The sequence below is a fragment of the Diadema antillarum genome, unplaced genomic scaffold, assembly GCF_040938485.1.
Source record: "Diadema antillarum isolate AM-2024a unplaced genomic scaffold, OU_Dant_1.0 scf00000152, whole genome shotgun sequence".
In the NCBI taxonomy this organism is placed as follows: domain Eukaryota; kingdom Metazoa; phylum Echinodermata; class Echinoidea; order Diadematoida; family Diadematidae; genus Diadema; species Diadema antillarum.
The window spans coordinates 490,328-562,416 of record NW_027271041.1 but is presented as its reverse complement, the minus strand read 5'-3'; the positions used below and the strand labels follow the sequence as shown (position 1 = coordinate 562,416).

General features: G+C 38.5%; 1 protein-coding gene and 1 pseudogene across 1 annotated transcript; both read right to left on the bottom strand.

Moving 5' to 3' along the window:
* Window positions 1-52,626: 52,626 nt before the first annotated feature.
* LOC139721936 (adhesion G-protein coupled receptor G6-like) lies at window positions 52,627-60,292 on the bottom strand (annotated as a pseudogene).
* An 8,194-nt stretch (window positions 60,293-68,486) lies between these two features.
* On the bottom strand, window positions 68,487-69,917 carry LOC139721934 (uncharacterized). The gene is made up of 3 exons (XM_071633259.1): window positions 69,357-69,917; window positions 69,120-69,191; window positions 68,487-68,519 (listed from the first exon to the last, which is right to left on the bottom strand). Exons 1-3 carry the CDS (start codon window positions 69,915-69,917, stop codon window positions 68,487-68,489), a joined length of 666 nt encoding a protein of 221 aa, XP_071489360.1.
* Window positions 69,918-72,089: the final 2,172 nt, after the last annotated feature.

Here is a 72,089-nt window from a genome sequence, read left to right as displayed (position 1 = left end):
CTTTGGGCAGCCAATCATCCGCTTAACTTAAAACTGCATTTATAAATTTACTTACTAATAGGCCTATAGCACTGTATTAGCTCTATCACTTGTGGTTCTAGAGTTATTCTTAACGCAATTTCTTGAATTTGGGGCCTCTGCCCCACCAGACCCCTGCCCGCCCCTTTCCTATGGACTTGGTGTCCCTTTTAATAAAATGTGATTCCATTACCCTAGGGTATCTGTCATGTCATGGATTTTTCAAGAAGCTTGATTCTGAAAATGTGGAAAATCCACCCCTTCCCCTCCTCCCGATTCCTTGATGGTTAAATGTTTTGATAGATATCGAGTCCTTCTCCCATCGGTACGTTAAAGCAAGGTTCCCACTTAGCCGAGTTGGAGTCTCGAGTTGTGCCGAGCTGCGCGAGCTTGAACTCGCGTGAACTCGCGTGAAATTTGTCAAATTTAATGAGCTCCGCATGAGTGATCTATGAGGCAACATCGAGTTTACTACGATAGCTGTACGAGTGATCCAAGCGTGATACGAGTCACACCGATCTTGGTGTGAGTTGTGATGACCTGTGTACGACTTAAACCGAGCTTTCATCGAGTTATAAAGAGCTTGTTAAGGGCTCGTTACGAGCCCGTTATGAGTTCGCGTAGTCACTGCTGTTCGGTTTGGCTTCCAGTGGGGTCTTTTCTCCCATTTTCTTCTACTGGGATCTGGTCTTGTGGGTTTTGTTTAGAGGCTTGCTCTTCTGACTGCCTCTGTAGCTCATCACTGATGATATCTTCTGTTTCTACTGTCTCTTCCTGCTCTTCTACCTCTACTTCTACCATTAATTGATTGATCTCCATTTCCTTCTCCGGTTGTTTCTTGGATTTCTTGAGCCGAGGCATATTTTTTGTCTTAATTTTTTCGTAGTTCTACAAAAATAATGAAATGACCTATTTGTGCAAGTGCACGCGCGTTTAGGGTTGAATGAATGTTTCCTGTCTTGAAAACGCAGGAGAAATGTGAATAATTCCATATTAATAGGTCAGTGCTATGCTCTCTGAATAAGCTAATACAAAACTCGTAAGTCGCAGAGCTCGATCTAAACTCGCGCTTAGCTCGAGGGCAATTCCCCCTTACACATACTGGTAGTAGTGTCGTAGTGCTCGTATCGCACTCTTCAAAACTCGAGCAGAACTCGCGTATATACTTGAAGGTGGCGAGTTACGAAGAATTCATCTCGAGCTTTGGAAGAGTATTGAGAGTTTGTTACGACTAGTACGAGTACATGACGAGTTTAGAAGAGTTCAGCACGAGTTACTTCGAGTTAGGGAACATTTTGAACATGTTCAAAAAAATTGAAACCACGGAAAGTTTTGCTGATTCACTACGAGTTACACGAGTTGTCGCGAGTTATCCCGGGTTACATGAAGAGCTTTACACGAGTTGTTGCGAGTGCCCCTTTGAGGCAACTCGCCACAACTCACCAAAGCTCGGCACTGTAACTCGGCTAAAGTGGTAACCCTGCTTGTTTGCACATTTCCCATTAATGCAATTTTCGAGATTTGTAAATTTCCCGGCGTTTGAACAAATCCACACAGGGATGGCGGAGGGGTTGGTTGTAATGAATATTGTTCTTTTTATTGCATTTGGAAAACAGTTATGGTGATACAATATACTGGAATTGTGTACTCGTAGATATTTATACCATGTAGTCTTTTTTTTAAATTTTTTCTTAAGCGTATAAAGTGTAAAGGCAAATACAGCTGTATACTGTTGGATATATATTTGTTCCACACTTATCTAGGTCCATGTACGTAGGTTTAAAAAAAAAACCCAAACAGGTGCAATATTTATATGTCGTGGATGCATTTGTATTTCATTGGGTGTAAAGATTTCAGTGTTATTTGTATAATGAATTCATGAAATATGTGTTGTTTTATCATCTTTTGTGTTTTGGAACGCGTGCTCTGTATACGTAATTATGTTTGCACTTAATTTATGAAGATTTTCCATTTTATGGATAATAAATATGATGATGATGAAACAGCAATTATATAGCGCCATTTATCTGCAGAAACATTCAAAGGCGCCTGACTCCTACAATGTGTCATACATCATTCACAAAGTTGCTGGAAAAGATAAGTCTTCAGTTCAGACTTGAAGGTATTGAGGCTGTTGCAATTCCGAAGCTGGACTGGTAGAGAGTTTACACAGACGTGGCGCAACAGAAGAGAAGACTCCCAATACATTTATAAACTACACTTTTGGTATCTTAATGAATGAAATGAAATGAAATCATACGATATTTACCGACGACTGTTACTGTAAAATTGCACGTTGCTTCGTTCCCGCTTGAATCTTCAGCTGTAATATATACAGTGGTATTCCCGGCTGGGAATATACTTCCTGACGAAGCAGTAGAGGTGACAGTAAAGACCCCAGAGTTATCGGTTACGTAGGGATCTGACCACGTGACATTGGCGCTGAACTGTCCCGGGTCTGTGGACTGTCTGATGTCGGCGGGACAAGTGATGTCCGGAGACTCCAGATCTAAGTGAAATATATATCAATTATACCGTTAATAAAAGATATTTCTGTGTAGTACTGCTACAGTCAAAGACCAACGGAGATGTTTCTTAGCTTGATTTTGAACACCGACGACTAAGAACGTAATTAATTGTTTTCCCATCATAGTTTACAGATTGCTACGAATTTCAGCAGGAAATAGGGTTGTTTGGCATTGAAAAACAGTAATGACACACCTATCAAGAAAGTAATGTCGAATTTTGTTCTCAATAATTAACATTTCTTAAAAAAATCATGAGTAGTTAGTATTCATTCATTTACCGACGACCGTGATTGTGAAATTGCATATGGCTTCATTCCCGCTTGGATCTTCCGCTGTAATGTATACTCTGGTATTCCCTGCTGTAAATACACTTCCCGACGAAGCAGTAGAGGTGATAGTGACGACCCCAGAGTTATCTGTAACATATGCATCTGACCACGTGACATTGGTGCTGAACTGTCCCTGGTCTGTTGGCTGTGTGATGTCGGCGGGACAAGAGATGTTCGGAGATTCCAGATCTGAATATCGAAAGAAAGAGGGTTCGTATAACGGCAGAGGACAACGACAATGGTACGCAGTTTTCAATTTTAGAAATTATGGCAACCCGGAAGAATGAATAAAAAAATTTAAATGATTTATAAATATCTATAAACGTGTTCTTTATAAATTATTGTTGCATTCGCTAAAGTATCAAAAGAAGAGGGTGCACATGTTTATAGAACTGTTCAATGTTACCCACCAACATGATGGTATTTTCTCTTTTAATATGTGCTAGACAAACACATGGATTCGAGCAGGGAATAAAATGTCTGCCCAAACTTTGCTCTTAAAAAAAAAAAAAACCTCCGGATGATTTTCAGATTTTTACATTTGAACCACTATAAGTTAGTTATACTGAGGACAGAGTTTCAGAATTTGTGATAATTGGGATGAAGAATAAGAATATCTTCAAAATTTAGAACAAATTGCAATGAACAAGGATGATGACATGACAGAGTCACCATAAGAATGCATGAGTTGGGGCTCAAGGAAGCAGAACAAAAGAAGAAGGCATGCATAGATTATACACAGGTGAACTCGTAAGCAAGCGGTATTGTAATGGGATTACACTGCTACATTTCTTAAATATGTGAACCTCCTATGTCATCATCCTTGTTCAGTGTAATTTAAGGTTTTTCAAACTATTGTTTCTCTGCTCAAGAACCACAATAAATTCAAAAAATCTATACATGGAGTTGTCGATTTATGTACTACATGATGTGAAATTATGAAAATCGTCTGGAATGTCCCCTTAATACTAATGATATACGTTCCATTTTTTTTTTTGAAAGAGTCACGGGAAACAGTATAATTGATAATTATTTACCAACGACTGTAACTGTAAAATTGCAAGTTGCTTCATTCCCGCTCGAATCTTCCGCTGTAATAGATACTGTGGTACTCCCGGCTGGAAATATACTTCCCGACGAAGAAGTAGAGGTGATAGTAAAGACCCCAGAATTATCTGTTACGTAAGGATCTGACCACATGACATTGGCGCTGTACAATCCTTGGTCTGTAGACTGCGTTATGTCGGCGGGACAAGTGATGTTCGGAGACTCTAGATCTGAAAGGTCAAACGATGGAGGAACCCATCCTGTGAATTGTTGAAACCTTGGAATATCGGTGCAATGGTATGCAGTCTTGACCTTCAACAATGTTACAACATCATTTCATTTTATTCATTTCATTCTTTCTTTTTTCAGCAAACACAGCACAAAATGATTCAGAAGATAATTGTTAACAAATAAAAAATTATACATGCATACCGGTAAAATACAAAGTTGCGCTTGTAGAAAAAAAAAAGAATTGAGAGGTCCACTGAAAAGCATGCTTGTAAATTGTGACCCACTCAAAGGATTCTTGTGAACATATTTTTTTACAAAGACAGGACAGAACAAGACAGGAGAAGGCACAACGACATTAAATGACTTGACAAAAGGGTATACCATTGAAAGTAATAAAGCACAACAGGATAAGCGAAAGAAAGGAAAAAAAAAGGGAAAGCCCACACGCTGAACATCGGGATCGGAAGAGGAAATTGACAGACGTGATTGAAGTGCTTCGGAGCTCAAGCAGCTCAGCAACGTTTGTACAATTAAGATGATGTAAAAATTACAAAATGATGAATTCAATGATTGGCGATGGACCCTCAGGTTGTATAGACCAGTTAGCTAATGAATAGTATATATCTTAGCATGAATTAAAAAAAAAATCAACTTACGCTTAAACGAATTCAAGGATAGAGATTTTTTTTTATATCACAGCTTAAAGAATTCCAGAATCTATTGACGGTGTATATAAATGTATTTTGAGCCAATAAAGTTCTCAGGATGGGTAAATGAAACTTATTAGATAATTGGGATATGGGATAATTATGAAAAGATTGATTTCATGGAAACATTGAATTAAAGATAATGAGAAGTGCATTTGTGTTATAATTAAACATAAACTGATCCAGCTGAAAGAAAAACAAATCTTTAATTTTTAAAATATCATATTTAACAAATAATGGATCTGCATGGGAACGTGGTGAAACGCCACAAATGATATGAAGTGCCTTTTTGTAATTGTGACTGTGCACCTCAAAACGAACATAAAGTCGCACACACTGATTTTGCGTGAGGACTGAAAATAAGTGAAATGGGTCAACCTAGCCGAACTTGACTTTTTCATATTTTCTAAAAGAGCGGGTCTTCTTTTACATTATGCTAAAATTTGGTATCATAAAATGGGCAGGAAAGTGTGTTTTTAAGCAGTTTATCTCGAACATTTTTGGTAGAATAGTGTGATTAGGTGTGTCTTTAGAATCCCTTTTTCATTTCTGAAAAACCTTGTCCACACTCTTCGCTTTCAACTCTAATAACTTTTGAAAACATAGTGCTACTGCTTTGAAAGTTGGCATTAATTATGGACAGAATGTGTTAATGAGGCATGCTTAATTTCAGTTTAATCTGATAATCCCTTCATTGTTGTTACTCTGGTGGTTTACTTCCTGTTTTTTGTCCCATTCATCGCACAGCCAGCACGGTTTGGTAAAGATTAAGCGCTTGAATAGACACTGTACTTCAGAGCCTCTTTTCTCAGTTCATACTTTTCCTGAGTTTGTGCTTTCTTTCCAATATTTAGATAGGTTAGGAGAGTCCATTTGATTTGAGTTATACATCATTTTAAAGCTTAGGGTCTGCTCTTTCAGAATATGGTCTTAACTAAAAATTCATGTCTGGCGACTTTTTGTTTGTTTTGAGGTGCAGAGTCACAATTACAATATTTTATCTAATAAAGTGTGATGGGCACTACCCCATGCAAAAAAATTCCATTATCAAGAAAGGTAATATTAATGAAAAATACAACGTCAGCAAAGAAGACAACGGAAAATGAGATTTAAGTCTATTAATGCTATCAATATTACGCGAAATTATTTTACTAATATTAATAATATGAGGCTTCCATGAAAGTTTATCGTCCACTGTGATACCGAGAAACTATGTGAGATACACGTCCTAAATGAATGTCATCAAAAATGATATCCGTGCGTAAAACTTCTATTGACTTAGTAAATAATATATACTTGGTTTTCTGAAGATTAAGTGATAATTTATTGGCTCTTATCCATTAAGCTACTTTTTTTTTTAATTTCAGAATTGACAGTGTGGCCAAGAGTAATTGGATTTTGGTGGGAGAAGAAAATATTTGAATCACTGCAAAAAGTATAAAAGAAAGTATGTCGGATGATCTGCAAAAATCATTAATTTAAATGATGAAAAGTTAAGGTTCTACTACATATACATTTAATGACTTCAAGACTAGAGTTGTTCTCGTTCAAAGATATATATTGTTTTCGGTTTTGCAGGTAACTCCTGAACAATGATGTTTCCGAACACAAGGTTTGCACAAAATAGCGGACCTCGAATTAAAAAAATAATGAGTCTTACAACAGACTTTGCGTTCGATATCATCAATCTGACTTTGATCAAGAAACTCATGGATAAAGACTAATATCAACATCAATATCTACCAACGACTGCGATGGTGAAATTGCACGTTGCTTCGTTCCCGCTCAAATCTTTAGCCGTGAAATAAACAGTGGTATTCCCGGCTGGAAATACACTTCCCGATGAAGAAGTAGAGGTGAGAGTAAAGATCCCAGAGTTATCTGTTACGTAGGGATCTGACCACGTGACACTGGCGCTTAACAATCCCGGGTCTGTAGACTGTGTGATGTCGGCGGGACAAGAGATGTTCGGAGACTCTAAATCTAAATATCGAAAGGAAGAGGAGATCATTTTGTGCAACGCTGTAAACGCGAAGGAATCGCAACAATGATATACAAATTGGTGAATTTCAAAAATTATGGCAACACACGAAATCAAGAAGAAAAAGAAAATAAAAATTGACGGGATTCCGAGTACAATGAACACATTACGTTCACCCCTACGAAAGTGCGAAAGAACCGAAAATATACTGTGCAGTTAAAATCTATAAATAGAGTGTTGCCAACAATCATAATGTTCTTCATTTTTTCAAATTGATACAAGCCAAAGACAGGGATTCATTTTCAGCAGGAAATAAGATATTTGTTAACAACTTTGCTGTGAATATAAGGCATGCAAGTTGATACCATTTTTGTCATGACCTCGTCAGGTACAATAATATAATCGATATTTACCAACAACTGTGATAGTAAAATTGCACGTTGCTTCGTTCCCGTTCGAATCTTCAGCTGTAATAGATACTGTGGTATTCCCGGCTGGAAATATACTTCCTGACGAAGCAGTAAGGGTGATAGTAAAGAGACCAGAGTTATCTATTACGTAGGGATCTGGCCAATTGACACTGGCGCTATTCACTCCTGGGTCTGTAGACTGCGTTATGTCGGCGGGACAAGTGATGTTCGGAGATTCTAGATCTGAAAGATCAAAAGATAGAGAACCCATTCTGTGCATCGTTCCAACCGCGGAAAATGTATGCAATGGCACGCAGTTTTGTCTTTTAACAATGATGCCAGTCAACAGAAGGGCTGCACATAATAGCGGACATTCGTACACACACACACACACACACACAAATACTAAAGCCATATAGCAGGATTTTCGGCAAATATCATCAATTTCATTTTGATCAAGAAAGTAATGAATAACAATTAAATATCAATACCAACGACTGTGATAGTGAAATTGCACGTGGCTTCATTCCCGCTCGGATCTTCAGCTGTGATAGAGACTGTAGTATTCCCGGCTGGAAATATACTTCCCGACGAAGCAGTAGGGGTGATAGTAAAGACCCCAGAGTTATCTGTTACGTAGGGATCTGACCACGTGACTTTGGCGCTGTAAAGTCCAGGGTCTGTTGACTGTGTGATGTCGGCGGGACAAGAGATGTTCGGAGACTCGAGATCTAAATAGCAGAAGAGAGAGGAACCCAATATGTGCATTGTTGTATACGTGGAGGAATCCAGTGCATGCAGTCCTGAATTCATACAAAGACGATAACAAGTACAAATAATCATTTGACTGTAAACGTCGTAGTCACACACGAATCTGTGCAAGATCATCAGGACAGACGTTACTGTAGATAGTACTAATTATGACGTGCTCAAGAATTTCATGCGCGACAATAATCCGATGATCAATACTTACCGATGACTGTGATAGTAAAATTGCACGTCGCTTCATTCCCGCTTGGATCTTCCGCTGTAATAGATACTGTGCTATTCCCGGCTGGAAATATACTTCCCGAAGAAGAAGTAGAGGTGATAGTAAAGACCCCAGAGTTATCTGTTACGTAGGGATCTGACCACGTGACATTAGCACTATACAATCCTGGGTCTGTTGGCTGTGTGATGTCGGCGGGACAAGAGATGTTCGGAGACTCTAGATCTGAAGGATCAAAAGATAGAGGAACACATTTTGTACAACATTGTGAAAGCCGATTAAAAGCGAAAACGAGCGAGAAGTATGCAACATGTAAAATGAAAAGATACAAAGATTAAACAAAGTAAAATGAGAATGAACACATTCTGTATGAAATATTATTTTTAGTACTATAATATGGTGTAAAATGTTGCACATGTTTATAATTTTACAATTATATCAGCCAGTTCGACGATCCGTTCCTCACTTACTTAGCACTGGCAAAACTGAGGGATTCGAGCAGGAGATAGAATGTCCGGGTAAACTTTGCCGTGAAGACTAGTATCAGTGATACGCCTACCAATTTCGTCGAGAAAGTCATGTGAAATAGTGTAACCGATATTTACCGACGACTGTGATAGTAAAATTGCAAGTTCCTTCGTTCCCGCTCGAATCTTCAGCAGTAATAGATACTGAGGTATTCCCGGCTGGAAATATACTTCCCGACGAAGAAGTAGAGATGATAGTAAAGACCCCAGAGTTATCGGTTATGTAGGGATCTGACCACGTGACATTAGCACTGTACAATCCTGGGTCTGTTGACTGCGTGACGTCGGCTGGACAAGAGATGTTCGGAGACTCTAGATCTTAATATAGAAATAGATAGGAACACATTTTGTACAACGTTGTAAATGCGGAGGAATCACTACAATGGTAGACGCAGTCATGAATTTCAGACATTACAGGGAGATACGAAGTGAAGAAGATAAACAAAATTAAACGATGAAGAATTCAAAATTCTAATGAACACATTCTGTTCACCGCTATTAAACGGCGGAAGAATTTAGAACATACTGAAGAGGTTTAAATCTACCTGTATAATGGTGTCAATATCACAATATTTTTTTTTCTTTTCTTCTTCTTTAAGTACTATAGTCAAAGGATTCCATTTCAGGAGGAAACAAATCTGTTCAAACTTTGCTATAAATATTAATATGCATGATTAGGCCATTTCTGTAGAGATATAGTCACGTATAATAACGTAATCAATATTTACCGACGACTGTGATAGTAAAATTGCACGTCGCTTCGTTCCCGCTTGGATCTTCGGCTGTGATAGAGATTGTGGTATTCCCGGCTGGAAATATACTTCCCGACGAAGAAGTAGATGTGATAGTAAAGACCCCAGAGTTATCTGTTACGTAGGGATCTGACCACGTGACATTAGCACTATACAATCCTGGGTCTGTTGGCTGTGTGATGTCGGCGGGACAAGAGATGTTCGGAGACTCTAGATCTGAAGGATCAAAAGATAGAGGAACACATTTTGTACAACATTGTGAAAGCCGATTAAAAATTGCACGTCGCTTCGTTCCCGCTTGAATCTTCAGCCGTAAAATACACAGAGGTATTCCCGGCTGGAAATACACTTCCCGACGAAGAAGTAGAGATGATAGTAAAGACCCCCGAGTTATCTGTAACATAGGGATCTAACCACGTGACATTAGCACTGTACAATCCCGGGTCTGTTGACTGTGTGATGTCGGCGGGACAAGTGATGTTCGGAGACTCCAGATCTAAATATCGAAAGAAAATGGATAAAATCGAGTACAACGTTGTAACCACGGAGGAAAGACTTTAATGGAACATGGTCTTTAGTTGATGAAATTATGTACGTACAAAAAAATAAAGAAATCAACAGATGAATAAAATCAAAGATCGAGAAACAAATTCTTCATAAATTATTGTTGAAAATGCTAAAGAAACGAGAAAAAAAGTGCACATGTTTATAACATTGTATAATGATACTAAGCAGCACGAAGATCCTCTAATACTTTGTTCTAGACAAACACACCATTTCGAGCAGGAAATGATATTTCTATGGAAACACTGCCGTGAGTGCCAGTACGAGTGATACACGTGACAATCAATTTATCGAAAATGTCATGTGAAACATGCAGTATAATTGATATTTACCGACGATTGTAATAGTAAAATTGCACGTCGCTTCATTCCCGCTCGAATCTTCAGCTGTAATAGATACTGCGGTATTCCCGGCTGGAAATATACTTCCCGATGAAGAAGAAGAGGAGATAGTAAAGACCCCAGAGTTATCTGTTACGTAGGGATTTGACCACGTGACACTAGCGCTGTACAATCCTGGGTCTGTTGACTGCGTGATGTCGGCGGGACAAGAAATGTTCGGAGATTCCAGATCTGAAAGATGAAAAGATAGAGGAACCAAATCTATGTATTTGTGTATCCATGCATGGAGGAATGGAGTGGTATACAATATTACTGTGCTAACAATTATTCCAACGGAGGCAAGGTTTTGAAAAAAGTAGTATTTAGACACATAGAGTTCAGGAGGAATAAAATACTATGATCAATATTTACCGACGATTGTAATAGTAAAATTGCACGTCGCTTCATTCCCGTTTGAATCTTCAGCTGTAATAGATACTGTGGTATTCCCAGCTGGAAATATGCTTCCCGATGAAAAAGAAGAGGTAATAGTAAAGACCCCAGAGTTATCTGTCACGTAGGGGTCTGACCACGTGACACTGGCGCTGAACTGTCCCGGGTCTGTTGACTGCGTGATGTCGGCGGGACAAGAAATGTTCGGAGATTCCAGATCTGAAAGATGAAAAGATAGAGGAACCCAATCTGTGTGTTTGTATATCCATGGAGGAATGGAGTGGTATACAGTATTACTGTACTAACAATTATTCCAACGGAGGCAAGGTTTGGAAGAAGTAGTATTCAGACACATAGAGTTCAGGAGGAATAAAATGTCAAACCCTGATTTTACGGTGAATACCTTTAACAATAGTCTGGAGATTCTTACTGTATTATGTGAACGTAGTTAATATAGTACTCTACAACCTTGAATCTTTACTGTAGTAATAATCTTCAGCAAGAAGTAAATTATCATCACAGATGTTATTGTAAATATTACTTAATAAAATATGCACAAGAAATTCTTGAGTGAAAATAATACTATGATCAATATTTACCGACGATTGTAATAGTAAAATTGCACGTCGCTTCATTCCCACTCGAATCTTCAGCTGTAATAGATACTGCGGTATTCCCGGCTGGAAATAAACTTCCCGATGAAAAAGAAGAGGTGATAGTAAAGGCCCCAGAGTTATCTGTTACGTAGGGATCTGACCACGCGACATTGGCGCTGTACAGTCCCGGGTCTGTAGACTGCGTGATGTCGGCGGGACAAGTGATGTTCGGAGATTCCAGATCTGAAGATCAAAAGATAGAGGAACCCGTGCTGTGCATTGTTGTATTCATGGGGGAATCGAATGGTATACAGTTTTGTTGTACTAATAATGATTGCAACGGAGGCAAGGTTTTGAAAGAAATAATATTCAGACATATAAATCGCAGGAGGAAGTAACATGTCAAATCATGATTTTGCGGTGAATATCTTTAACAATAGTCCTAAGATAATTATTATGCATGACCTTGTGAACGCCGTTAATGGAATACGCTATACTGCACGAGACCCAACGCTTGACGGCATTTATGTAGACTATTATCAATGTATATTTATATAGGGATCATGTACAGAATACTTGCCGCGTTGTGATGTACCTAACACCATTACTTTCCATTTTTCTTTACCTCAACAATCTCATTCTGTTTTTCTCTGTCCTCCGAGCTTATCACAAGACGTGACGTGCCTATAATACACTCTCTACGATTCCCAAAAATAAAAAGCGAGAATCTAGTATTAATATATTAGAGGCTTTCATATTTTCTTTTAAAGGCATTTTTACCGTTTACAGATGAAACAAAAAAAAAAAAAACCCAGCATCAGTGCTTCAAAGTATTTCTAAAATGTGAGTTAGGGATAGAAACAGAAATGTAAAAGTTTGAACCAGTATAATCGATGTTAAGTATTGTTGAATATACAAAATGTGAACATTATGGTTTAATCAGAAAAATAGTGATATCTCCTTATATTTTAGGCTTTATTGCAAATGAAAAAATATATATATACATGGTCTGAAGTTTACGCCGCCGACGATGTATCTGAAAAATGCACTGCCCTCTACGACACGCTCCACCAAACACCCCACAGGTTTTTCCCCTCCCGCACAGTCAAAATGCATCAAGGGGATAAAGCCTTGATTACTCCTCGCATCAAGCACCTCACTGCCAAAAGACAAAGAGCACTCTCAGACAATAAGCGCTGCCTTTGGGCTCAGCGCGAAACAAAGTCAAAAGAGAAATCAGAGCTGCAAAAGAACATCACTACGTCAATAGCGTTCGACATCTGAAAAAGGACAACCCAAGTAAGTAGTTCCAACAAATTCGGGCGATGTCGGGAAAACATCCCTCACTGACAAACATCAACGTTGATAACATCGATGCGACTGACCACGAAGAAATCGCTATCAATGATCACTTCATCTCCACTGCAGACGACATGGAGCCCCTTGACAACAGTGCGTTGATGACGTACCTCCCGTCTCTCCCCAGCGAGTGATGGATTTCAGGACTACTTGATAACCTCAAACGACAGTCTCAAACGGCCAAGTGCCATTCTAGTCCTATATAGATCTATATAGTCATCCTATTCCTAGTTAGTCATCGGTCAGTACACATATATATATAATATATATATATGACCATCTATCCGTAATGCATTAAGGCATGGTTACTAAGTAGATGATACTTTATTATCAAGATAAGAAATTACACTTTCATAACAATATTCATGGTGCTGGGAATAACCTAACATAATTAGACAATCTTTAATAAAGTTCAAAGTAAGTCCCATCATTAATACTTTGACTTTTTAAGTATTTTATGTATTTTCTAAAATCTAGATTGCTTTTTATGAATATTCATGAGCTATGTAAAAATTTGTATCACGGAGTACCACAGGAGTACCACAGGAGTACCACAGGAGTACCACAGAAGTGCCACATGAAATGTCACATGCTTTACATCAGCACTTTCACTTAATAGGTAATACTGTAGTGGAGTATAGGACAGGTTAAGTAATGGAAAATCAATTGCTATAATTGACAGCATAACTCATCTATCAATTAATTAAGGAATATGCGCTTGTTTTATTTCAGTTGGTTCCGCCTTAAGATTTTTCTGTGTGGTACTCCTCTGTGGTACTGCTGTGTGATATTCTCCTGATGTGATAGTCATGTGGTATGAAATGTTAAGAAAAAAAAAAGAATATCCTGTGGTATTTTTCTGGGGTACTTTCTACTGTATATGTGTGTTTTCGCCTCATAGTAGTGTTGTGTAGTATTGCTATGTGGTACTACTGTGTGATACTATGCAGTTAATTTGCTGTGTGGTACTTCTGTGTGGAACAGTACCATAGGATCTTCCTATGGCATTTTGGGACATATACCACCAGACTACCAAAGGACAATATCACACAGCAGATAATGTAATATTAAATAAATAATAATGAAATAATGTAATTGTAATGTCCCCATCAAACACCATAGGGCAGTTCCTATGGCACTGTCCTGTGGTACTGTCCTGTGGTTATGTCCTGTGGTACTTTCCTGTGATACTGTCCTGTGGTTCTGTCCTGTGGTAATGTCCCAAAATACCACAGGACAGTTCCTGTGGTAATGTCCTGTGGTACTCTCCTGTGGTACTGTCCTGTGGTACGTCCCAAAATACCACAGGACAATTCTTGTTGTACTGTCCTGTGGTACTGGACCTGTAGTAATGTCCTGTGGTACTTTCCTGTGGTACTGTCCTGTGGTAATGTCCCAAAATACCACAAGACAGTTCCTGTGGTAATGTCTTGTGGTACTCTCCTGTGGTACGTCCCAAAATACCACAGGACAATTCTTGTTGTACTGTCCTGTGGTACTGGAGCTGTGGTACTGTCCTGTGGTACTGTCCTGTGGTAATGTCCCAAAATACCACAGGACAGTTCCTGTGGTACTGTCCTGTGGTACTCTCCCGTACCGTCCTGTAGTACTGTCCTGTGACACTGTCCCAAAATACCACAGGACAGTTCCTGTGGTACTCTCCTGCGGTACTGGTCCTGTGGTACTGTCCTGTGGTAATGTCATGTGGTTATGTCCTGTGGTACTTTCCTGTGGTAATGTCCTGTGGTACTGTCCCAAAATACCACAGAACAGTTCCTGTGGTACTGTCCTGTGGTAATTCTGTGTGGTACTGCCCTGTTGTAATGTTATGTGGTACTGTCCTGTGGTACTGGTCCTGTGGTACTGTCCTGTAGTAATATCCTGTGGTAATGGCCCAAAATACCACAGGACAGTTCCTATGGTACTGTCCTGTGGTACTGGACCTGTGGTATTGTCCTGTGGTAATGTCCTGTGGTTCTGTCCCAAAATACCACAGGGCAGTTCCTATGGTATACTCTCCTGTGTACTGGTCCTGTGGTACTGTCCTATGGTAATGCTGTGTGGTACTGCCCTGTGGTAATGGTATGTAGTACTGTCCTGTGGTACTGGTCCTGTGGTACTGTCATGTGGTACGTCCCAAAATACCACAGGACAATTCCTGTGGTACTGTTCTGTGGTATGTCCCAAAATACCACAGGACGAGTCGTGTGGTACTGTCCTGTGGTACTATCCTGTGGTACTGCCCTGTGGTACTGCCCTGTGGTACTGTCCTGTGGTACGTCCCAAAATACCACAGGACAAGTCGTGTGGTACTGTCATGTGGTACTTTCCTGTGGTACTGTCCTGTGGTACTGCCCTGTGGTACTGCCCTGTGGTACTGTCCTGTGGTACGTCCCAAAATACCACAGGACAAGTCGTGTGGTACTGTCCTGTGGTACTGCCCTGTGGTATGTCCCAAAATACCACAGGACAAGTCGTGTGGTACTGTCCCGTGGTACTGCTCTGTGGTACTGTCCTGTGGTACTGCCCTGTGGTACGTCCCAAAATACCACAGGACAAGTCGTGAGGTACTGTCCTGTGGTACTGTCCTGTGGTACGTCCCAAAATACCACAGGACAATTCCTGTGGTACTATGTCCTGTGGTACTATCCTGTGGTACGTCCCAAAATACCACAGGACAAGTCGTGAGGTACTGTCCTGTGGTACTATCCTGTGGTACTGTCCTGTGGTACTGTCCTGTGGTACGTCCCAAAATACCACAGGACAATTCCTGTGGTACTGTCCTGTGGTACGTTCTAAAATACCACAGAACAAGTCGTGTGGTACTATCCTGTGGTACTTTGCTGTTGTACTCTCCTGTGGTACGTCCCAAAATACCACAGGACAATTCATGTGGTACTGTCCTGTGGTACTGTCGTGTGGTATACGTCCCAAAATACCACAGGACAATTTGTGTGTATACTGTCTTGTGGTACTGTCCTGTGGTACTGCCCTGTGGTACATCCCCGAGTACCACACGAGCCTGTGACACAGTACCACACAGTTCCTGTGTTCACATATATTTGTGTGGTACATTGTGTGGTACTGACAAGTACTACAGGGAGTACCCTACAAGCCTGTGGTACAGTACCACACAGTTCCTGTGGTAACATTACAAGTGTGTGGTACATTGTGTGGTACCGACAAGTACCGACGAGTACCACAGGACTTTTTTGTTAGGGTACTCTCCTGTGTACTGGTCCTGTGGTACTGTCCTGTGGTAATGCTGTGTGGTACTGCCCTGTGGTAATGGTATGTAGTGCTGTCCTGTGGTACTGGTCCTGTGGTACTGTCTTGTGGTAATGCCCTGTGGTAATGCCCCAAATACCACAGGACAGTTCCTATGGTACTGTCCTGTGGTACTGCGCCTATCATGAATATTCCTTGATATGTGGCTATTATTCTCCCAGATTCTTTTTTTTATTCGATCTATCCTGTGTGGTACTCTCCTGTGGTACCATGGTAATGCTGTGTGGTAATGACCTGTGGTGCTGTCCTGTGGTAATGTCCCAAAATACCATAGGAAAGTTCCTGTGGTACTGTTCTGTGGCACTGGCCCTGTGGTACTGTCCTGTGGTACTGCCCTGTGGTACGTCCCAAAATACCACAGGACAATTCCTGTGGTACTGTCCTGTGGTAGTGTCCTGTGGTATGTCCCAAAATACCACAGGAATTCCTGTGGTACTGTCCTGTGGTACGTCCCAAAATACCAAAGGACAATTCCTGTGGTACTGTCCTGTGGTATTGTCCTGTGGTAATTACCACAGGAGTACCACAGGACTTTTTTGTAAGGGCAGCTGCAACAAACCTGATGCGACTTAACACCCAAAAATGTGTCACCATGGATGTGTGCTTTGGAAGGAGCAGCTATGAGCCAAACACCCTCATGTTAGACGATGTGACGCTGCGCAATAGCAAGACAGTCAAACTCCTCGGAGTTTGAATTCGTACAAGCCGACCTTAAAGATAATAAAAAGATTTGGTACCTCAAAAGCTTCCCTGAATTTCCTTGTCTTGGTTTGTGTTTCGGGTTAAAGTACGTTGTCTGTGAGAATTACTCGCCCCAAAGTGCTCTCATGTCTTAGTAATCATGCAATAATGGTTTCGTACCAGAGCCGACGCTGACCAGCGTCGATAAATATTGTACGAAACCACTGACTGCGACCAGCAGCGTGCAGCCCATTGTACGTATAGCTAACTGCGACCAGCAGCCCCATACGCAGAGCGTAATGGGGCTTCGCATTGTAGCATTCAGGATCATGACAGATTTAGTATCGCGGGTAAATGTCAACTTAAAATCCAAAAATTTCTTCGATTTGAAGACTTACCAATTAAGTTGAAGTATTGAAAACAGGCTTCGAACAACGTTTGGTTCTGCCAATAGTCCCTTTCTGTTCGAATTGATGACTGAATGTGACTCGGTCGAGAGGACCTTGGGAGAGCTACATACACTGGATACTATGGCCAGCGCATGCGCACACAAACATCTTATCCGTTCATGGATTTGAAATTTGTGTGCGGGCTGCATATGGTGTGTTCGCAGGCACTGGCTGTAGTATTCAGTGTACTGTATGTAGCTCTCCTAAGGTCCTGTCGACAGAGTCACATTCAGTCATCAATTCGAACAGAAAGGGACTATAGGCAGAACCAAACGTTGCCCGAAGCCTGTTTTCAATACTTCAACTTAATTGGTAAGTCTTCAAATTGAAGAATTTATGGGATTTGAAGTTGACATTTACCCTGCGATACTAAATCTGTCATGATCCTGAATGCTACAATGCGAAGCCCGATTACGCTATGCGTATGGGACTGCTGGTCGCTATGCGTATGGGGATGCTGGTCGCAGTTAATTGCATGATTACTAAGACATGAGAGCACTTTGGGGCGAGTAAGTCTCACAGTGTTAGTTATATGAAAGGTACTTTAACCTGAAACACAAACTAAGGCAAGGAAATTCAAGGACACTTTTGAGGTACCAAAACTTTTTATTATCTTTAAGTGGGATACACATGTGGAGTACATGGTGAAAAGAGCAAATAGCCGTTTGTATGTCCTACGCACGGTGAAGCATTACGGTATCCCTGTCTGTGACCTCGTTACGGTATACGCCACTTTTGTGAGACCAGTGTTGGAGTACGCCGTGCCAGTGTGGTCTAGTGGTCTCACAGAGCGGCAACTCGAGGTAATAGACCAGTTCGTAATTCCACTTTGCGCATGAGCAGAAAAAGGTAATTTGTACCAACAGGCATTTTGGTTTATAAATTCACTGAGATAAGCATCTGTGATGCCATGATTATTCATGTAATCCTTATCTAAATGGTGCTTGCCAGCACATCCACCTGACAGCAAGAATGGTATTTCGTAATATAAAAGGAAATAGGCTGTTATTGCATTCAATACAAAACAATGAAATGGATGCCTGCTAAATTGTCAACTGATGGAGTATTCTGATCACCTGCTCTGAACGCAAGCTCATTCTTTGTTTGAACATGAATTCCATGAATTGTTTCGTCGGGCAAGATTATGCATTATGCCGCTTTGAAAACGAGTGAAGTGCCTAACCAACTGAGAAAAAAGAAAGGTCATTTGTACCAATGTGTACATGAGCTAATTACGAACTGGCTTATCGAGAAAATTCAAAAGAGAGCATGTCGCATCATTCTTGGGAACACATATACCCGATATTCTGAATCGTTGGCAAAATGCAACCTGTCATCCTTGGCCGACCGCAGACAACAGCTATGTACGACTTTTGCCAAATCATTGCAACGCCCAACATCCAAACTGCATCATCTCCTGCCACCCATTAAAACTCATGATCACAACACTAGGAGCGGCACCCAACGCTCAGAGCCCCGGTGAAGAACAAGTAGATTTAGAAACAGTCCCATACCACACTTCACAGGCATTTTGAATTCAGCAAGAGTTTTCAACGCGTAAGATTATACATGTATATGTTATGTTATGGATTTCACAGGAGGGCTACCCATTCCAACAATATTAATCTTTATGGTTACCTAGTGATTTGAGACTATTCAGGATACAATAATGCTTTAATCTTATATACTTTTTCCTTATTTTTTTCCTTATTTTTTCTTTCTTTCTCCTTTTTGTTCTTCCTTTTTGATCACGGCAAATCTCTTGTATGAGTATAATTACAGTGAATTTTGTTTATCAGTTTTGTATGATTGTTTTTTGTGTTTGTTTAAAAGAATATGTTGTATCCTATATGAATTCAATGATATCATAGGATATTGAAGGAGAATAAAGGTCAATACCTAGCATTTTTTTTAATGTATACTGTACTTTTTTGTGTAACTGATAGATACAATGATATACACGGGTTAAGACATCATTTTGTACACATGTAATAGTGGTATCCTTGGTTTTTTATTATTTCACACTTTCGGGTCCTTGTCACTGATTTTGATAATGGCTTGTGTATCTTTTGAAGTATCCAAAGTTATAACATATTTATGATAATGTATATAATGTAGAAAATGTTTTTATTGTTATATATATGTAAGTATTAGAAGAATTACCATATTGGCTGATATTGAATGATTTTAATTTGATATGAATATTGAGTTATTTATAGAGAGAGAGAGAGAGGGAGATGAAAGGGAGAGAGAGAGAGAGGGAGATGAAAGGGAGAGAGAGAGAGAGAGGGAGATGAAAGGGAGAGAAAAGGAGGGAAATATAGACACAGTGAAACATACTTAGGAAAGAGGAATAGGGAGGGAGTGGGGGAGAAAGACAGAAAGAGAGAGAGAGAGAGAAATGGGAGGTAAGATAAAAAAAGAATGATTTTTTTTTTTTGCAATCTGAAATGTATATCATGATATTGTGCAATATTGATCTCGCGATTCCTTTTTTAAGTGTAATATTTTATATTTCGTAGAATAAGTCGTACACTTCATTTGAGTTTGTTATGGATGTTTATGTGTGTAGTTCATCTTTTTGTACATATATTCCTCTTTTGAGCTTTTTTTTTATGTATTCTTTTAGATCATTTGCTGTAAAACGTCACAATTCGGCCTTTGGCTGCGACGATGTTGATATCAATAAACAATTTCAATTCAATTCAATACATATATATGGTAGGTTGTTTTGTGACACAACTGACCTGCACATATGCATCAACAGTGATATCTTGAATATTTTTTTAAATCACTACTCCCGAAGGTAAACACGACCTTTAATACGAGATGGCTTAGACAGCATGTCCCGATCCTATGCACAAAGGTTACGTGAACCAAGCTCATCTGCGTTAAGTGAAGGAAGCCCCAATAAGACTTGTTCCCACATTGTTATCTGCTTAGAAAGGATAGTTTTGCTTATTACGATTTTATACTATGAGGAAAATGGCTATCTAGCAGATCCACTCTCGCGCTTGTTATGCTTTCATATTAAGAAAAATAATCATCCTCTCTGGGACTGGAAACAGAGGTATGCGACATGACAGATTTTATTGACTGAGCAATTCAGCAGTAATGCTCACCAGTGATGGTAATTGAAAAGGAACATATAACAGAATTGCCACTCCCGTCTGTCGCAGTGTACGTAACGTTGTGTTCCCCGATGTTGTAGTTCCCACCATTCCTGCCCGGTCCGTTGAACACAAGAGACACATAGCCAGATGAATCTGATGCACTTGGTTCAATCCAGGAAACAATCGCGTAAGGCAATCCAGGGAGTGTGGACACCGACTGCGAATTTGGACATCCAGTGATGTTTGGAAGTGTCACATCTGTGAAGAGACATTATTGAATCTAGTTTAAATTATGACTAAATTTGGGTTTTTATTAATTTTCATAGAGCTTTAATTGGCATTCAAAATGCGAGACATGCAGAAAGGGAATGGTCATCTGAAAGTCGTGCTCATCATTCTTGAAGAAAAAGTAATATAAGGAACACCACCCGTATGAAATCACCAGCTTTATCTTATCAAAATGATTTGCGGTCTCCGTTCTTATCAAGAATTCAACAGAAATTTGCAATTAACACCATAATCCGTGAGACGAAATGCAGGATAAATCAAGCAAAATTATATTTTAATGATTAATGGCTCTAGGAGTTTATTATGTGAAACACATACCAGTTTTCCATAGCAGCCATACAGTCAGCTGATATTCACAACAACACAAATTATTGTTGCCTTCAGTGAACAAGGGGGGTTGGAAGAGGAACACCACCCTGAGTAAAGCAAACACTCACCGACGCAATTTCGTCCAGGGAAGGATTGGTTGAAGTCGTCATATCCAGTGTTACACTGACAGGTAAAAGAACTCTGCGTGTTCATGCATGTTGCATTTTCATGGCAGTCATGTGAAGCTGTGAAACATTCGTCAAGATCTGGTTGATTAAAGAAGAAGAAGAAAAAAAAAAACACGCACAAATACAAATTCTCGACTAGGTAAACGTGAATCGGGTTACGACATGAAGAAGCATAGCATCAATCCGGGGCAAAGGTTGTTACTTGTACGGTTAGTGGTAGTTAATGATAGTGGTTAATGATAGCGGTTAATGATAGCGGTTAATGATAGTGGTTAGCTGACAAAATAAACATTTTCGTTTTATTATAATGTTGCGACTTCATAATGTCATCATTTATAACTTTGACTTGAGTTTGACAATAACTGAGCTGAAGGTGTTTCTGACAGTGAGTAATATATCTAAATGCTTCGAAACCTCAGTTATCTACCCTAAATCGAGCTTGCACGTTTATTCTGAAAAGTAAACATTGGAAGCTACACACATTTTTAAATTCTATTTAATCCTTTTTGTCTCCCGGAAAAAAAAATCACGTCAAGGGGTCTTTCTAAAGTAACAGAATGACGTCAGCATACCCCTCAAATACCCTCTCATAAGACTTAATATGTCTGCACTTGGGAAAGCGATTGAATAGGAGGTAGAAGCAACTGAGAGAGATAGAGAAAAAAAAAGAACAAGAACAACAACCTTGCCGACTTAAAATAACGATACTTATCGTTACACACTCAACAGGTACAGAAGCAGGTTAAACACCGTTGATGCATGTCAAAGCAAATTAGCAGATACTGAAAAAAAACCAAAAGAGATTTCCCATTTTGTCCCCAGCGTTCCTCGCATGAGTACATCTCTGATTAGCATGGTACGGCAAAGGACCATCAATACGTGGCGTTCATATGTCTTGTCGCAGCGATGGCTGCACAAGGTTATGAGCTGGGATTATACATTTTAAAATTCCTGGATGAATTAATTGGTGCGGCTCCATTCAAAATGCCGGATTCCTTTGGAACACGTGCTATTATTTTCAAATGTACATTTGAATCCTAAAATCATAATCAATATATATATAGGTCCAAACATGTTGCGAATTCACGTATTGGCTCCAATGTAACGAAGAATAAACCAGTAATGCAATATTTCGCCAATATAGAGTTTATTGAGCAACTCAAATTTTCGGTGGCTTCCATCCACCTTCTTCAGGAGTCTCGACGCGGAATGTCAATGTCAAAACATTGTTTTATATATGTTTTATATATATATATATATATATATATATACATATATATATATATATATTTGCTGCACTCTATTTAGTGGCATCTAAAATAAAGTAGTACCTGTTGTAATCCTTGTTGGTTCAGCTGTGGTCGTCGATTCCGTTGTTGAAACTGGAGTAGTGCCTTCTGATGCTTTAATAAGAGTTACAAAAGTATTTCAATGCTGCATGAAATTGCGACTCCTAATCGTGAATGATCGATCACACTTTTGGTAGCATTCTTACAATTATTTTTTTTTTTGGTCATTGCAGATAATCTATATATACCTCGTTAAGAGATAAGCTTTGCAAAGAGGACGATGAAAGTTTGACTTTGTAAACACAAGCAGACTGGCAAGTCAGTGCGGGTAATTTTGCTTTTTAAAAACATTTTCGCTCTCTTTTCTCACCTGCAACAATAATACAATGGTATTAATTCCTTACAGATAAAAAAGTAAGTAGACAATCCATAAGAGTACTTTCAATAGTACTATGGAGGACTAGAATTGCGTTCGATAAAACTTTTTTTTTTTGGCTTTACCTTTAATATATCAAGCATCTTAGATAGATTAGCACTATAGCCCTACCTGTTGTAATTGCCTTTGGTGCTGTTGTCGATGCTGCTGGTGGAAAGTGAGTTGGTGGAACTGAAGAAATACCTTTATAGGATAGAATATTTAAGATGTATGATACGAAGCAATTGTCATGGTGGATGTAATTTTGACTCCATGTTTGAATCAGCCATCGCATGCACATTCTAGCAATCCATTTTTGTTTCTGCAAAATAATCAATTACTTGGTCTAGGGAATTATATATTTGCAAAGAGGACAGGTTTTTAGAAATTCAAAAGTCACAGGCTACTCAATCTCTGTACAAGCAACTTGACATTTTCAACGTTTTTCCTCTTCTCTCCCGCCTGCAACCGTGATACAATAGTAAAAAAGTCCATATAAACAAGATAAGCATTAAATAGACAATTCATGAAGATAATTTGAAAAGTACTTCGGAGTACTTGGCCTATGTGTATTCAATATGACCTTTTCGCTTACAATTTTCAGCATCTCAAATAAAGTAGCATAAACCCTACCTGTTATAACTGCACCTGGTTCAGCTGTTGTCAATTCTGCTTGTGGAAACTCCGTTCCTGGAGACGGAGTAGTATCTATTTATGATGGAATAGGATGAATGATACGAAATAATCCTCATGCTGGGTGAAAATTCGTCTTCTAGTTTTGAATTGTTCATCATACGCGGTTTAAGAAGAATTGTTGCAATTTATGTTTCGTTAAAAAAAATCTACCAATCCTGAAGTAATTGTTAAGAAAAACAACAATAACATATGTTTGCAAAGAGGATGATACATGTACTGACATTGTCGTCACAAAACAGATTGCATGGTTAGTTGGTGTTAAGCAATTGGACAGTTTTCCTATCCCCCTCTATTTTCTTACCTGCAACAATTATACAAGAGTATAATCCCTTTAGTACAAAACGAATAAATCATTCATGACATTCAAATTGGGTTTAAACGCAAAGTTTTTTAGCAACGACGCCCAGATAGTACTTTGAGGCAGTAACATTGTGTTCAATATTACTTTACATCTAAGCCTTATCTTAATGCATCTCAAATAAAGTAACCTGGCTTTACCTGTTGTAACTGCATTTGGTTCAGCTGTTGTCAATTGTGCTTGTGGAAACTGTGTCGGTGGAAACGAAGTAGTAGCTATATATTTTGGAATAAAATGTACAAAAAATGAAATAATGGTCACCCTCCGTAAAATTTCGACTTCTGTAGTTTTAACTGGTCTTCTCAAATATATGTCATTTTTGTTGTAGTCTTTCATGCTATTTTCGTGTTAATTGTTTGCAAATCCCTACGATTTTTTTGGTGAGAATGTAGATCATGGTTCAGCCATTGCTGCCATGAAAAAACATCGTATAGTTTTGGTTGAGACCTTATTTCAAGTTTCTGACATTTTTAGGTCAGATAAGAGAAACATCTCATGAAATATGAGAGAGAATGTAATTCCATGAGGAATTCAAAGTTAATTTGATGAAAATTGGTTTTATGGCTGAGATATCCAAAACAGATCGATTCTTATAAAGTGTGGGACTACCTTTTATAACGATCGCTTTGTTTTACTTCGTTTTAGATGTTATAGTCATTATAAACCTCGATTTTTCATCAAATAAATGTTGAATTCCTCTTAAAATGGTATGCTCTGTTCTTTTTCATAAGCGTTTTCTTGATATCTCGCAAAAAGTTAAAAGCCCAATTCTCATCTCCACCAATACTGTACAATCCCTGTAATGTTTAATACCAGGTTGAAAATCATGAACACTTCCCATTTGTGTTTTCTTTCATAAGCTAACACAATACTAAATGCCTAACAATAATTTAAAGATAACAGATGTGTTTATGGGAAACTGTATTTTGTGACAACGATAAACATGAAAGAGATTGCTTGTTTGTTGCTCTTTGCAGGTTAATATCTATAACCATACGCACATAAACACACACATAAACACGCACACACATTCTCTCCTCTGTTTTCCAACATCAAAAAGATATATGAGGCTATAGAGGCCTTGACTATGGAGGTGTAATCAGCAATCTTTAAAATTGTTTCTAATTCTCTTGTGCGCCAAAAGAAACGAAGGTTAAATGATAAAACAAAAGAAAAACAAAAGAAAATGTGGAAAAACAGATACAATAAAATGCTCTAAAAACTGGCAAAGTTTAAAAGGGAAAGTCTTACAGTAATGCAATTGTTAAAACACTCGACACTGACGAAAAATAATACTGCGGACAATTTTTTTTTTACTTTTCTTATTACAGACTTCTGAAAAAAAAATCAATAGCTTCAGTTATTTTCAATTTGGAAAAATATCTCGAGATCAATGAGTTATTTTTACAATTATCCCGCAGGAAAATCAAGATTATTTCTGAATAATTGAAAGCAAATACCTGTTCAAAATTCTGATTAAAAAGAACTGGCGCACGCAAATCCGATTTTGCTTTGAGCATACTCAAAACTTGTTCCTGGTAAGTCGTGGGGATTGCGAGCAGATTGCCAGTAGGAGGCCCGTGGCTGTCGTAAGCCACGGGCAGTTAAACTACATGAAGTACGCAGGTTTTCCGTGGATCTGTGCCTATATGCGCCAGACACGCGTTTAATCTGCGGGCATTCTATAAGTTTAATACGGATGTCTTACTGATATTTAGGGAATGGTGTCAATATTGCATGCCAACATCCGTGTAGCTGGTCAGTTCTGAGGGAATGGAGCGAGCTCTATCAGTAGCAAATTGCATACATGCTGAGGGTCAGTAGCCTTACTGCTGGTTAGGTGAGAGTCGGCCGCGACAAAGATGTCTGACATTCTGTGAGACCTCTGCCAAACAATAAAAAAAGGTCCTTCAAAGAGATTTCTCAACTGAGTTGCCAGCCCTCAAGATGTCACCCACGCTTCTAACAAGCGGGTCACAAAGAATGAACGCGAGCAGAACACAAGTAGCTCGCGTCCAGCAGGTAAGACGCACACGAAACTCGTCCAAGTCCTTGTCTGCGCTCTCAGAAATAATCCTGAATGCTGGAAAGTCCCTACACGCAACAAACCCGCGTAGCTTGCCCGGAAAGGTGTGGCAGGGTGTAAACATGGCTGCGGGGTAAATAGGGACTTGGGTGCGCTCCGTACAGCTAACGTTAGAGATACGTGCAGGGTATGTGCGGCCAATCTGCGGGGACCTCCAGGCATGTTAGGTAAAGGCGGTGTCACACCTGTCCGGGCAAGCTACGCGGGCTTGTGGCGAGGAGGTAGTTTAAAGCACGTAGAAGATTTTCCGCGGGCGGACAAGAATGTTTGCAATTTTCGCACTTGTTTCTTACTTACTAGACGCGTGCTACTTAGCTTCTACTTGCGTGCGTTCCGTGTGACTCGCGTGAGAGCTTTGAAACCGATCCATTTTCTGTTACGAGCGACTTACGGGGATTGCCAAGTACCTGCTTTGGAGTTGCTTGTGAGGTGCTACCGGTAAGGGTTTCCTACTTGTGTTCTGCGCGTACCTCTACGGGCAACTCCCGTGACTCTTCCGGAACAAGTTTTGACCATGCTCAAGGCCTTGTCATACCGTATCTGGGGAAGTTTTGCGGCTTGACTTGCGGGGAAACAAATTTGCTACCCGGAGCTCTCCGCAGTTGGCCCGAACTTGAGAGTACCTAGCACTTATCTCGTCCTTAGTTGCCCGAAGGTGCGCACGCTAGTCCAATTTTCCCGCAGCAAAGTTTTGAGCATGACCAAAACTATTTCCGGATGAGTCGCGAGGATTGCCCGAAGAGTTCCACGCAGAACACCCGTAGGAGGGCCGTAGCCGCCGCAATTCACAGGCATTTGACCCACTTGAAGTAGGTAAGTTGCCCGCTGATCTATGCTTATGTGAAGGGAGTGCGTGCCATTTGTGGGCTCATTCTTTTTTTTTTTTTGTCCTCTGTCCTCTGTGGCGTCGAGGACTACCTGGTCCCTTTCGGACAGGACTTCATCCGCCGAATGGACTTCAGCAGCAATTTGATGCATTTGCTTTGAATCTTTCGGGCTTTGTGGCTGTCCATCCACTGGACGTTCTCTGCCCTTGTGCACTTTCCGTCTACGGGGCATCTTCACTTCTTGAAAGCTAGTTGACAAATGATTGTTTGCCCATCCACTCGAACCAGCCTATTGTTCAGACTAGTACTCACCTCGCAGGCGACTAATACGCAGATAACACGCAGTTGTGGCGCAGGTACTTCGCAAAGCCCGTATGTCGCCCGTAACTGACATAAAAGAAGCTATCACGAAGATATCACGTGACACCCACGCGCCTAACATGCAGTTCAACGGAATACACGCAAGAAGGACTTAGGTATCACGCGTTTATCATGTAATACCCACGCCAAACTCGCCCTAAACCTTGTCCGGCCGCAGAAATTATTCTGCGTGCTGAAAAATCCCCATACGCAATAAGCCCGCTTAGCTGGTGTGACAGGGCCTTTTTTGGCAGCGGGTAAATAGAGCCAGCGTGCGCACCTCCGGGTAACTACTTTTGAGATGCATGCTAGGTACTGTCATGTGCGAGTCATCTGCGGGGACCTCCGGATAGCAAAAATGTTCTTCGGAAGTCGCACGCAAGGCTGGTGTGACACGGCCTTAATAAAAATTGTTCCCAGCAAGTCACACGCAAGGCTCGCCCGGTAAGGTGTGACAGGGCCTTAAGATATGATTAATCATTCTTATGCTAATGAAATTTTCAAATTTCATGTTGTTGTGTTTTAAAGAAAAAAGAAGAGAGAGAGAGAAAAAAAATTGGGGCCCTACACAACAAACACTTTGTCCCAGACAATACTAAGATAAAACAAACAAAATAATTTCATGATAGTGAAAATTAAATATAATTTCATTACAAAATTCCATGTTACTAGTAGATATAGAAAAGACATTAGGCAAATTAGAGCGTCAATATGTTAAAAGCGCTGAAGTAGGCCCGTACTTTAATTTTCGTGATGATTTGACAGCAATTGTGAAAACCATTACGACTTGTTTTTAAGTAGCTGTAATAATGATAACTTTTTCCAATATGGGTCTTTTCATGCTTTCCGAATTTCTCCGAAAGGTAGACTTTGGCCTGTTGATTATTATTTTGTGCTGTGAAATAATCAATATCGAACAATATAGATACTCTGAATTTGTTTGCGTAATTGATACATCTAGTTTATTTTCCGAGAATCTCTTATATACTGTCCACTATTTTGAAAGTTAGATTGAACTATAAAATGAGAGTATAGCTTCGTTCATTAATAAACTGAAAACCGAAGGTTGTATTCGAAACGGAGAGGTTTTTGCAGATTCGAAATTGAAAAAGAGTTTATTGATTTGAAAATGGAAAGGGGTTTTGTCATTCAAGTAAGGAATATGCTCCAATAATCACAAAATGCTACACGTTTCGGTACCGCTAATCCAAAATATGACAAACCTCTTTACCTAAATAAAAAAAAAAAAAAAAAATGGTGTAGTGGTACAATGCAGTCGTACGTTGAATTTGTGGTAGTCATATAGGGGGATATGATGCATATGATACATATGATTGTTAATTTACTTCTTTGAACCTGTGCACCCAAATATTTGTTTGGAAAATTAGCTGAAACGAAGTAATGCATCCGATGACAAAGAAATGATTCTAATGCTTAATAATAATTACGCAGAAAATTTCAAGCGTAACCTTGATGAAAGAATATACATCATGTCCAAACTCACCTGCATATATAGGATGAATGATGTAGATAAGAGATATACAGCCATAAAAGAGCATATTTGCAACCAAGACACACTTCCGATTATCTCGAGCCATTCCAGAGTGAATCATTGGTGCTCATCGCTAGCTTTGCTGCAAAGTTGTCGCCTATAAACCAAATAACATATCGAAATATTGTTATGTTTCATTGTGCTCTTTGTTACGATCCAGTTTATTGTGCCACGATACGCCGTCTTCTTTGTTTCCCCAACGAAAACGGATGCCTAAACAGAAGAATAGAGGTCACCAATGATTAGTGGGCTTGATTGATAAGAGAATAAATCGCAACAACTAAAACATCACCGCAAGACCAATATCAAAATCGATTTCACCTTGCATGCCATAATATATTATACTATATTCCGGCGCTAGAGTTACAAACTGTAATTAAGATAACTCGAAAAACACCCCTGTGAAATATCAGGAAGCACTCTTTATGGTTGTGTATACATTGTAGTTGACCATAAATTACGTGTGTCTTCATCACGCGCTCTATCAATGTTGAAGTCTGAAAATATGTCATTTTCATGATAATCGGGCTGCCGAACCCCCCCCCCCCACAAATCGTTATCCCCTCCTTTTCTTTAAATTTGGATATTGTAGTTTCAAATACTTTAAGCAGTAAATGAGAAAATCGTCAATCATTCAGGAGTTACAAGAATATGATGTGTATTTCGTTTATTTCTTGTGTTTGCTGATTTTATTTACTGTTATGGGAATACAAATAGCATTATGATGATTTCTGTCACCCTGCATCCACTGGTCTCGATTTAGTCTGGGTGCCAAAGCCACTTTTTGGGCCTGACCTTGTTTTACTGTCCACCCAATGTTTTATGATGGTGTTACCCTATTTCGAGGGTGCTGAATCCGAATCTGGATGATGCAACTCTTGCATCCTTGAGGGTTTTGAGATATTCAAGATGGCCGCCAAAATGGCCGCCCAAACCGGAAATCCTCATGTATTTCCTTCTAAATGGTGAGAAATTGAAAACAGTTGATGGTTTAACCCTATTTCGCTAATGGAGGGTGCTATATCCAAATCTGGATGATGCAACTGTTGCATCTTTGAGGGTTTTGAGATATTCAAGATGGCCGCCAAAATGGCCGCCCAAACCGGAAATTCCTATGTATTCCCTTCTAAATGGTGAGAAATTAAAAACAATAGATGATTTTTATCCTATTTCGAGGGTGCTGAATCCAAATCTGGATGATGCAAGTCTTGCATCCTTGAGGATTTTGAGATATTCAAGATGTCCGCCAAAATATGGCCCCCAAACCGGAAATTCTCACGTATTTCCTTCTCAATGATGAGAAATTGAAAACAATGATGCTTTTACCCTATTTCGAGGGTGCTGAATCGAAATCTGGATGATGCAAGTCTTGCATCCTTGAGGATTTTGAGATATTCAAGATGGCCGCCAAAATTGGAAATTAACATGTATTTCCTTTTAAATGGTAAGAACTTGAAAACAATTGATAGTTTTACCCTTTTTGGAGGGTGCTGAATCGGAATCTGGATGATGCAACTCCTGCATCCTTGAGGATTTTGAGATATCCAAGATGGCTGCCAAAACCGGAAATTATCACGTATATCATTCTCAATGGTTCAAAATTGAGAACAACAATGGGGTGTTTCATCAACGTTTGTCAGCGCTTACAATCACCATGATAACAGTCAGTGACCAGAGCATCTCAGTCAATCAAAACCAAGGATTTTGCTGAAATTGTCAGCGCTGACAAACATTGATGAAACATCCCCAGATGGTTATATCCTATTCCGTTTTCAAAATGGCCGCCAAAACCGGAAATTTCCACGTATTTTAATTTTAATGTTTCGCAATTGAGAACAATTTTATTGATAATTCTACCCTATTTCGATCACTGTGCTGAATGCGAATCTGGACGATGCCAATCTTGCAGCATTGAGAGTTTGGAGATATTCAAGATATTCCAGAATGGTGAGAAATTGACAACAATTAATGGTTTTACCCTATTTCAGGTTTGCGTCAATGGCATAATCTAAACCCAACCATACTCTGCTGATAAACGAACGCATATCGTACATCCCAGTTTGAACTTGCTGTACAGTGAAACCAGCTTGACCGGATATCTTGGAGTTTGTTACATACAGAAGCACTGAGCCAGGAATGAATCTTGCAAGACTACAGATGTAATTGAATATCTGAAAGATTACACTCAATTACATTTCAATATGATGTAATATATGTATATATGTATATGTATATGTATATGCATATATATATATATATATATATATATATATGGGGCGACAAACCTCGTATCTACAAAATGTCACATGTTCAGGAGAGAAAAACAAAAACAAAAACAAAAAGCAAACAAACATGGAAGCCAAAGCCCTTTAACAAATGAGAGAACCTTTCCTTTGACATGCCATGGTAGCTTCATTTTGGGGGTAAGGCAGCTAAGGTTTTGGACAGGACATCATTAACTGATTATCTGACTGTTTATTCAAAAAAGTAATGTTCACTAAAATTTCAGATACAGGGTCTTGTCGCCCAAGAGACGATGTCATATATACACACGAGGGGATGGAAAAATCACAGGTGACGCGCAGTAAAAACAAACAAACAAACAAACGAACAACGACATGTAAGGTAATAGTTGATAGTCCAGTACTTACGAATATCATAATCATCCAGAGTGCTTTTGAAATTACCCTTATATTGATATCTACTATAGTGTTCATGGATGCAACCATTTCTAGTGTCGTAATCAGAATATGCCACAAGTTTCATAAGAGTACGCGGCGAGACTCATAAGAATACAAGACAAATTTCAACAAAAAATACCAACAGGCCATAAAATAATATTACTCTGAAAGAAGTAACTTCACATCAGTCTGCGGAGCCCTTATTGGCTACCACAGGCATTACTTTATAACAATTGTGCATAAAGAAATCTTTCAGTCTTATCTTTGTGTTTGTACATTTCAGTATGATGTCAAGATCATTTTTTCTTTCCATTACGTGTTAAAGTTCCGTTTGAGACATATCGGAATATCTCAGTATATTACAATACCACTGTGACAGTCATTTTGGATGCCAGTAATTGTTGGCTGATTTGACAAATTTGCTCTACCGAGTTGAATTCAAGAATACGGATTATTGCTTTTAATCCCTCGCTTCACGTTATAGCACAATATTTCACAATACATCAGAAAATATCAAGGAATTTCCGTTTATACAGGACATTTGTAATTATCTCAAAACCTTCAGCACCCTCGAAATAGGGTGAGACCATCAATTTATTTTCAATTTTTCACAATTTAGAAAAAAATATTAACATTAGAATTTCAATTTCTGCCAATTATTTTGGCGGTCAGCTTGGGTATCTCAAAACCCTTATGCAAAAATGGCAACAACAAAATGTCGAGGGTGCTGAATAGGGTCTCAAAATTTTCAATATTGACAGTTATTTTGGCGGTCATCTTGGAATTCTCAGAATCCCCCAAAACACAAGAGTTGCATCAGCCAGGTTCGGATTCAGCACCCTCAAAATAGGGTAAAACCACCAATTGTTTTCAATTTTACACCATTTAGAACGAATTAGGGGGCCTACACGGTCATTCGGGGCCATTTTGGCGGCCATCTTTATCATCTCAAACCATTAAGGATGCAATAACTGTATCCTGCATCTTCAAATTCAGCAAACTCAAAATAGGGTAAAAACCATCAATTTGTTTTCAATTTTACACCATTTAGAAGTAAAGGGGGTCTACATGTGAGTTTCCATTCTTCGATGTCATTTTGGTGCCATCTCTGTTATCCCAGAACCCTTAAGGAGACAAGAGTTTTATCAAGATTCCGATCCAGCACCCTCGAACTAGGGTAAAATCATCAATAGTTTTTCAATTTCTAACCATTTAGAAGGAAATACAGGGGAATTTCCGGTTTTGGCGGCCATTTTGGCGGCCATTTTGAATATCTCAGAACCCTTAACGATGCAAGAGTTGCATCATCCTGATTCGGATTCAGCATCGTCGAAATAGCTTCGAACTATCAATTGTTTTTAATTACTAACCATTAAGAAGGAAATACATAGGAATTTCCTGTTTGGGCGGTCATTTTGGCGGCCACCTTGGAATATCTCAAAATCTTCAAGGATGCAAGAGTCACATCAGCCAGATTCGGATTCAGCACCCTCGAAATAGCTTACAACCATCATTTTTTTTTTCCAATTTCTCACCATTTAGAAGGAAATACATGGGAATTTCCGATTTGGGCGGCCATCTTGGCGGCCATCTTGAATATCTCAAAATCCTGTAGGATGCAAGAGTTGCATCATCAAGATTTGGATTCAGCACCCTCGAAATAGTGTAAAAACCATCAATTGTTTTCAATTTCTCACCATTTTCAAGGAAATATATGGGAATTTTCGGTTTGGGCGGCCATTTTGGCGGCCATCTTGAATATCTCAAAACCCTCAAGGATGCAAGAGTTGCATCATGCAGATTCGGATTCAGCACCCCCGAAATAGGGTAAAACCATCAAAAAACATTGGGTGGACGGTAAAACAAGGTTCTACCTTTGGCACCCAGACTAATTTGTAAGTGAAGGAGATTGTTATCAGATATGACAGATACCTCGACCTCAAGGTCAGGAAACAGCCACTACTGTTATACAGATTTTGATGAACCTTAAAAAAACGTTTAAAAGAGAACTAGGAAAACTGGGATATGTATTTTTTTTTTTGTATTCCGCGTGCATATCTGTGTTAGTTATGGGGATGAACAATGAGCATGAGGACCTTACCTACATATAGTTTCGTAAGTGACTTGTCGCCTAACAGCTAGAGTCCATTGACAAGATGGAGCTAATCCGTTCAAAAATGTCTATATAGTTACGCAGTACTGAACACGCACGCAGACACACACACACACTCATGCACATGCAAAATGAAGTAGAAGAAAAAAGAAAGAAGCCACATTCTTCATTCTCAGAGCAAACACTATCCTTAACATCACATTATTTTACTAATGTGTATTTTCTTTTCATTCGAACACTGCCATCCGCAGAAGTGCATATATACTGCAAGAGTAGAATGAGGAAGTACCACACTAAAATTTATCTTTCAATTGAAGTGATATAGCTAATGGGTCTTTTTTTTATCCCTTTGTTGAGGACACTACACAATGTTTGTCCTTGGGGTTGAACGTGGGGTGCTTTGTGCTTTGTCCTTCTCCTTTTACACGGTATATCTATAGGGTGCACGTCACAAGACCGACACCCACGAGTCACACAGCCCATAAGTCACACAGCTCACGAGCCATACAGCCCATTAAGCTAAGCTAACAAGGCCCACGAGACCGACACATTAACTCCCGTGTTGTATCTGTCGAACTTGGGGCTGTTTTTACCTACTGTCGAACTCATGGGCTATATTACTCGTGAGCTGTGTGACTCATGGAACTGTTTTCAATGTCGAACTCGTGGAGTTTATAACTCGTGGGTGTCGGTCTAGTGCAATGACCCCGATATACGCAATAATCAATTTCAATTCTTGATTATTAAAGTGTTGCTCCAAGTATTTCGCAGACTTTTTAGGTTAATACTAATTTCATTTATTCAACATTGCGTGTGATCCTCTCATTTACATTGTGTTGTATGGACACTCACACTAAAATCTTTTCAAACACATCCATCTTTTAACACAAATTAAAGAGGAAGTTAAAGAACGCACCTAATATTAGTACTGCGTAACTGTATATAAAGTCTTAAACGTATTAGCTCCATCTTGTTAATGCCCTATGGCTATTAGGTGACAAGTCACGTACGAAATGAGATAATGCCCCATCATGCTCATTGCTCATCATGTAAAGCAGAAATGCCTGCAGAATACAAAAAACTACGTTTTCCTATTGTGCTAGTTCTCTTTTCAACAATCTTTTAAGGTTCATCCGAATTCAAATAACAGTATTGAAATGTTTACAAAACAAACTCCATCAGCTATTCTAAAACCAGTACTGTACATGTCATGCAATGAGCAATTGATAGCTCTATCTTTGGGACAATAATTTGTGTTCGTTACCGTATCATTGTAGCTGTAATTGCTTATTCCTTTTATATCATACTTTAGTACCGTGATTTCATGCATGCACCTTGCATTTGAAAATCTCATATTTTTTTTTGTCTTAAAAAGTCTGTATGCATGACCGCTTCTCATATGTTTCGAAATGTAATTCATTTTTTTTTTTTCAGTGTGATTTTTACCGCATAATTTGCATATGATATTTGTAGCAGGGCTCACTTGGGAAGAAGGTCTCTTTGGCTACGAACGAGACGTCATTTTCTTTTTCCCAAAAAACTTAATAGGTAAATGAATGATCAAAATGAATGTGATGGCTTGTGGTTGATGTCCCATTCAATTTACTATTGTACGGCACAGTGGAAGGAGCATTGTTTTGTCACACTTCATACAGTGAATGACGCGTTGAAAAATATATGTATGGTATGTCAAATAATCATACCGGTTTAAACCTCTTCGAAACTGAGTTTACGGCCAGACAAACTACGGTACTATTTTTTTTTTTTTTTTTTTTGGGGGGGGGGGTCTTCTCTGAGGGGACAGAGAACACACACACACACACACAAAAACATATATACGTATATATATATATATATATATATATATATTCAGGGAGGTGACCTCCCTGATATATATAATATGTAAATTCGTACATTCCTCTGGGTGTTTCTATGTTGTTTTTCTGTATCACCTTTGGCGGGGGGGGGGGGGGGAGATGAAGGTCATCATTTTATGAGAATTTGGCAGCAGTACACGTAACAGAATATTGAGAAATATGAAAATTAACTCAAGAATGTTTATTTCTAATGTATTGTATAATGCGAGGAAAAAAATAATTCTATAAACACTCTCAGTGAACATCCATTTTATCGCGGAAGTGTTTTTTTTTTTCTAAAAGGAGATTCTTTTCGTTAGTCACCTACCAATCTGGAAAAAAGGGCTGCTATTTCAAGAAGCATGACAGTGCATGAGCTTTGATGCCTCAGAAATATTTTATACCTTTGGGGAAAGGAATGGATATTGTCTTTCTTCCATGTCTGGAAGGGAACACATAATCCGGGTCGCGTTGGGACTCGAAAAGAATGTATGTCAAATTAGCATGTTTGATAGGACAATTAAAAATGATCTTAAAGAGGAAATCCAGTCCAAATATAATTTAGTTTGATAAAAAATACTAAAATCTTGCGATTTCAACGGTAAAACTTTGACTGAAATCGGATGAAAAAAAAAAGATAGTGATGAAATTTTGAAGTTTCGATAATTTCTCTAAAACAGTTCTTGTACAGTTGTTTGTATATGCGAATGAGTGATCTAACCAAGCCATACCCTAACAATTTTCCATTGATCGTGTAAAAAAATGATGAAGATTCAATGTTTCTGTCATTGAAGTCTGAAACATGACGATACTCCTGGTTGAATATCTTCAGAATAGTGATCAGTTAGATACACGAGATTATGAGCCTCTGGCATAATTGCATTCGAATAAAAACATGAAATTTTCAAAGTTTATTTACAGACTATATGGTAAGTTTAAAGTGGTAGTCACTCCAACATTTGTTTGTGTAAATGTTTATGAGAGAAATGTTTAAGACAAAAATGAGATTATGTTTAAATGTTTTGAGTTCGGATTATGTTTACATGGAGATAATAAAATAGTCCATGGATGGCTCAAAAATTTGGAAGAAAAGTTGTGAGGTGATGACATGCATGCTCACTTTGCATTTGCATATTCATATTGACTGTTCAAGAACTGTTTCTCCCCAAAATAGCGGAACTTCAAAATGTCATAACTTCCTCATTTTTCATCCGACTTCTATCAAATTTATACCGCTGAACTTGTAAGACTAACTTATGATTTAGGCATTTTAGGCAATTTCGTTTGTACCTGATAATAGTTTGATAAATTCTTATCAATAACAACGGAATTGTACTTTTGTGTGTGTGTGTGTGTGTGTTTTCGCATTACTTTGACATAATAGTTTGTATTGATTTCAAATCCCAATGGCGAAAGAATTATTTATTTTGGATAGGCGATCCGACTAAAAAAAAATACAACAAATAACTAGTTCCACATTTTGTCATTAAGTGGTCGAGATATTTTATATGCTCATGGGCGTGTATGGTGACGAACTTGTTGTTTCCCTCTCTTTTCTCATTTTCATCATCTCATACATGTTTTTCTTTTCTCATGCCCATCATCATTATCATCTTCATCATTGTCATCCTCACTTCCCTTTCAATTCATCCTTTACGTACAGAAACCTCATGTGTAAGGTCACATTGAATCCAATTCAAATTGAAAAGATTCTAAAATACAACTACGTACTGTGTATATGGATTTAATGCAGCAATCCTGCTTTGAGTTAAACACTTCAACTTCTGACAGTAATTATCATACAACTACGGAATTCGTTGAGAATTTCAGAAACACGAAAAATTTTAGTTTGCTACATGTTAACTCTAGGAGTTTGAATAAGATCTTTGATTCTTTTGAAACCTTTCTTCATACAGTAGATAATTTTCCTTTTTCAGTTATTGGTATCACAGAAACTTGGCTTCACTCTACTTCAGCAAATCTATTTAATAATAAAAAAACAACTATTGTATGGTTAGAGCAGGCCGCGAAGGAAGAAGAGGTGGAGGCGTAGCATTTTACATCCATGGAAACCTGCAATATAATGTAAGAGCTGATATTTCTTTTGAAGAATGTGAAGTATTATTTGTGGAAATAGAACGTTCCAAAATGAAAATACGATTGTTGGTTTGATTTATAGACCCCCGAATACTCATAATGAACTATTTTGGAAGATTTGGAAAAATGTTTTGCTGCGTTTTCACGTGAAAAGAAGCAGATATATATAATGGGTGAGTTTATTGTTATATTGATATGTAATTATGATAACGATAGAAATTCTGAAAAGTTTCTTCATTTGATGTATTCAAATGGATGTTATCCACATATAAACAAACCATCAAGAATTAATAGTATTTCATCCACTCTTTTCCAATATTTCTGATAAAGAAATTGTTAGCAGTTTATTGTATTTTGATATATCTGATTGTCTTCCCATTTTCATGCCTCGTGGTGCCAAGTGGTGCCAGAGGCATTATGTTTTCGGGTTGTCCGTCCGTCCGTCCGTCCGTCCGTCCGTCCATCCGTCCGTCCTTCCGTCCGTCCTTCCGTCCGTCCGTCCGTCCTTCCGTCCGTAATGAATTTTGTGGACAGGGTAACTACAATAATCTTTTGAGATATCCTAATGAAACTTGGCATGTATGTGTATTAGGGGGTGAAGTTGTGCCAAACAACTTTTGGGTGCACATGTTCAAGGTCAAAGGTCAAAAGGTCATGGTCAAATACGTAAAATTCACTATTCCACCATATCTATGTAATGCCTGAAGACATTTTCTTAAAACTTAGTGTATACATGTATTACCAAATTAAGATTCTCTTGTGAAAGTTTGGGGTCATGAGGTCAAAGGTCAAAGGTCAAAAGGTCAAGTAAAAATATTAAAACTTCACTTTTTTCTCCGTAACTTGGAAATTTTTCAAGGTATCTTCATGGAACATAGTATATATACATGTACTGACTGGCAGTGATTATCTAGAGTATTTAGGGTTCATTGGGTCAAAGGTCAGGGGTCAAAGGTCAAGGGTAACACTTCAACATTTCACTATTTCCCTCATATTTATGTAATGCCAGCAGGATTTTTTTAACACTTGGTGTATGCATGTATAACCTAATAGAAATTCTGTGGAAACCTTATTTTTCTTTTTTTGCCTCGAAGGTCAAAAGGTAAAAGATCAAGGGAAAGTACTGAACTAACTGTATCCTCCATATCTATGAAGTGGCTCAAGTTGTCTTGACATTTTCTACATATTAATGCATGTTCTGCCTGACAGTGATTGTCCTTTGAATTTTAGGGTCAAAGGCCAGATAAAAATGGTAACAATGTACTTTTCAATACAGAATTTGCACTTTTTCTCCATACCTTGAAAATTACTCAATGCATAAACTTATGAATGGGCAAAGTCAAGTTAAAGTCCTTAAAATCCCCAAATACATGCTCTTCTATTCATCCAATTAAACCTAGGTTAAGGAAGGTGAACATTCAACACATTTGTGGCCAACATGTCATTGAAATATTTTCCCAATTTTGTGAAAATATAATCACACATTGTCCATACGTACTATAGACCTATTAGGAGAATCATGCATTATGGCGGAGGCATACCAGTCGCCTTAGCGACATTTCTAGCTGTTACATGTTATGATGAGTCTTTTGTTGAAAACTCATCCAAACCTGTAATGTATAGAAAGGAAACGCCTCAAAATATTGAATCATTTAAAGCAGATTTGGCATCTGAACAGTGGATTGATGTTTACAGTGAGTTAGATGTGAATACCTGTTATGATAATTTTAATAGAAAAATACAATATTATAATGATAAAAATTGTCCATTGGTAAAGTTTAAAAAGAATAATAAACATGGGAAGAGGCCTTGGATAACAAAATCGATATTACGTTCAATACATACAAGAAATAGGCTTTATAAGATTTATATAAATGATCCTACTGAATTTGATTTAAGAAAATATAAGATATACCGAAATAGATTAACAACTGTTATAAGAATTCACGAAAAGTATATTATTCTGATAAGTTGAACCAAGTTGAATCAAATATGAAGGCCACATGGAGAATTATAAATGATTTGGTTGAGAAGAAAGAACAACAATTACCCCAAAAAGACTTTAAATTAAATGATTGTGTTATTGATCAGGAAGATGCAGCCGATATATTTAATTCTTTTTTTTTTGTTAATGTTGGTCCTAATCTGGCAAATACATTTGATGATGTAAATGAAGATTTTTTAAAATTTTTGCCAGAACCTATTTCCTCATCGTTATTTTTAAACCCTACAAATCCCACAGAAATTAGTAACATTACGAAAAAGTTGAATTCTAGCAGGGCAAGTTTTTGTGATAGAATAAGCACATTAGTACTTAAACAAATCATATATCAAATTGCTGATCCCCTTACTCACATATCCAATCTTTCCATTTTATTATTGTCTGGAAAATGTCCAAATTCTTTAAAAATTGCAAAGGTGAACCCAGTGTTTAAGAAAGATGATCCTTGTGAAATTGATAACTATAGACCAATTTCTATTCTTCCTAGTATTTCCAAAATTCTTGAAAAAAATTATATATGATAGGTTTTATAATTTTTTTTTTTTTTGCGTAGTCATACAGTTTTAAATTTACATCAGCATGGTTTCCAAAAGAACTATTCTACAGATTTGGCTTTGGTCCAGTTGTATGATCAAATTACAAACGCAATGGCAAATAGAAAACATTTTATAGGAGTTTTTATGGATTTATCTAAGGCGTTTGATACGTTACAACATGATAATTTACTTTAAAATTTACAGTTTTATGGTGTTCGCGGTGTTGCACTCTTGCGGTTTAGGGATTATTTATCATGTAGACAGCAATATGTTGTACATAATGACATGTCGTCAAATGTTTTACAGATAAAGTGTGGTGTGCCCCAGGGCTCAATATTAGGCCCCCTTCTCTTTTTGTGATATATCAATGATATCGTTAATTCGTCGTCTATATTATCATTTATATTACATGCCGATGACACCAATATCTTTTATTCCCACGATAATATAGAAACGTTAGTATCCACACTTAATGCAGAGCTACCAAATGTATCAAACTGGTTTAAGAATAATAAATTATCACTTAATAGTCATTAAACAAATTATATTTATCTTGAGCATATGAAAACTCACACAGATGATTTTGTGAACAATATAAGGATTGATAATGTACTTCTTCAACGTAACAGTTCTATTAAGTTTTTAGGCATTTTCATTGATGAAAACTTAACCTGGAATGATCACATACGTCATGTTACAACCTGTATTTCTAGAAATGTAGGTATTCTTTCAAAGATGAAAAGTTATCTTCCTAAACACACTCTTTTTATGCTTTTCAGTTCTTTAATCCTACCATATATTATGTATTGTAATCTAGTGTGGGCTACAAGTGCAAAAACTAAACTTAACTCTATTTACTTATTACAAAAGAAAGCCATTCGCGTCTGTACTGGCTCACAATACTTAGCCCACACCAGTCCACTTTTTTATCAGTTAAAAACACTGAATATATTTGATTCTATAATCATATTATTCTTTTAAGGCTAGATTGAAAACTATGTTACTGTCAGATTACAATTCATGAACATGGCATCTGAATATAGATTTTGTTTTGTTTGATCACATTTATTTTCCTGTAAATTGGATTTAGAACTACAACAAATATACGAAATGTATCTGTGTCTATCATTTCATTTCATTCCCATCATCTTCAGCATCACCATCGTCACTTTCATCGTCATTATCACGTTTTCCCTCATCATTACTCTGTCATCGTCATCATCATCATCATCATCATAAGTCACTTTAATTTTATTTGTAACTACGTACTAGAATATAATACATAATGCATTTACAGTGTATTATATTTTGTAGTGTTTCCCCATTCCGCAAACAATATATGTGTATTATGTAGATAGGTCCCTGGGCTGCCACGTGTTCAAGCTTTTGCTTATAGTGGCAGTCCTTCTTCCGCATAATTTCTCAGGTAATTATTTGGAAATTTGTTAATGAAATTAATTTATACATCAATTTCCTTCTTTGAATTATGTTCATTGTAATCTGCTTACTGATATTTCATGTGATATTGCTGAAAAGAATCTTGATTTATGTATGAAATTGAAAATAAATCAAACAAACAAACAAACATATTTGGACTGGATTTCAACCTCTAAATGTCATCAAACATTCGCCATTTTTACTACAGATATGATGGTGAAAACACTTTATTAGGCTAGTAATCATACTACACTTGAGTAACATGCCTAAATCCAATACACAATATTTAGGTATGAAGCTTGTCAATAAGTACAGGATATCATATCTAGCAATTACCACTCGGGAAACGCGGAGGCAGCTGTATGCAATCAAGTTATTATAACGGTATAATGTAGACAGGACCTCTGTACGCCTTGGGATGTAGTGGCATGCAATGAACCGAGATTCGGGTGCCGCCATGATGAGTTGATTGATGGATGTAAATTGCCTAACGTGAATGTATAAATAATTGCCCCCTTGATCGAGGGGGAGGTAGTTAGGGTGTCTCTGCCGATGGCATTTTCGGAACTGAATTAAATCTATTTTGTAACCTTGACTACAATAATACCTTCTTCTTCTTCTTCTCGAGTCACTACGCAGAAAGGAACGTTAGATTCGTCCAGTCCAATGTTGGATGCACTGCCTGGCACAGGGCGTTAGAGCTGCCAGATCCTCCTTTGTGCAAGGCTCTGGTAGAAGTGGACAGACCAGGAGATGTTGCATAGTCTGCTCCTCTCCACACAGGCAGGTGGTGTCATCATTCTCACTATACCCCCACTTTGCTAGGTTAGATTTGCAGCGGCCGACATCACTTCTTAGGCGATTGCAGCAAGACCAGAAAGGCCATGCCTCACTGGCACCTGATGGTGTAGTTTCCTTAGGGCCGGTAGTAGACACTGTATGTGGTGTATGGGTAAGACGTTCAATCCACATGGATACACGCTGCTTGTCAGGGCTTTTGTTCAGGGCCTTTACAGAATGCATGAAGCTGCGCCTGGATTTTAGCCTCTTTCTTGAATGATCATGATTGAAGAGAGGGTGGCGAGGGTCATTTTCTTGCTTCAGCTTTTCCTTCTGGGATGCAACGGTCCTACGGATGCTTGGAGGAGCAATCCCACTCAGTAGGTAGAGGTCTTCAACCTTTGTGGGCTTTAGGCAACCAGTAATAGCACGACATGAAGAGTTTAGAACAGTGTCAATCTTAGTGGCATGAGCTGATCTACTCCAGACAGGTGACGCATACTCAGCTGTAGGGTAGCATAAAGCCAGTGCTGTTGTACGTATCGTCTTCGCATCAGCACCCCACTTCGTATAAGTGAGCTTTTGGAGGATACTATTCCTTGATGCCACCTTTGCCTTGGTCTTAATGATGTGATCCTTGAAAGTGAGGGACCTGTCAAGTGTCACCCCCAGGTAGACTGGCTTGGATACATGTTGCAGGCGTTTCCCATACCAACTAATCCGTAGTTGACGGCTGGCTTCCCTATTCTTAAGATGAAACACACTGATTTGTGTTTTGTCTGGGTTAGCTCTTAGATGGTTGTTGGCATAGTAGGGAATGAGTAAGTCCAGTGCACTGGAGAGGGAGTCCTCTGCTTCTTCAAAGGTGTCCTTCTGAGATGCAATGCAAAGGTCATCAGCATAGAGGAAGCGTCTAGTGTCTGGTTGAGTAGGTTGATCGTTTGTGTAGATGTTAAACAACAAAGGGGCAAGCACACTCCCTTGAGGAAGTCCGTTCTTCTGTGTCCTCCATCTACTCTTTCTACCACCGAGGTCTACGAAGAATCTGCGGTTTGATAGCATGTTGCAGATCAACTTTGTGAGTCTAACATCTGAGGTCATCTCATACAGTTTCTTGGCAAGGATACGGTGATTGACTGTGTCGTATGCTGCAGAAAGATCGACAAAGGCAGCACCAGTGATTTTTCTGTTCTCAAAACCATCCTCGATGTACTGCGTGAGGTTCAGTAGTTGTCCTGTACATGATTTTCCCGGTCTGAAACCCGCCTGCTCCGGGATAAGGTGATCATCAACGAACAATGCTATGCGGTTCAGGAGGAGGCGTTCAAACAGCTTGTACATGTGGCAGAGTAGGGATATCGGCCTATAGCTCTTAGGGATGGCAGGGTCTTTACCAGGTTTCAGTAGAGCAATGACTTTTGCTTTCCTCCACATCTTTGGGATCTTGTTGGACTTAACACATTCGTTGACCATATCAAGAAGCCATCTGCGTGCACCTGGCCCGAAGTGTTTGATCTGTTCCACTAGGACATCATCAAGACCTGCAGCCTTGTTGGTTTCATAGACTTCATTGCAGATTCCAGTTCACTCATTGTGAATGGCCTTGTGAAACTTGTGGCGTCTTGTGAGGATGCATTAGCAGCTCTGGGAAGTTTAGCCCTCTGAGGACGGTGATTTGGATTTCCCCGGCTATTCAAGAGGAGTTGGTGGGCAACCTGGTCAGCGGTGACTTGCGGCCTTGGCTGCGGCTTTGTGTAGTCATTTCCTAGGATGCGGATGGTCTTCCAGGCTTTCCTGCTACTATGAGTCATATCTGTGCTTTCAATGAGCTCTTGCCATTTCTTCCGCCTTTCTTCAGTGATGGAATTAGCTAAGGCTTCACCAAGCTCAATGGTGTCATCACTAAATGGGCCACTGAAGGAGCGTTCACGTCGCGGCCCCTGACAGGTGTTTTACACTTGCGAATCCTTCAACCACACTACGCTATCAACAATAATACCTGTAACTCGTATAATGCCTTGCGAAACTATGACAACGTACCTCGCAAGGCTGTGTAATTACACCTTTACATAACATGGTTTATACACTTTTCAACTTTCTTAACATTATTAAATTTACTTTCACATATCAATAGCAGCCATAATGATTATTTACGTAACACTATTCACAAAAAAAAAAAAATATACGTGATTTTGTTACCTCATTAAAGACACCCAAGCATCCGAAGTTACACCAATTAAGTTATTTACTACATGAAAAAAGCTACCACTTGACTGTTTGACTTTGTTTTTAATCACAGTCTGGACAACAATTACAAGTTTGGACGGAAAAATCTGAAGTCAAACTAAGCACCTTCTAAGCTGCTTCAGCAAGATAACACCATCAGATTATGTTTTGACTATAATGTTCAGAGCAATTCATGACTTCCTATAGCTAAATGGATTAGGCCCTTTCATTGGATGCCGTGACATTTGCTCCCGAGACAATTGCTCCTATGACATATCTGCACGCTAAGCAAAACATATACTCACAAACAATCCTAATCCTACTCTTACTCGTCTGCCTCACATCAAACTAAACCAAAAATCCTATCACAACCCTAATCCTATAACCCTAAGTCCTTAAAGAAAAATACGAACGAAGAAATTGTCGGAGGAGCAAAACGTCGTGTCACCGTTCCTTGTATACTAGTAATCAGAAACGTAGGTCTAGTACTTACTATATACATGCAGAAAAGTTGAGGTGATGAACGGGTTAAAAAACGGGTAATTTTCGAGATTTGAATTCCATGTCCGCACTAAAAAGACACATGCCTTAAGTTCGCTTGGTTATTCTATTCATTTGTAATAGATTCAACTTGAGCATGGAATGGCGTTGTACACGTGAAATTTGTCGTGTACTTTCTCTCCTTATAGCATGAGTGAAATAATGTCAAAGCTTGGATGACAGGAAACAAAATGCAAAGTGATTACGAAATTGCGCTCAAACAAGAGAGTTAAGTGTTGAAATTGTTGGTGCATACGTACCGTTGAAGGGCTTCAATGTATTCCGAATGAATCTCTACCGCAGAGCATAACTGGTGGGTGGAGATGGGGGAAAAAGTGTCGATTGCTGAGGCTGTATGCAAGTATGGGTACAGTGAGCTGTTCACGAACAGCTCGACGCATTTTAATATGAGCGTTACTTCCTGTTGGGCTTCTCATGATTACACTAAGGGGTGCTCCGAAATCATGAGAACCAGCACTGTAGTTTTTTTTTCAGCCTCCTTCGCAAATGTTTATTTTTCTGCAATTCCCTCTTCATCTCTCTCTCTCTCTCTCTCTCTCACACACACACATACACACACACACACACACATGCACACACACACACACGTTTCGAACCTACCCCTTTAGTGATCAGGTCGTAACATAACGGATGAAAAGACTACCTAGCTTTATTCTATGAAAAGAAAATGCCCATGAAAGGAGACAGCAGACTTTGACCCGATGGTTTTACCGTTCCCCCTCATTATCTTCATCACCGGTTCAAGGGCTCGTTTTCATATCAGAGCACCTTCTGTAGTTCCAGTCTTTTTTTTTTCTTATAAAAGTATTTTGAATTGAAAAGGAACACAAAATTAGCATAATCATGTGTTTATAAACTTACAAGTGCTTTCAATGATAATGAAAATGACATTGATTAAGATATTGTTACTATCGAAGATGATTACAAGAAGATATCTTTATTGAGCCATGATATCCAACAAAATTTGTTTCGGAATGTTTCATACGGCCTAGATTCTTGAAAGAGAAAATATTGCATATGATTTTTTTTTTCCATGGGATGGAGAACACAGCTGCTGTAGAGTTGAAAAACTTCATTTTGTCACCAGCCTCGTTAGAAAAAAAAATATCTACACTAGAAAGTTGCAGTTTTCAATGAGAAGGGACAGTACTCTGCTGTTGCAATTATGATAGCAATGGATATTTCAACATACAATGTAATATACAATAAATGAATACGTAGGCTACACGTGCGCAGTCGCTTTTTTCCCCTGGTATCAACATACTGTGTCTGCATTGTACAAAAAAAAAAAACACCTGATATAAAATGTGTGTTGAATCATTCATTTGAATACCATGACAGTTTATAAAAAGATGACGAATCAAATTCGGGGGGCTTTTCATTCTAGGGATGAGACGTATAAGGCACAAATTGTCGCCCCGACACATATTGTTGCCCCCGGCTCGGGGCGACATTTTGTGCAGGAGTTGACAGTACAGATTGTCGCCCCTGCATAATTTGTCGACTGGCGACAAATTGTGCTGCTTGTGCAGTTCCCAATTTTTGACCTCGATGGCGACAATTTGTGCAGGCGAAATGAAACGTAGCTGCACAAAAATGTACTATGAAATGTGTGGTTACGGTGGTTGCTCCGGTGTTATGCTTTAGTGGGGTGGATATGACTGGTAAGTTATGCGTATGTGTGTGTCTAATTAAATGTTAATCAAATTGAAAAGAAAGTCCTACCACATAAATCTTCATCAGCAGACAGGAGCATGAGCACGTGTTTAGAGTTCACAGTGGCTTTGATTTCAAAATAGTAGGTAAGGGTGTTGCGACACAAATTGTCGCCCCGTCACAAATTGTCGTTTGGCGACAATTTGTGATGCTTGTGCAGTTCCCAATTTTTGACCTCGATGGCGACAATTTTTGCTGGCAAAATGAAACGTAGCGCCACAAATTGTCGTCGGCCATGCACTGTGAATTGTATGGTTGGGGTGGTTGCTCCAGTGTTATGCTTTGGTGGGGTGGGTATGACTAGTAAGTAAGTTATGCGTTTGTGTATGTGTGTGTGGGGGGGGGGGGCTGCATGGTATGTGCTGTGTATGACTAGGTGCGTATTATGTGACTTGTGTATGCGTTTGCGCATAGCTGAGTGTGTGCGTAATATATAATTATATATATAAAATATACAATTATAGTGGTTTGCTTGTCTGTGTGTATACGTGTGCCTGTAGGCCTATGCGTACGTGTGTCTGTTTGTGTTTTGGTGTTTATGTGAACGAACTTTTTGAGCAGCAGGTACTACTGTGGCAATGAAAATGCCTTCACTGTATATGAGCATGTGCTTATCGAGTCCACAGCGGCGTTGATTTCAAAATAGCATGGGTGTGTCACTTTCAACGGTGAGGCGGGCTAGGAGAGAGAGAGAGAGAGAGAAAGAGAAAGAGAGAGAGAGAGAGAGAAAGAGAGAGAGAGAGATTGAGAGAGAGAGAGAGAGAGAGAGCGAGAGAGAGATTGAGAGAGAGGGAGAGTCCGAGAGAAAAGGCATACGAGGGAGGTACTCTCCCTAACTGTTATCTGTCTTTGTTCATTTTTTTTTTTTTTTGGGGGGGGGGATCATTGCATTCATTTTCTTCATTAGTCTTCAACTTCCATATCACTATTTTTTGTCCCAGAATAAGTTGCCATGCTTTATGCATTAGCGAATAATTTCGACACTCCGTAAATAATTTCTGATTTTAGCACAAACGAACTACAATATTATGCACACCCAAAATACATACGTATCTATAAACAAGCACCAACAAACACTCAAACAAATCCTCATAATGCATACAAACCACCTCAACACACATTCTTCCATAATATGCAATAACACACACACACACACACACACACACACACACACACACGAACGGACAGTCAATTATCATGTGCGCGCCCACATACATACTTCTTTGAAACCTCACCGTGACTGTTTACATAGCTTGTTTTGGTATTTCAATGACTATGTCAAGAATGATATTACCCCCCCCCCCTCGCCAAAAAAAAAAAAAAAAAAGGTTAAAAAAAAAATGTGCTTCGAGGGCGGGCGAATTTTGTGCTGTCAACCCTCTGCACAAATTGTCACCAGACGACAAATTGTGCAAGGGCGCCATTTTGGCCGTCTACTCCGTGCACAATTTATAGCCTGTTTCAGGGGGCGACAATTTTGGTCGCAACAGACGTTTAGGTTGAGTTTAAAAGCGCAGTGAGACTTGAAAAAAAAAAAGATTGAGAAGTTTAAGATCGCGATCTCCAAGATCTCGAATGTTGCCAGTGTGACTGCCAACTTCCCGCGAAACTTCTCGGGAAAAACTTCCCTCTCCAACTAGGGATACTACCATCCTGGCGTATCTTTGCCAGTGTGACGGCGCCTAATTGTTGCTTCTATTTGAACAATGTTTTTGTTCAGATGACAGGTTCGAGTCCCGCTGGTTCCGTTTTTCCGACATGTTTGTTAATTTATAGATCAGCAGTTGCGATCTTAACAAATTTAATTTGTAGAGGGAGACAAAGTGAAGAAAATTGCATCTGAACCTTCACCCCCCTCTGAATAATGTCTTTCTTTCAATGTTTTTGTTGTTGTTGTTGTGTGTTTTTTAACACAGCAATAGAATTCCATAGATATCTGCGGTTTCAGCGGTTTCATTAAATTCAGGCGTGTTCTAGGTTGAATGATTCGATAAGATATGGACAATAACATGTACAGTTGGTGCCAGCGTCCCACCAAATGAGGAAGGAGAATACTTTAGGGATATTTTCTAATCTATGACGTGAATGCAGCTGCTGTCTTGTTCATTATGGAATCATTTTTTTACTGATGTTTGACTCGAATGATAATAATTATGATTACCGCTTACTCAAGAAGTTGTGACCATTGCATCATGATTTGAAAACACACACACACACACACACACAAACACACACACACACACACACACACACACTCAGTGAGGGTGTCAGCCTAATCAGTGCGTTAGTATTATCCTATGCCACTATACTTTGAAGTCTATGCCCACATCAACAAACTTCTTTGAAACCTCACCGTGACTGTTTACATAGCTTGTTTGCATGGATGATGGATGTAACCATGTAAGTTCTGTTTTGGTATTTCAATGACTATGTCAAGAATGATATTAACCCCCCCCCCCCGACAAAAAACAAACAAAACAAAACAAGGATTTAAAAAAATATATAAAATGTGCTTCGAAGGCGGCCGAATTTTGTGCCTTCAGCCCTCTGCACAAATTGTCGCCAGACGACAAATTGTGCAGGGGCGACAATTTGGCCGTAAACTCCGTGCACAATTTGTAGCCTGTTTCAGGGGGCGACAAGCTTGAGTCAAAAGGCGCAGTGAGACTTGAAGAAAAGATTGAGAAGTTTAAGATCGCGATCTCCAAGATCTCGAATTTTGGCAGCGTGACTGCCAACTTCCAGCAAAACCTCTCGGGAAAAACTTCCCTCTCCAACTAGGGATATTCCCCCATCCTGGCATATCTTTGCCAGTGTGACCGCGCCTAATTGTTGCTTCTATTTGAACAATATTGTTTTTTTTTATACACAGCAATAAAAATTCATATATTTCTGCGGTTTCATTAAATTCAGGCGTGTTCAAGGTTGAATGATTCGATAAGATATGGACAATAATGTTATTGTCCATATCTTATCGAATCATTCAACCTTGAATTGTTGGTGCCAGCGTCCCACCAAATGAGGAAGTAGAATACTTTCGGGATATTTTTCTAATTTATCAGGTGAATATGCAGCTGCTGTCTTGTTCATAATGGAATCATTTATTGACTGATGATGTTTGACTCGAATGATAATAATGATTATCGCTTACTCAGGAAGTTGTGACCGTTGCATCATGATTTGACAACACGCACACACACACACACACACACACACACACACACTCAGTGAGGGTGTCAGCCTAATCAGTGCGTTAGTATTATCCTATTCTTATACTTCGAAGTCTATTTGAAATTTAGTTGGATTATTGCCTGAAATTGACACAGATTTATATTTGGACATTACATTTATATGTCTTTCCCTCATTTTTGAATATTTGTTTTTATTGGATAATGTGGCGCATGCCTCTTCTCCCTTACATTAAGAGCCAGCCATGGGACAAAATAATTGTCATTATTATTGTGTATTTATTATTATCATTGTATAACATTACATCCGTCCGATAATTTTTCTAAGCACCAATCTATAAAAATCTCGATCGTATTTGGTTGAGTATTGACATGATCACCGCGGGGGGAAATTTAGCGCACTAATTCAGAAATAAACTGTGCAAGATTTCATGGGATGTCATGTGTTCTTTGTGTGTGTGTGTGTGTGTGTGTGTGTGTGTGTGTGTGTGTGAGTGTGATACATTAATGCACATGTAACATACACGAATACAAACAGAAACGGACAGGGTAAGATATCCTTTATTTAACAGCCCATATGGACAATCTGCATTGCATCATTAAATAGCGTCAGGTACAGACAAGAGATCATACTGCTGCCTAAACCTCATCAATCTTGTGAGATTGAAAGTCAACTGAGCGACGTCAAACTTTCCTGAACACTGATACACCATCACCACAACTGCCGAGTTCTCATTGCTTTCTAATACTAGTCAATACAAACGGGAACATGGCAGTCGATAACTTATGTTGTAATAATCTTCCGACACTTCACCAAGGGATTGGGGATTAGATATTACACAACAATATACACCGAAAAAAATAAAAGTAACGCCTTCTAGTTTAAAGAGATGTAATCTCTCATTAAGATATAAAAATGAATTCACTCTTATGGTTTAAAACTCTTAGTCATTATTCGACGCACATTAACACACCTTGACGTACCAACCCAAGACGGTGTTGACTCATATACGGATTAATACTTCTTCTAATGCTATGCATCTCTGTGACATTGATATTGATATTGTATTACTTTGTGTCTCTTCTAAGTCTTTCATGTCTACAATTATTCATCTACGTTGCACGTTTGTTCTGTATGTATGCATTCTGTGTAAGTGCTGATGTAATATGTATGGATGCAAAAAAAATAAAAAGAAATGGAAAATAAAATTGAATTGGATTGAAAAACAAAGTGGTCCTTATTAAAAAATTGGGCCCAACTTTTACTAGGACCACTTTGTATTTTGATATTACAGCCAACTTTACAGCCAACTTTCATCTAATAAATCATTCATCAAATTCGAAAAAGCACACAATTCTAAGAAGACTTCAAAGTTCATTTGAGGAAATTTGCTTTTGAAATGGCCAAGATATACAAAAACAAACCGGTCCTAATCATAAGGTGGGACCCACCTTCTATTAGGACCACGTTGTTTTGGTAAATATTAGCCATTTCAAAACCAAATCTTCATTAAATAAACTTATAAAATAAAATTTGAATTACTTCTAGAGTTGTGCTCTTCAATATTTCACCAACGGTTTCTTATCATCTTACAGAAAAAAATATTACCGTCTCTTTGCACACGGTAAAGGTTGTGCAAATACTGACTACAGAAACTTTACAGACTTAATGTTCCAGTTGTGGCAAACTTTCCACCAACAGTTTTTCATATCACGGTCATGTTTCGAGGCCAATTCTGTGTCCATCTGAATGCCAAACGTAAATGTTACCAGTGATAGATCCCCACCCCCCCCCCAAAAAAAAAAAAGAAAGAAAGAGAGAATCCCCCAGCAATTAGCCTTGTATCTTTGTCTTGCAGGAACATAGAATACCCTTTCTTGAAAAAAAAAATACATTTCAAAACTCACATTTGTTTGACCATTATTACAAGTATTCACTTTTGTGATAGAAAGTTTGTTACATCAACTGAAAACTGTACCTTTTAATATAAAGCCAAAATGTTACAATCACGGGCTCCATACGGGAATACATACAATGATTATTGTTATTCTGTGCAATCATCTCATGACGGATTCATCATGTTTATAAATTACATGAACTCTACATAAGTTTCAATCTACGTAAGTATCAAATCTCAGCCATGTACTCGGTACTCCACAGGTAAATACGTCATTATATTCATACTAAAAGCTGTCTTGTAACGTTTCCTAAGTGCACCACTGTAATTAAGAAATCTTAATAGTGCCATAGTTCAATTCCATGCTCATGATCTACATAATATAGGATTTGTTTTCCTCTTGTTAATTAATAGAAGACAAGCAGAGACAAAGAAAGAAAAAAAAAGAGAGAGAAAACACAAATATTACTCCGGTAGCCCTGCACTTTCAAAATGGTATTACCCCCCCCCCCCCCCAAAAAAAAAAAAACAAAAAAAACACAAACAAAAAAACATACAAAACACGCCAAAACATACAAACACAACAGGCATGAAGATACAGGATATAACAACGAATCTTTCCGTTCAAAAGAGTTTGAAGTTTCTTACTATCAATGTAATGATTATTTGTATATCGCATTCAAAGATATCGAGTTTAATGTTTTCTCGTTGAGTTGTTCAGCTGCTTCCGAGTACCCATAACATCAAGATATAACGAAGAATTGTTCCATTTGGAAAGACCATTTCTGTTTCCATACCAGAGATATGGCCCTGCAATTCTTTCATTTCACGAATCAAATCCTTCGTTTTGGTTGGGCATCCTCCGCATTCTTTCTGGTAGAGTCACTTCCACGCTCTCGGGGAGGAATCCCTGCGAACCCAAATTGTTACTCTGCTTCGCTTTTCTCTTTCCACCAGACTGGAGGAGCCGTCCAGAACTATTCTTCACAGATGAACTGTTGTTAGCGAAGCTAGAAGCCCGCTTGGACTCTGGCAAACAGCACTGGAATTGACTCCGCCAAATTCTACGCACTTGCGGCTGCCGCACGCAGTACAGCATAAATATGAAGTATCCCTGTAGCGAGTTAAGCACGGTGAACATGGCGAGAACAGCCTCGCTCGCCGGTCTGATGATGCTCAGGTACCCGAGGGCCCAGGTGAGGCCCATCAACAGAAGAATGCAGATAGCGTTTTGGAAGCGACGGAGGCGCCGTCGCTTTTCTGTATCGTCCATCATCCGACCTTTGACCGTTTTGTTGAGTTGTCTTATCACACGAACGAAAACTACGAGGTTGAAAATCATGATCAGGCCGAAAGGAACGAGCACGCCGCCAACCAACGGCCAAAGGGTCAAGAAGCAACTGTAGGTCCAAAAATGGAGGAAAATAAAATAAATATCAATTTTAATCTTTCAACTAGTTGTTGTTTTTTAGCTCGCATAGCACCTTTTGCAGAGTAAGCTGGGAAAGCTTCCTTACTAATATATTTCGACAGCATTGTAGCCATATCGGCAACAAAGGCCAACTTGATTCAAATTAATGATTCTTGCATTGAATTGTTATATTGTCATTGATTGACAACGGTTGACAACATCAGGTGCAATATCCAACCTTATAGTTAGGAATATACCTTGGTCAATGGGGATAAAATTAACTTTTATTGAAAATATCAATTACATCGTACTTTCTTTCGCGGATTTACAATTGATATGCAAGAATGAAATATAATGGAACAAAGACTAGTCTATATGTTTTCTCGTAGGATATTCATTTTTCCGTAGAAGATACGTAATGATGAAGTTAAGGCTTCGGATGTCCACGCAGGTTCGAACAGGCTCGTCCGAAAATTACGTTCTTAAACTATAGATGTTTACGCGTGCACCATGTCCCTCTCCACCCAGATTTGTAAACTGCTGTAAAATAGGTTCTTTTTAATTTTCGGGTAATCATAATGGCAGGGTATCTTGAAAAGAAGAATGTTAACAAGGCCACTCATAGGTGATAATATTATTATCAACATTCCCGAATTAGGCAACCAATTTCTACACTGGTACAAAGTGCCAAATATCACATAGGCATGAACAAAACTTACTAGTCAGTTTCAGCGTACATCTGACGTGTCGCTCCAGCACTTATGGCCACGACAAGGACAGGACATCCTATATTGAATGATCAAGAATTTTGCAGACATTTGTAAACATCCGACATTTGTTTTAGCTTTGTAAAGAGCAGAAAATTACCGTTATTCATTTCTGATTGTTAAAGCAATCATCCAACATTTACTAGTATTTTAGCACCGTACGGAGCCGAATGTTACGTTAATCATTTTCAGATGTAAAAGCAAACATCCGACATTCATTTAGGCATCTTACGGAGCTAATGTTATCCTTATCCATTAACGAATGTGAAAGCAAGCATCCGCTATTAATTTTCGCATCTAAATGAGCCGATTGATAACGTCAATCATTTCCAAATGTGATAAGCAACAATCTGTTATTTCATTTTGGCATCGTACGGAACAGAATATTACCGTTATTCATTTCCAAATTTACATGCAAACACGCGACATTTATTTTATTATCGTACCGGGTTGAATATTATTATTCATTTCCGAACGTCAAAGCAAACATTCGACATTTATTTCAGCATCTTAATCCGGATCCGAATCTTGCCGTTATTCATTTCCAAAAGTATAAACAAACATCCAACATTCATTTTAGCATCTTAGGAGCCGATTGTTACCGCTGTTCATTTCCAAAAGTTGAGGCAAACATGCGACTTTTTGTTTGGTGGCCCGACGTGCATTTTTAGTGGCCCAGGGCCATCGGGCCACCGTAAGTGTTGAGCTCTGCATCTAGGAAAAGTATATATTATGACTTGATTTATCATATGCTCCACTGGCTGAAGCAACATTTAGGTGTGTAATTTCTATTATGCATTTCATTTGCCTGCTGACTGTAGACAGAATAGATAATTGGTATTACAAGATAACCTCACCCCATGCAACCAGCGACGCCTTACGCATGAAGTAAGGCAGGTAAGTGTTGAGCACGCGCACAAACATGATGTGCATGTTGTAACCTTCGACCCCCATCCATAAGAGGGATGCTAGCATGAAGTAGTGCAGAAAGCCCGCCAGAATGCAGCACGGGATAGGCTCGACCTCTTCCACCCCTCGCGCCGTGTCAAAGGTGATCATCAGCACAAAAGTCACGTACAGACCAAGGAGTGCGCAGCACAACGAAATCAAAATTTGATTTGGTTTGCGATCCCGTAATTTCCTGCAAGAAATGAAGAATCCCCAAGCAACTACCGTTAACTCCTGAGGTACATTTACAATAAGAATAGTACTGTAATAACAATGATGATGATGATAATAATCATGAAAGAAATAATAAAGTAAATGCATTTAATAAATCAGTGTTTAACGATTATCGATGATTTGTATAGACCTTTTGTTTATATTTTCCAATTTAAATGAAATGAATGAATGGACGTTAAATGAGCTCCCCCTCTTTCTCTCAATGTAAATAGTATATGATTCAAAGTGGTATTAATTTTTTTCGATGTAACAATTCTGTCAAAGTTAGATGTAGTCAACGATCATTTTCTATTATTCTGACTGTAATGTGGCAGGGTATCCTTCACACAAAGTATCCCAAGCTCATACATACTGCATTTATCACGTCACTATCATGCGTGAGAGAACTTTGCATCAATGCCGATAAAGTTATTATTATCATTATTATTATTGTTAATATTATTATTGTTATTATTATTATTAGTAGTAGTAGTATTATCATAATTGTCATTAATTTTCACCTGTTAAAAACATAAGTTAGAATGGTGACTAGCAGTCCCGAGATCGACATGCAACATCCCACGTAACTGATGATTTCTAGGATGAAGTCAACTTGGTCTGAGATTGCAGAACCTCCGTATATATCCTGGTGGAGAAAGAAAGAGCAGAGTAAAAATGAAATTGACTTAGGAATTCATCCTAAAGACACATTCTCATTTATTTTATACATTGAGACGCGTAAAGCATGAGTGATTTTTGTTTTTGCCGTAGTCAGTTGCTTATTAATTTGTGACATCAAAATGAATGTCATCATAATCTGCATCACCTTGGTATAAAAAGATCTATCTTGGACTTCATTTGATTATTTCAATTCATCAGTTCTGATTAAACTCTATAACTGTACACTTTATTCTTGGTATCATTCTAAATCATTCCAAATGCAATATAGATGTGTCTTGTAAAGGTGGTAACATATCATAAACTGATTAATTTGTTATGCATACCGTGCTACTGTATTGATTATCAATATCATCGCAGTTGTGTTGATAATTATGAAAATAAGTGTGTGTTGGTACATTCTTTGCCTTAAATTATTTCTAATACACTTTCATTTTATGTCGTCTGAGCTGAACATGCTCAATAAAATGATTAGTCTGGACGTGTAAGTTCAACAAGAATGTACTTACTCTCTGTTCCTCTGCGAGTTCGTGATCATCATTATTATTATCATTATCGCCACACAATGCCACCATTGAAATATATCAGTAACAAAACATTTAACTTACCATGAGAATACCAAAATTTGTTAGATGGTTACATTCACACTCCGGTCGTTCATCGGTGCTGGAATTACTCAGCGAGCAGCCTCTGGTCGACCAGTTACCCGTGCCGTTGTTAGCGTCAAAGTCCCAAAACACGCAGATTGGATTTGTAGCATTCTGTGTGATTTGAAATGAATTTGCTTTTGAAAAATGATCTACGGTTTGATTTAGCTCACCAAGGAAAACTGATACCTTTGATTGTGATGTCATTAATAACCACCGGACAAGTTCCAATGAATGTGACAAGCTGCAATGGAAGATCTGATGTAACATTCCTCCAGTCATTTGCAAGTGGCTATTTTTTCTTGATTAGCGACGACTAGCCATTGCAGTTTATGGAAATCCACTAATTAGTGTTTAGACACTGTAACTTCAATGGAAAATAGCAAAACGCCGGGAATTTGACGGTTTCCAGGCGGATTTCAATAAACTATGTTTTTTTTTCTTCAGAATCTAAGAGACTTTTTCAGACAGATATATAATCATCCGTTTCAATGTGGCCAATATGCGCTGATCTGAGGAGAGCTACTGAATACCATCATTTTTAAGAAAGATCTGTTATTTAAAAAGACCTGTTATTTAAAAAATGGAGACGATTTATCTTTTGAATATTGATAATAATATAAGTTGTTAACGAAATCTTGGGATTATGTTAAGGAGGGTTCTTTCTCAACTAATTTAGTAATGACTAAACTGGGCGAAGAGGGGGAGGTTTATAGCAAAAGATATTCGATTAGAATTAGACATGACAAATTACGCGAACCTTTAAAAGATTTCATTTTGGTTGCTTTTAGCAGATGCTGAAAGAGTTTTTGTCGATCCCAAAAACTAACTAAAACTAACGATATTATCTCAAAAAAGATTACATCCCGAATACAACGTTTCAAGATGTATCTCCGTTTAGGGGGAAAATCTAAACGTTTGAAAACAGATGTTTTTAAGCAGTTACCTTTACAGAGTAAATGACATTTCATTCTCTTAGAACTTATTTCTGACTGGACGAGCAAAATTCGTATTCCTTCGTTTTAATGTACTCTGTCGATTCAATTAAGATATTCTTAGTATAAAATATAACATAATATTCTCGGTATAAACAAGTATCTCATGTTGCCTTGCACAAATAATAATGTACTGGTCCATGTTCATTTTACTCAAATTCTTCCGAAGAAATTTCGCATTTATTAAGGAAATCATATTCTTGGCACTCGCATCCAATTAACTCCTAACAATTTTATTTTGGCTCATTTACTGGTAATTTCTGTCTACTTATTTCCGTTGCTTTATAGATTTAAACTATAAGAACTTTCGTTGCAAACTTAATAGAAAAAAGTAAGTTGTATTGAATTTCCTTTCACAAAATGTAAAAAATTTTATTTCGAATTATTCATAGCCGAATAAAATTGCATGTTCTTTCAATTAACGTTGGATCATTTACACTGAGTGCATGTTCCGTTGAAACTTCTACAAAAATTAATGTATTCAATATTGACGGTTAAATTTTAACTGCACATATGTATACTTTTGCGACCATTGTATTGTATAACATAATTCTCTGTGCTCATTTTGAGAAAGTGAAAGATTTACTTTCAGGAAAGAAAAAAAAAAACTTTAACCAGTTCACATCACAAGTGTAATGTTCAGTCATCTTTGATGAGGTGGTGAAACACTAGTTTTGATTTATTTGGATTGCATTTCTCTGTATAGCTTTTTAGATATTCATTGTGTCAATTTGCACGATCTTTGATGTTTCGTTCATCAAAGCTAAGATGATACAAAAAAAAAAAAATGCAAAGCACCGCCAAACCAGACGCTATAAAAATCGCAACAGCTTACCTCTACGAGAGGTGTGAATGAAGCTCGGACTGGTTGTACCTATGTGTGTCTATCACCTGATCCCCGATAGAAGCCGCTATGATGCGAGAATTGATGGTCCTGTTAAAATCGCCATTATTTACATTCTGGAACGAGGACGGAAAGAGCGACGGGTCACGGAAACCGGTAACGAACACGCGGGTTGCGTCTGCACTTGCAACAACCTCACCAGGAACGAAAAGGCTTGCTTCCGGCAGAACGCTTTGGCTCTCTGTGGTATCTCCTTGCTCCAGACGAAGATCATCAGTTGCTATGGTATCATTGTCACCTGTCACTGTCAGAAGAACTGAAAAACCATCCTGACTTTCTTCCGGCTCAACATCATCAATCTTGTAAGTAAGTTGTTGAGGAGAGAAAGAAAGAGAAATATAGAAATTAACGCAAAGGCATAAGGCTTCACCTGAAGTTGTGGATTCATCGTTTGTATAACTGGGATATTATTAACTAGGTCATATAACCGTTTTCTCATTATTTTTAAAATAGCTATATTATGCACTTATATACTGCCGACAATACTTATTTATTCTTTTTTTTAGAATAATGGGACATATTTTGTAACATGAATAACACCGCAAGCATATACAGGTCACTCGGTATAATCCTCTACAAAAGGGGAGTACAAGTATTTTGTTTGCAAACATCAAGATAATGATTTGAGGGTTCAACCCTATAGTTTATATAATTTAAACATACTTGTGGCATGCGCAAAACCAATATTGAAAGGCAACTTTGACCTGTGTAAAGCATAGAGAATACATGACGAGTATTTTGTGAGTAGCACTATGACACATAGTGGATATAAAACCTATATGGTTTTCAATAGGAGAACCCGAGTTCGAATCTCATCATGTACCTACGTGCTTGGTAAGATGTCATCACTCTATTGCGTTCTAAAGCCTTCTGGTAAAGCAGTGAAAACAATGAAGAGGCTACCCTGTACAAAAAAAAGTTCGTAACTTCATGATTTTGAGTTTCTCTCTGTCTAATGAAAACTTGTATTTTTCGAAGTCTTCAGAAATATCTTTTACCGATTGCGCAAATACATACTATTAAAAAAAATACAAAGACGTAAGGCTCTCATAATCATAGCACTGAATCACCATGAATGTCTTCATAATAAATGACTTACCACTGCGGCTACGTTGGGCTCCGTCACCGTTAGCGGTTCGTCTTCTGGGAGCTCCACATTAATGAACTGTTCCTCCATGGACCGTACTGCTCTGCTAACAGCACCGCTCATCTCCTGCGCCATTTGTAATTCATCATCCGATGTGTCTGCCATGTTGCTGACAATATCCACGACCGAAACAGTCACCTGTTGAAATGAAATAACTTTCTTGATGCTATGCACGCTGACAATGGGATCAATTCTAATTACATTGTACCCTATTACAACTAGACATGCGATTTTGGTTTTAGAGGTTATATCAGAGATTATTCTTAGGGATGACGACACGCAAGAAGCAAATACTGAATCACCAATGTCTTCACATTGACTTTCCAAGGAGCAAATTACCAAATACGCCATGCAAAATGTCATTTTACTTCTTGTGCCACTTGATACTAAATATACTTAACTTCATCTATGTATTGGTATCGCAACAATTTTTAAAGCTGTATTTCTTTCGGAGAATTTAGCGTGCATTACTGATAAACACATTGCGTGAATATATTAAAGAATGTCCATGAGAGTCAAGATTTTCTTTAAGAAGATAAAACAAGAAAGGTTTGTTGTTGTGCAATATGTAAGACACATGATATCATACTTAATACCAGGCACAAAAAGGCTGGAGGAAAAGCAAACAGCAAAATTGTAAACAATACCTCGACGTCGACAGAATCTACACTAGCAATATCCTGGAGGATTTCAGAAACGGTTTCGAGTCCTGCGGCGGTGAGAGTATCCGTGTTTTCCGTTATTTCAGCAGCTTCAGATGCGACCATCTCAGCATTTTGATCGGTTACTTCTTCCTACAGCCATTAGGAATAAACCATCAACAGTTATTGATTTATATGGATTAATAAAATGCATCAACATCTTGTACAACAATATGATACTAAAATGAAATACTTAAATATTAAAATGAAGTTATAGTTTTGGTTGAGCCCGCATTCAGGTTTCTAACTTTTGGGTGAAATGAGAAACCTTCTATGAAATATGAAACAACATGTAATTCCAAGAGGAATGCAACGTTTGTAAGTAAAAATTGGTCGTAATATTGCTGAGAGATCCAATACAAAGGGATACTAAGAAAAGGTGGGACCTATCTTTTATTGTGGATTGCTTTGTTTTATATTGTTTTTGGATATCTCAGCCATTTCAAACAAGATTTTCATCACATAAACTTTGAATGCCTCTCAGAATGGAATGCCTTACTGTAACGTTTCATAAGTGGTTGCTTAGTATCTCGCTAAAAAAGGTAAAAGCTCATTCTTCATCTGCACCAATACTATACTTTACAATCCCTATAGCACACTAATACTTGCCGGATTTCCGATTGACAATGCGAGGTAGCAATTTGATCATAAGAGTTTTCATTTAGACCTAAGGGTTATTTGCCAACAAGTCATGTCATAAAAATCTTGTTCGAGGTTTATATAATGACACTTCCATTAGCTTCAAATATTGGTTTTTAAGAGTGTTTCAAAAGAGGCCAGAGGTGCTTTACCTGCTGCAAGATTTCCAGGAGTTCATCGGCAGTGAGGTCTCGCCCACAGTTATCCTCCTCGACCCAATTACACGGTGAGATCGTATCTCCTACGCACGTTGCTACAAGGACAGACTGACCACCTAGGATCAACACATATTTGTAATCTTGAAGCTGAAAAATGTCTTAAATCGAGTACGCTCCTAAAGCTTTGAACTTAAATAGTGACAGTAGTAGATAATAAAGACGTCACGCGTTACATATACATATAAATGCTTTTATAAAGGACAAAAATAAAGCGATAGACATAATGTGATGTTAGCTACACAATTTTTTATGAGTATAATTTATGAAAATAATTTATTGGATATATAGATATGCTTCTGCAGACTATGGAAGCTGGATATCACATCCACATCTCAACTGATGTGTATGTGTGATTGCAGCCACCATCACTATTTTTCTTCTTTTTTCGTTCTTGTTATTTCGGTCTTACATTGTCCTTTTGTTATTGTCTTTTCTATAGTTTTCTTGTATAAATAGCACCAGTGCGCTTAGAAACACACGAATATTAAAAAGTGTCATAGAAATGTAATCATCATCATTGTTACTATTACTATTACTATATTATTATAATCATTATTATTGTTGCTTTTGATATTATTACTATTATTTCATTACCACTATTATTGTAATTATTATTACTCTCATTTTTATTATCATTATCATCATCATTAACTATTATCACTGTTTCGTGAGGACTGACGAGTTATGAAATGTTTTAAGTCTATCACGCTTTTTAAGCCCGTGTGTACAAGCTGAAATAGATGGTAGATGACGATACTTACGATTGATTTTGGTGTCTGGACAGACTGGCCCATCTGTCGCATTGATTCTACTGCCCAGGTCACCGGACGGAAATGATGCATTTCCGTATGGAGTTACAAAAGTCTTCGGAGGGCATGTGACTGTTTTGTGAGGAGATGCAATACAACGTACAAACATAAATATGTGACGATTATCATGCTGAAGGATTACAGCATTTGATATTCCTGAAACATGTTATTAAGTTTTACGAAATTGTTACCCCTGGAACAGTTTTATTTTTGAAAGCTGAATCAAACTAGGGTACAAACCTAACAATCTCTCCCTGTAACTGAACCCGGGGTAAATGAATTCATCTCATGATGTAAAAAAATAATCGCTGCGAGTACAGATATGTTTCAATCATTTGCTTTCTATTGTGTCCTAGTCTATTTTTCCGCAATATGAGAGAATGAAATGCCAAACGGTGAACAATGGAATGCACATTCACTAGATTTTCTTTTATTTAGTCCAGATAAGCATGATTGGGAAAATCGTACTTTTATCTTAAATCTTATAAAGTATAATGATGTTTAGAATCTCGATGGGTTTCAACTGAAACTTCATGCTATCATGAACTCATGTCACATGTGGAGTGAAAGGAAATCAAAATGTCATTTTCTCTTTTCAATGAAGAACCTGTACGCTAAACAACGATTTGACTGAGTTTCAGCATCATTCTGAGTAAATTTTTTCCAATTAATTTGTAAGAACGAAGAACGCACACACATACACACGCACGTACACACACTCACAGTGACACATGCACGTACACACACACACACACACATATATATATATATACATATATATATATGTATATGTATATATATATATATATATATATATATATATATATATATATATATTGTGTAATATGATCGAAACGAAAAAAAAAAACAACATTGCAAAAAATAAATAGAATAAATTAATAATCAATTTAATTCCTTACCCGTGCTTAATACTCCAATCGAGTCGGGGTTAATCAAACCACCGGAGTTTTCGGCATAATCGGTCAGTATGAAGCCAATTTCTGCGAGCTGATCACCATCTGAAGTTGTCCCATTATAGAGATAGATCTGGTAGTTTGCAACCACGCTTCCTTCTGATAACTTGTTGATAAGCACTGATACTTGTTGGGGAAGCCCGTTCTGAATGGCTGTCTCGAGCTACCCAAAACAGAATATATAGTACCAATGTGTGAGCGTATTAAAAAGAAAATGTCTATATATATCATAGGATAGATCTATCCCGCAAAATTGTAGGTTTAATCATTACGGCAAATTAGGAAAATTGATTTTTATTTCCTGTTATAAAAGTGTCCAATACAATGTAATTCCCGGATGACCACCTTGCAGATATTGATCGATCAGAAATAAGATTTAAGAGTGGAACAAATATTCCTTCGCATTCAGAAAAAAGAAGAAGAAATTTTGGAGATTTTGCGTACACAACTATAAACTATAGTATGCTACAAGCGTGAAAATTAAATCTGTTCAACTGGACTTACTGGTCAAAATCACATGTCCAGTCGAACAGATTTAATTTACACGCTTTTAGCATACTACCTGGATGAATCAAAATCTACATCGAATCTATATATGGTAAAGTCATGAGGCAATGACATCATCAACTCAAGTCAGTCTGACTTTTCAAGCATTGCTTCGTGAAAATTAATTTATATAACCTACTTAATTTTGATTTGATTTCCATCGAACTTTCACTGTTTTGCTCACATACTTTTACTCCTTCTTTTCTCACAAACTTTTTACTAGTCCTTTATGTTTTATTCTTTTTAAAGGTAATCAAAACTAACCCGGTCTTTCTATCTGGAGGCAGACGCGCTATCGGTTGACAGTGCCGCGTAGGACACTGCCGACTCAACCAAATCACCGCCCATCTATACCGTGATAATCATACACTCAGCAAAAAAGTAAACTCTTTATAAAGCTCACATTTCTTTAGAATATTAGGCTTTATTGATGGTTATATACCACTAAAGGCAATTTAATTAGCTATACCTGGCATGTCAATAAACGGACAAGTTGTCATTCATGCGTATGTGCTCTTCAATAATTTATAGCAGTTGGAACAAAAAAACAAATCAATACAATAAGAAACACAAACTAAATTGTAAAAATTACCCGCTCATCTCTTTAATGTCTTTGTAGTCCCAAAAGATAAAGAAAGGCAAACAAAAATGGAGAAAATAAAGAATCTTCTGCAAAATCCAAATTCAATTGACGTTACAGATGAGGCAATATTAACAAAAATGGTATGTATATGAAATGTTATTTAAAATTGAACACATTGAAAATGACAACTGGTTATGATTTTGTCTCATGAATTCCTAAATTCTTAAATCTAAAGAATGAAATAAAAAAAAAATCGTTCAATTTCACCATCTTTGCGGATTACTCCCTATTTCATTTGAATTTGAGTTGATAGAAAATTATTATTTTCCCTCTAGTTTCCCACCTTGTTTTTTTAAGGATATAAAGTGATACAAGGGAATTAAAACCAATGTTTGCTATTCATTCATGTGTCTCATTATATTAAATTGGTCTTTTGTTATCATTGCTATCTTGAAGGGGCATTTGCAATTAAATGCGCAAATATGAAATTCTGCAATTTTTCATTTTGGGCCTTTGAAGCAAAAAAATATGTTCACTCATGCATGAAATTTCCATTTGTATTAACCTAGCAGGTCTTCAGCCAATTGAATAATCTTTAATTTGGTATATGACACAAAGATTATATCAAAATCTCCCATAATAACTTTGTCCTGCAGAAGTGTTTACTTTCCGATTTTATTTTTTATTATTGCTGAGTGTATGATAACAATAATAATGATAATGATACATTTATAAAGCGCTTAATAATCAGCACATGCTCCTTAATGCGCTGTGCAATAAAGACAAAGATACAACGTACTTTTAAATGACTAACAAATAAAATAATCAACATAATAAATACAATAATTAACAAAAGGGGTAATTAATGTTTATCTTAATCAAGGAAGACGCAAAAAATTGAGTTTTAAGACTGGATTCGAAAATTGCAAAATTGGGTGCCCGTCGAATGTTTTGTGGGAGATTGTTCCAGGATTAGGTCCAGCAACTGCAAAAGATCTGCCCTCCGTAAAATAATACAAACTTTGCCAAAAGTGCAACATGATGGTGAAAGGTAATCTTCTCTCTTAGCACTTCAAATTTTCCCGATAGTGAATGCCTGAAGTTAGGAAGATAATGTGGAACAACCAGGAAGAAAAGATTAAATGAAACTTTATTTGACACACTCACCGTATTTTGAATTAACCCAGATGTTTGTTGGTACTGTTGTGACAGCGGGTTTAAGAGTTCACTGGTGAAGTTCAAATTGAAAGACGTAGAAGCGACATAGGTGATAACTCCTGCAATCATAAGTGATGTTGAGAGACATTACATTAGGTACCAAGAAAGAATGCACAGTTACATATTAACTAATACAATATTCATGAACCAGAGCATTTATGTTCATGTGTTAAATCATCCTCTGTCTCAGAGTGACTAGAAAATCAAATATTTTCGGCTTTCGACTTTGATGAATTTTAGGAATATCTGTGCAACGTGTCTCCCCAAGTGGCAGAGAAAAAGAAAGGTGGCTGAATAGTGGTGGGTGGGCACATCACTTGAAGAGCGTTTGAAGACGCACTTGACCACAAAACCACGATATTTTCCCTACTATGTGAATTTAAGAAGTATCGGATCTCTGATAAATTGTTATTAGGATTATGAATCGTCTAAATATCATCCATTGTTTTGAGCAGTCTCGTATATCTCTACGAGCTTTGGACATACTTGTCTAACGTCTAATAACTCGACCCACCTTTCACAGTCAATAACGCTCTATTCGTGTTCACTGTCTCTTGATTAGTCCCAATTCCTTGGCAGAAATAGTAGCCCTGATTCTCGGCAAGAGCTGGATTGATGACGAGAGGGGATATATTGGTGTTTCCACTAATCACTGTGGTTCCCTTGTACCACTCGAAGCTATCCACATTCCTAAAGGAGCAGTGCAACTCAACTCGACTCAATGCATCCACTTCTTTTGATGACGGGTTAGTGACAACGGTGGGTGGCTCTGAAATGGATCATCATGAAACAGACACATTACTGAATTCGAACAGAAGACAGGAAATATAACTGTAAATGTGTTCTTGCGATCTTGTCAGGGTTTAACACATACATATTCAGAAAAAAGGTAGAAAATTTGCCCGTTCCTGTTTGTCATAGAAGATTTTGATAAAATGTATTACATTATATACCATACTAAAGGTAATCTAGTTTACTACTGTAGGACCCCCTACCAATCTCACAGGTAAATACAAGACAAACTTTAAGCTGAATGAACACATATGTTTTTGTCGTTAAAGCTGGGTACAACTATTACAACAAAACAAAGAAAGAAAGAAATAAACAAACAAACCGTCAGGAATGACTTCTGTATTGCAGTTGATTCCTGTAAAAGACGCCAAACAAGTGCAGGAGTAGCTGGTATCATCGGCGGACGGGTTGCAGCTACCACCATTCTGACAGGGCTCCGAAAGGCAAGGGTTTACGGCTGGTAGAAAATACGAAATATTGTAAACATATAGTGACAGGCCGAAAAGGAGACAATCTAGAAGACTCCACAGAATGGTTTTACGTTCAATTCATATAAATCTAGTCATAGTTATATCAAGGTCAAGTCAATGAAATGATCTGTCCATCAAGAAAACAATAAACCTAGTTCACCATACATGTACACGAACATTAACTCACTAACTGGTATTTAGGTATAAACCCAAATTATACGGCAGTGGTATATCAGGAAGATCATGTGTCATCATACTTTTGCATTTACCTATATCATGTTTATCTTCCATCTTGTCACTGTTTCAAAGAGCTCCAGGAAAAACTATGTATGATCCATAGTCCTTTCAGTTACACATAGCACAAGTCCATTAGAGAAATTTTAGAAAAAAATAGAAATCAATAAATAACTTCCAAATGCATTTGAGGTTTTTTTTTCTTCAATTAGTGGAATATCATATATACAAATTCAAATGCAAAACATCCAATTTACTGATTATCTACCTTTGCTTGACTTCGCAAAGGGTCTCCAAAAACGACAGCCGAATATTTTGGAACTGGGTCGTTTTCATATTCAAGTAGTACATGTTTTATAACGAAATCCTCAGGACTGTCGATTTTTTTTCGTTACAGCAAAACTACGCGTTAGATGAACAGGGAAATTCTTATATGTGATAATTTGAGACCTAAATTTTTGCTACCTTGTAACAAAAAATTTGTTATAATGGTGTTGGTTGTAACTGGAGTATACGGTATAATATTCATATATGTTTACCATTGCTCTCAAATGCTCAACAGTGACATCCACTGCACAATAGAAACACACATTTACCCTCGCAAAAAGATCCGTTTCCTTGGAAACCGTCGAAACAGGTGCACACAAAACTTCCAGGAAAATCATTACATACAGCATTGACGTCGCATGGACTATTTGCGTTGCACTCCTGTATGTCGACGCAGGAGTAAGTAACCGTCCCTCCGCTCTCAGTCTGTTGTGTGGTAAAACCCGAGTTGCAGTCGCAGGAGAATGAATTGAACGCACTGGTGCAAGTGGCAACGGTCGGACAGGGAGAGAAGGTCTCGCAGAAATCGATTTCTAAGAAAAATATTGCGAAAGGAATACATCTTCTTTATTCGGTATAACCTGCTAGTAACGATGATAGGCACTATATTATTACATAACAAGTTCTCAAAGGGCATACCGACTCTACAAAGGCCCAGTAATTTTAGACTTCGAAGTTCTTACAATCTCTCAGCTAACTCTAACAATTCAAAATGACTGTTTCATTTGAGCTTTGGCTCACAAATATTGGAGTCAAAAGGGGCCTGAGCTTTCGATCCTAGCAGAATCTTCGTCAGAGGCAAAATGACAAACATGCAGGGAAAGCAATCACATATAAGGACTTCACACAACAAGAACAGACAGGGACAAGCTGGGTACACAGAACAAAGAAAACAAAGGAGAGGGTGGGAGGTCATGGGCAAGGAGCCCAACAGGTAAAAGGAGGGGGATTAAAGCAGGAGGGTGGACAGACAAAAGGCAGAGGAGAGGGGACAGACAAAAGGCAGAGGGGGGTCAGTGATGATCATGAGGATCAAGGAGGCAACCAATGAAGGAAAAGGATGAATAGGGAGGCAACATCAAAGAAGATAAGGAACACCAGAGGGATATAGAAAGGGAAAGAGTAAAAAAAGCAACAGCAAAAGGAAGGGAGGGTGGGGGGGGGGGGCTGGGCAAACAGTGAGCCCTGAAAGGTGTACCAGGAGGAGGCAACAAAGGGAAGAAATCAAACATATCAAAGTGTATACATATACACACAGTAATAATAATGACAATGAAATAACAGTAATGAAGAGGACATTGATAAAAGAAAAAAAAAAGCACATTTGAAAAACTGGGGGAGAGAAAATTGTATACATTGTATGTAGAAAAGCAGGCAATTCAAAATAAGCACAAGTACGTGTAAACAAACAAAACCAAGTGTGTGTGTGTGTAGGTAGAAAAAGGCTGTATAAAAGAGACTCGGACTAGAGGAAGGAATCAATAGGGAATAAAATGGTCTGCAAATGGAAAAAAGCACAAAGAAAGAACAAAATGAAATTGAAAAATGAAAAAGCGAATGATAATGGTTATAATAATAATAAAAGAAAAAGAAAAAAATATATATATAATAATGATAATAATAAAGGTGGTTAGTCATTTCCCTCCTGGATGTTGAGGCCATGGGGTTGGATAGTGTGAAGACGTCTCATCCAGAGCTTCTCTCTGCTGGTTCTGACTGTGTCTGGACGAGTGCCTAAAGATTCAATGCCCTGTAGAGTCATATCAGTGATGGAATGATCGGGTAGATTGAAATGATGGCCCACTGGAGTGTCGAGCTTGGCTGTGTTGACAGTAGATCTGTGTCCGTAGAAGCGTCTTTTGAGTGTTGTCTTGGTTTCCCCAACATACTGGATTCTACAAACTCTGCAAGTGATGAGATACACGACATTAGTGGTAGTACAAGTGATGTTTCCCTTTGTGTGGTGAGAGAGGCCGGTAGAGTTGCTGGTGAAAGAGTCACTCTCATGGATGTGTATGCTACAAATGATGCACCTACTGACTGAACATTTGAATGTGCCATGCTGTAAAGGAGAAGAATTGTCAGTGAGGGAGGGTACTTCAGCACGGACGATGAGATCCTTGAGGTTGTGGGGGCGCCGGTATGCCAGGATGGGAGTATCTGGGATGGCCTGCAAGAGACGATCAGAGGTGTGAAGGATATGGTGATTATCACGAAGGATATTGTGGAGAGAGGGTAGATTGGGATGGAAAGTGGTCACGAGGGGTATTCTGTCAGTGATGTCCTGCTTGTTGGTTTTCGGTTTGAGAACTTCAGATCTGGGGAGAGAACGAACTTTGTTGATGGCTTGTTGAACTCTCCTGGTACCGTAGCCCCTGGCTGCGAGATGTCTCTTCAGGTTCCTGGCATGGAAAGAAAACTCCGAATCCTCAGAGCAGATACGGAGAAGTCTGAGGGCTTGACTGTAAGGGATACTGGTTTTGCAGTGGCGGGGATGGCAGCTGGCTGAGTGAAGGTACTGATGGGTATCTGTGGGTTTAGTGTAGAGAGTGGTGGTGACATGGTTAGACTCCTTCCTAACGGTGACATCAAGGAAGTTGGTTTCTTCTTGGGAGAAGTCGGAAGTGAATTTGATGGTTCTGTGGAAAGAATTGATGTAGTCAATGAAAGTATGGAGGCTTTCTTCCTCCCTGGTCCAGATGAAGAAAACGTCATCGATGTAGCGCCACCAAATCCATGGACGACAGGGGGCTGAATCTAACATCTGCTGCTCTAGCTTGGTCATTAAGAGACAGGCGAAGGAAGGAGCCATCCGGGTACCCATTGCTGTGCCAGATACCTGTAGGTAGTGCTTGTCCATGAATGTGAAGTTGTTTTTCGTCAGTACATGTGACATGAGGGATTTGATGTCAGATATGGGGGGGGGGGGGGGTTGGAATGGCCGCTGCATGTCAAAGCCTCACAGGAGGCTAGAATGCCTTCATCATGGGGAATATTGGTGTAGAGAGAGGAGACGTCGAAAGTACCGATGATTGCTGTCTCGGGTATCTGGTCCTTGATGTCATCGAGCTTCCTGAGAAAGTCTGGTGTGTCATGAATGTAGGAGGGTGCGAGTGAGACAAGAGGTTTAATGTGGTGATCAACAAAGAGGGAAATGTTCTCTGTTGGGGAACCATTTCCAGAGAGGATGGGACGACCAGGATTGCCAGGTTTGTGGATCTTGGGGAGGAGATAAAATCGGGCAGGTTTGGCATTAACTCTTAACGTGCCATGGTCGCCGAACGGCGACCTTAGTCCTGACGTGCCATGGTCGCCGATCGGCGACCAAGAAGAGCGCAAAAAACATTACTCATTTAAGTTCTTGTGGTACCAAAACGCTTTACAACAAGAAACTGCCATTTACATGTACTGGTAGCTGATTAGCATTTCCATCGTTTCTACTAAAAATATGAGTATGCTTACATTGAAAAATTTTGAGTAAATGCGCGATTTTTCAGCTAGATCTATTTTTTTTGCGTCGGGAAAATCCGCAGAGAGCGCACCCTCAGCGAGACGTGTAAAGATGAAATGTCTCATTGATAAATCACGCGTGTGTATGCTACTGAATCTGCGTGTGTTGTCTATGCGTTTCCACTCGCATTGTTCTGCTTGGGCGCTCTCCTGCGGGAGCGGCTTTCATTTTGTCCCTAAAAGAGGGTCAAGCTTTCGTTCGTCGGTCAAGTCTTTCATCCTTTTGTCTTGGACAGTGAACTTCACTAATCGTCCCCTCGCTAGCTTATACAAAAGAAGAACACGCTTTTGTTCTTGTGTATGTACATGTACAGTGGACGGAAAATAGACCTGTAAACCAAGGAATTAGCACGAGCGCAAACTCCTCACGTACAAAGGCCTGCCGATTTCAATAGAGTACGCCCGGCCGTAGTAGAGACAAAAGAAGGATTAGTGGGTGCTTCCTTCTCAAGTGGACAAAAGACACTCTTGCAGGACTCGACGCGGGATTTACTTGAGTTTCAAATACAGGATCTGGGACTAAAGGACACAGATTTGGGAATGAATTACCGAGGCAGAAAATGAAATTGAAAAAACAAATTGAACTGCAAATATCTTTGGAATTATACAACTCTAGAAGACAAATTTGTTATCATTTGAAAGAGGAAATGTTGCTCTAAAACTTTCTCACAGAGTCAAGGAAGCGTTCTATTGAAGAAAAATCATGCCTGACTCTTTCTTTCCATACTGCACAAAAAATGTAGTAATTTTTTAATGATATCGATTATTTCTTCAATATTTCAGGTTCAGATAAATATTACAGCAAACTGACTACATGACACGAAAGAACAATTATTTCTTGATATTTGTTGTGAAGAACCCAATTCAAAACAGACAATAGTTTCAAAGATATGGCAGTTTTAAATTACATTGTCAATCCAGTTCGCAAACTTTCTGGCATTGGGTAAAAACGTCTGGCACGTTAGGGGTTTTGGGTCTGGCACATTAAGAGTTAACGGAGGAGAGAAATTTGTGAGCCTTCTTGGTGAGGTGTTCATGTTCCTTCATGTCATCGAGTGTCGACTGGATCTGTTGGGAGAAGTTATCTGTGGGATCAAAGTCAAGAAGTGTGTAGTGAAAAGGATTGCGGAGATGTTTCATGGCTTCATCGATGTACTGCTGGCGGTCCATTACTACAACAGCTGATCCTTTGTCTGCGGGCTTGATGATGATGTCCGACCTGTTTTTGAGAGATGAGAGAGCCTGGCGTTCTTCCTTTGGGAGATTGTCATGTGATGCAATGTCGAGGGTATCTGTGGAGTGGACTTGGGATGAGACAGCTTCGATGTACGTTTCCAGGGAGGGAACTCTATTCTCGGGGGGAATCCATGAGCTCTTTTGATGAAAGGGCTCAGGAGCAGAAGGGGGTTCATCGAGAAAAAACTCTTTGAGGCGTAACCTGCGGTAGAAAGAAGAGAGGTCTTGGCTGAGTGCTATCTGATCGACCTTGGGTGGAGTGGGGCAAAACAAATATTGTTAGTTTTCATAGGATAAAAATATGACATATCGATTCCAGTAA

Excerpts from the sequence above, each read along its gene's own strand:
- LOC139721934 (XM_071633259.1), bottom strand. The coding sequence starts at position 69,917 with ATGTCACATGTACTGACGAAAAACAACTTCACATTCATGGACAAGCAC. Across the intron at positions 69,192-69,356 it reads TTCAACAAGCCATCAACAAA|GCCATCCCAGATACTCCCAT; the intron begins GTTCGTTCTCTC and ends CGTCTCTTGCAG. Across the intron at positions 68,520-69,119 it reads ATCTCATCGTCCGTGCTGAA|ACCATTTTATTCCCTATTGA; the intron begins GTACCCTCCCTC and ends TTCCATTTGCAG.